This window comes from Dromiciops gliroides, chromosome 3, assembly GCF_019393635.1.
Source record: "Dromiciops gliroides isolate mDroGli1 chromosome 3, mDroGli1.pri, whole genome shotgun sequence".
NCBI lineage: Eukaryota > Metazoa > Chordata > Mammalia > Microbiotheria > Microbiotheriidae > Dromiciops > Dromiciops gliroides.
Genome location: NC_057863.1, coordinates 371,985,895 through 372,057,983, shown reverse-complemented (window position 1 = coordinate 372,057,983; position 72,089 = coordinate 371,985,895). Strand labels below are relative to the sequence as shown.

General features: G+C 37.2%; 1 pseudogene; it reads right to left on the bottom strand.

Annotated features, from left to right (window-relative positions):
- Positions 1-34,268: 34,268 nt before the first annotated feature.
- On the bottom strand, positions 34,269-34,520 carry LOC122747632 (annotated as a pseudogene).
- Positions 34,521-72,089: the final 37,569 nt, after the last annotated feature.

The window sequence follows — 72,089 nt, the reverse complement described above, 5'->3', positions numbered from 1 at the left end:
ATAAAGTTAGCAATGTATGGTGTGATCTGTATTCAGACTCCATCAGTTCTTTCCCTGGGGATGTATAGCATTCTTCATTATAAATCCTTCATAATGGTCTTAGATCATTGTATTGCTAAGAATAGCTAAATAATTCACAGTTGGTCATATTACTGATGCTATGTACAATGTTCTTCTGGTTCTACTCATTTCACTTCGCATCAGTTCATGTTAGTCTTCTCAGGTTTTTCTGAAAGCGTTTAGCTCATCATTTCTTACAGTATAATTGCATTCCATCAAAATCATATACCACAACTTTTTCAGACATTCCCTAGTTGATGGGGCATCCCCCATAGAGTCTATTTAATAAGGTTTGTCTCATTAAGGGATATATGATATTATGATATTATGACTCTTATGACATTGAAGAGAACATGGGATTATGATTTTTGTAATAATTCTGATTCCAGTTATAAGTTTAAGTCCACTATCTTATAGCCACTAATGCTGATTCAAATTGATTTGGCACAAGCAGCAGAGATTAATATGATAAAGTTAAGGATAGAGAAACAATGTAGACTCTATTGCAGTGCTGCACCATAAATATGGTTAGCATAAAAGGGGTAATATTGTGTAAAATCAGTCATTGATATTAAGTCATTCTAAAATAACCCAATGTTTTAACTATCCTTGACATTGACCATGTGTAGCCAGCCTTCAGAAGCCTGTTCTAGAGAAGAGTGTAATCTGCAGGTTCACTAATCATATCACCTTAGTGCTGATTCCATTGCCTCATAAAGAGTACTTGGCAGCTGACTTGCTGCTCATGCTCACTTACCTCAATTTCTCAATTAAATGTCCACACCTGTCTATAAAATGTAAGTACACAGCACAAATAGGGGCTGGCTCACCCAATGTTTACTTCCTTGGAGTGCTGAACAATTTTTTTTTAACTTTTTTCATCCTGAGCTTGCCTTATAAATTAGAGCAAAGCCTGAACAAAGATTTCCTTTAACAGCCTGGAGTGTCAGCTGCAGCAACTTTACACAGAATGTGAATATGTAAGTATTGTAGAAAAATGGAATTTTACCAAAAGAAGGAGGGGAAAATAATGGTATACACATCAGAAGGGGGAAAACAAAGAACCCTTCAAGCTGGTCACTTCAAGAGCTATAGTTTGTTTCCCAACGTTGATTATAGACTGGAAGTGAGCTTTGAGCTTCTAAGAACAATGTCTAGAATTGGTGTCTTCTTATCATAGTGTCAGAAAGAAGTCTGAGTCAAAATTTATTTTCCATCATCATTTTTGTTCTTATCACAGTGACAGCAAAAGACCTGAGTCAGAACTTCTTTTGCCAGTTTTTATTTTTATATGTAATATATATGCCAAATTAGCTTGATTACTTACAGAGATTTTTCAACTTCATTCTTTCAAAAGGATGGCAGAATACAAAATCTCCCAGCTAGTTTAAATTCAATCTATTCCACATACCATTCAATCCATATTTCCTGTATTTAATAAATCATCATATATGCAATATCACTTTATGCCTCTTACCCTCTGTGCAAAAATGTATAATGGATTATTATTGCTTATAGGAATAGTATACTCCATAGCATACAGTAGCATTCAAGGCTCTCCACTCTTTATTTCTTCCTATTTGACCAAAATTATACCCTAATATTCTCCTATATGCATCTTCTGATTCAAGCAAACTATAGTATTCAGTGTTCCTCAAATTCACTCCTCATCTTTACAAATAACATTCTTTTTTTTTTTTTTTGGTGAGGCAATTGGGGTTAAGTGACTTGCCTAGGGTCACACAGCTAGTAAGTGTTAAGTGTCTGAGGCCGGACCTGAACTCAGGTCCTCCTGACTCCAGAGCTAGTGCTCTATCTACTGTGCCACCTAGCTGCCCCACAAATACCATTCTTGCAACCTTCAATTTCTTAAATAATAAATTGTATTAACTTGGTACATTTATTAAGCACCTACACATAGTGGGTGATGTACTAAACTCTGAGAATAAAATAGAAAGATAAAAACAGTCTGTCCTCTCAAGCAGTTCATAGTCTAATGGGAGACAAAATGTGCAAACAACTATGTACAGTCAGTTCTGCTCTAACTCATGTTTCAAAAATGTGAATTTGTTCCAAAGAAATTGATATATTAGGGAACATTTTGGGCGTAACACAAATTTCCAGTATGTTTCAACAGGATCAGACCACTATTTACTATATTATTTATGTATTTTATCTATTTAATAGGTATAAAATTGTACAACTGTTGGTACTAGGTTTCTATTTTTTTAAATACATCAATGACTTTTTTTTACTATCCCTAAGACCACTCTCTCCATAAGCTCTGTGGTTTATATTGTATGATTTTTCATAACAGTGTTTTGGGGAAACATGTGTCATGTTATAGCAGAAATGACTTTATAAACAATGTATATAAAGAATAAATTGGAGGTAGTCTCAGAGATGAAGCAATATGATTAAAGAGGACTGGAAAGGCTTTTTACAGCAGGTGGGACTTTAGCTAAGCCTTGAAGGAGTCAAGGGAATCTAGGAAGGATGAAAAGGGATAGAGTCCCAGAGATCATGGATAGTCAATGAAAAGACCTGGAATTATGAGATGGAGTGTTGTATGCAAGGAACAGCAAGGATGCCAGTGTCATTGGATTGCAGAGTATGGGGGAAAAGAATAAGGTATCAGATGACTAGAAAGGTAGAAAGTTTCTGGAGGGCTTTAAAAGACAAGCTGAGCATTTTATTTTTGATCCTGGAGGCAAAAGAGAATCACTGGAGTTTATTGAATAGGGGATGAGTGATGTGGCCAAACCTATGATTTATGAAGATTTATTTGATAGCTGAGTAGAGGATGGACTGGACTGATGAGAGACTTGAGGAAGGAAGAGCAAGCAAAAATCTATTATAACAGTACAAGTATGAAGGAATAAGGGCTTGCTCCAGTGTGACAGCAATGTTAGAGGAGAGAAGGGGCATATAGATTTATTAAGGGAGAAATTATAGGACTTAAGTGTTTGAATATAGAGGTGTAATGATTGGAATAACGCCACCTGCTGGAGACTTACTGTAGAAGAGTTCCGCCCATGAAGTGAAGGTCTTTGAGGGCAAGACCAGGAGTCTTTTCTTTGGCGTCAGGAAGTGACGCAGGCTAGTGGGAGGAGGAAGGAAGAGACTGGCGCTCGCTCTCGGGCTCTTTCCTTTGGACTCTGGTGGAGAGCGGAGCTAGAAATGTGCTCTCCCTTTAATAGATAGGAATCTAGGCCTTTCTCTCTCTCTTTACCAAATTCTTATTCTCCTTAATAAATGCTTAAAAGTCTAACTCTTGCTAAAGCTTATAATTTATTGGCGAACACTCATTAGATATTTTAGACAGTTTAGCTAGAATTTTAGCCCTTAACAGAGGTTGGGGTGAAAAAGAGTGAGAATTTGAGAATGACACCTAGATTTGGAGTCTAAGTGACTGAGAGGATGGTGGCACCTTCCAGAGTAATAGGACAGTTCTGCAGGAAGGAAGGTTTGGAGGAGAAAGATGATGAGTTTAGTTTTGGCCACACTGAGTTTAAGATGCTTCCCAGGCATTCAGTTCGAGACATCTAATAAACAGTTGGAAATGTGAGACTAGAGGTCAGGAAAGAGGTTAGGGCCGGACAACTAGATTGGATAGTCTGCAAAGAGATGATAATTGAATCCATGTAAGCTGATGCATTCACAAAGTGAACTAGTATAGAGGGACAAAAGAAGCTATCCCAGGATTGAATCCTGGGGGACATCCACAGTTAAGAAAGTGACCTGGATGGAGATCTAGCAAAAGAGATGGCAAAGGAGCAGTTAGACAAATAGGAGAGCCAGCAGAGAGTATTGTCATAAAAATCTAGAGAATATCAAGAACACTGTCAAAGGGTACAGAGGGGTCTTCTCCGATAGTCTGTGTCCAACCATTATTCCTTTAAAGCTCAGTTAAATAATCACCTCTTACAGAATGAAGCATTTCCTCATTCTCAATCTTCAGTGATTATTCTGTTCTGGTAAATCTTATAGGCAGCTAGATGGCTCAGTGGTTAGAGTGCTGGGCCTGAAGTCAGGAAGACTTATCTTCATGAGATCAAATCTGACCTCAGTTGCTTATTAGCTGTGTGATCCTAGCAAGTCATTTAACCCTTTTTGCCTCAGTTTCCTCATCTGTCAAATAAGCTGGAGAAGGAAATGGCAAACCACTCCAGTATCTTTGACAAGAAAACTATGGTCAGCCAGACAGAACTAAACAACAAAACTTATAGCATTTTTTTTTATCTTTATAACTCCTTTTTAACTTAGCTGATACCACCTTGTAATGTAATTCTAGCTTGTTAAATATGCACTGATAGCCCTCATGTGCAGAAACATATCTCTAAATTCTGGTGCAATGTTCTATATATGTAAATATTGGTTAATGAAAATTATTCTTGATTTATCAACCAACTAAAAGTCATAAACAGGTACTATCTTGACTATTAGGATAATGAGGTCTAAAATTTTTATCATATGCCTAAGCCTAGTAATAATTCAATTTTGTTAGCAATTTTATATTTCCACTAAGGATATTTCAAAAAGAATTTATTCTCAAGAGTTTATTCTCAAATGGCATATCAGATATATTTTTTAAAGGATGAATGGTGTTAAAAGGCTCTTACTTTCCATGAATTTCACCAAATCCCCATGGCTTTCTGCTGTTCCTTGTGCTTCAACCTTATTATACCTACATCATGCCAAATTTTAAATATAAATGCCTTGAACATAGACATGCATCTTACACACAATATTTCTAAATATGTGTAACAATCATTCATATCCATGATGCTTTTGAATAACCTATGAAGAAATTTGATAAGGCATCATAAACTCAATGTAGTTAGCAATGTTTTCTCAAAAATTTCCTGCTCCAAGTGGATTAAAACTTGTTAAATCTCAATAATTGCACAATTTGGAGCACACATAATCCCTCTAGCAATTGTATGGTTTCTTGAAGATTTGAAGATTTCTTTCAAATTAGTTGTAATTTGAATGCCAAAAAAAAAAAAGAAAGAAAAAGAAAGAAAGAAAAAAGAGGGAATACCATAGAACATGGTTAGATTACTTCTCTAAAATTGGGAAAATAATCCATAAAGCTATGTCACCATACTAGCTTTCTTAAATTGGAAAGTAATTGCATCATATTCTTTCTTCCTCATTTCTCTTACCAGACTTTCCTTTTTTCTTCCTCCAATATACCCCCTTAAAAGGAAATAATCCCATATATCAATAATCTCAAAATAAATTGACCTTTCACATATGTATAACCCTGCAGGATCCTGGAGGAAGACAGGAGGGAACTTGTTTTTTGATAGCATATGTATTTAGCAAGGCTTTTTGTCACAGGTGAGAAGCGGTGGTCCTTAGGTGTTTCTCAATAAAGAATTACACTCTCACACAAAGTCCGATTAGAATTAAAATAATCTTTTATTTGGTGCTAGGAAAATGCCCAAGTGGGAAGTCAAAGACTTTATCCCTCAGAGAGGAGGGCTTAGAAACATTCTCCTCCTGGAACAGAAGGAAGGCAAAAGATTTAGAGGATAAATGGGATATCCATTTGAAGACTGGAAAGTTTCCTTTTGGGGTGGGATGGTGAAAGCTTGGATGCTTGTCATATTCCTGAGAGTTGAGGGGGATTTTTTTGAAATGATGGTCCTGTCCTTTTATCTCCCTCTCCTAGCTCTGGTCAGGTAGTAACCACACCTAGTAGACTTTCCTGCTATAGAATTTTATTTCCCCTTACTTCTTAGGTATGTCTGTCCCAATATCTAGTTGGTCAATCTGAACTTTAATAGTCCCTTGATTCCTCAATATGTCTCCTGTTATCTGGTCATCTTTCATTTTGCTTCTCACAGGAGAAACTTCTGATTTATTCCAAGCCCATGTTACTTTTGGAAATTTTAGTTTCAGTATGAGAAATCATAATGTAATGTGACAAAATCACTCAAATTAGTTTGGTCTGTCCATCCACATGGAAAAGATCAATTGGATAAAGATTGTCTAGTCCAAAAATTTCAAAATACATCTGAATGGACACCCTGTAGGACTTGTCTAAAAACATATATATCTCAAACAGATGTACAGTAAACTGGGCCCAGACTGCAGTTGGGAGTTCTGAGTTCAAATGTGAGATTTACTAGATGTATGACCTGGGCAAGTCACTTAACCTGTTTTGTCTCAGTTTCCTTATGTATAGAATTTGAATAATAATAGCACAATGATAGCACAAGGGTTATTTTGATGTCAAATGAGATAATAATTGTAGCTTAGTACAGTATCTGGAACACAATAAATGCTATGTAAATGTTAGCTTAACAATAATGAAAAAATGAGACAGGCCTCTAGTGCATTGGATGGACTTTGTATGACAAACTTTTGGGAGGGAGTGAACAAGAAGCACACAAGAGAGACATGGATATGTTATGATGTGCTTTTCCAAATAGTTCCACTTACTTTTAGCTACTCTGCTTTGTTTCAGCTGGACTCCAGAACATCAGTGCTCCCTTAGAGCAGAGGGTACTGGGGAAACCCTTCAGGCTTTTTAGGCTTTCAACATCTTTTTATGTATTGTCTTCCTCCATTAGATCCTAAGCTACTTGAAGGCTATCTTTCTTTTTCTTATTTACATCCCCTGTGATTAGCTAGGACCTGGAACATATTAGGTGCTTAATAAATATTTATTGACTACTAACTATCTCATTAGAAAGCAATGCTTCCCAGCCCACAGCAGATACCATAAACATAAAGAATTTTAGTTCTAGAGTCACATTATCCTGCTCAATGACTATCTCTCTAGGGATATTATTTCAAGAAATCCCCAGTCATACTGCATTTCATTTCTATTAATTCAACTCTCTGCTCCCCAAGGTCAGAGCAGTCACTTCAAGTACTAAAATATCCTTTCCTCCCAATCTTCCATGTTTTTTCAAGTACTAGGACCATAAAACATAAATTGAACAAATCAACTCTACCATTGTTTCCTGAATGGATAGATCGATCTGTTCAATGGCCTCAATTTCCATGACTTTCTCAGTGCCTCTCCTATACTCCACCAATATATATGTATATGTATGCACATGTATGTATATGTATATATACACCTATGTGTGTATATGTATGTATATATGCATGCATATATAGGAACCTATATATACACATATATACATGTATATGTGTTTATATACATATAGATGTGTATATATGTGTGTGTATATACAGGAGCTATATTTTCTTTTGTACTTAGTGCTTAACAGAGTTCCTGGATCATAGTAAGGTCTTTTTAGTTCATTCATCTTTGTGAGCTCACATTCTATGTAATTCCTTTATCTTATACTTTATTTATTTATTTGCTTGTTTGTTTATTTATTTGTGAGGCAATGAGGGTTAAATGACTTGCCCAAGGTCACACAGTTAGTAAGTATCAAGTGTATGAAGATGATTTTGAACTCAGGTCCTCCTGAATCCAGGGCCAGTGCTTTATCCACTGTGCCACCTAGCTGCCCCCATCATATATTTTAATGATATTCTTGACTTTGGTTCTTCATCTTTTATTTACAGACAGTTCTCACTTTATATAAATTCACATTATGTAAATTTGACTTTACATAAAGAATTCTGAAAGAAATCTGCATTCTTAAAGAAAAGAAAAGGAAAAGAAAGAAAAGGAAGAAAAGGCACTGCCTTAGTTAACTGCTTCTCCTAATTGAATCAGGGTATTATCACTTCAGGTAGCAGAGAGTACATAATTCAGAAGGTAAGGGAGAGCCCAGAGGATGGTGAGGGGAGTGGCCATAGATGGGATGGTTCAGTCCTTGAGGCAGCAGGCTGGGTAGAATAGGCATAAGGAGCAGAAGGGTAAGGACTTTTGTTACATCTCACCCGTTTTCTGTACTGCTGAGAAAGGCTAAAGGTATCTACAAAAACTAAAAGCACCCTATACCTGTTGCAAGGTGGTACAGGACTAAAATCTATCTGCCAATCTTCCCCTGGAAGTTCCCCTGTCTTTGGATTGGCTGGAGGTGCGGGGGGGGGGGGGCACGAAGGTTGTTGAGGGTCTGCATGGTATTAGTTTGGGTACAGAGGGCACAGGTCTTAGAGATGTCCTTGCCCATAAAGAAAGACTTTACTAAGGTGGTTAGAGCTTTCCTGCCCAGGTGAGTGGAATTGTAGAGGTCCATTGTAAATCTCCACATCATATTCCTGGGGGGAAAGCAACAAACCAGAATGAAAGTGCCATCATCCTGTATCCTCAGGAACAAAACCTTGAATTTTAGCCTATTCAATCTTCTCCTTGTTATAGGAAGGGGAGATAGTTTGAGTCACAGTAGGGTGCAAGGGGGCTAGGGCTAGGATGTATAGGTGAACAGACCCGGTAGCCTGTTTAGCAGCCAGGTCTGCCCTGATTCCCTTGTGTTATGGAGAAATTGATAGCAGCGCAAAACAGAGACCTGACTGGGCAAGTTTATGGCCTCAAGTAGGCCCAGAATGTCCTTTCCATGCTACACTGGAGAATTCTTTTTGGTCAATAGTCCTCTTTCTTTCCAAAGGGAAAACATGAAATGCATAACTGTCTTTAACCTAAACAAATCCTCCTAGTTAACATACCCCTTCTCCTCAAAATGTGTTAGCAATGGGGAGGAATTTCAGTTTCTTCTAAACCAAAAAATAAAGATACCCAGCTAATTTTTCCTTATGACAATACCATGTAAGCATTAGCAGGCAGATGGAAAACCTAAGTATTAATGTAGTTTGCCTACATTACCTACATTAACATAGATATGCCTAGTTGTTTGACATATTGAGTAACAACACATTTAGACTGAAAGCAGTAAGATCTCACATACTTGCATTGTGTTCATATCTTCTATTGACTTTTTACTCTGATTATAACAGCCAGAATAAAACATCCTTAGCTGTGTAGTAAAAATTATTTGTGGTAAAGATTAATATTGCAGTTTTTAGCTGCCTCATTTGGGAGGGGCCACACCTGGCCCACCCTGAGGTTACATATACTACTGAGGTCAGAAGGAGAACTCTCAGTAGGCAGTTTTTGAAGGACCTCCCCTTTTGGGGGAGGAAAGATTGAATGCTCCCTGAAGGGAGGTGGAGGGTTCTTCCAGAATGCTAGGTTTCTTCCAGAGCTTGCTCTCTCAGTCTTCTACCCTTGTGGTGGTGGTGGTGTGTGTTCGCTCTGGCTCGGGCGGCTGTTTTCCTTGGTGGTGCGAGCAACTGTAGACTGTCCAGGTTTTGGTGAGTTAATTACGGAAAACCCTAAATTCCTCTGAACTAGATTAATTGGAAACAGTCTGGGTATTGCATAGGTTAAGTTTAGAGTTAAGAGTATTTCTCTGTATTTCTATTTTCCTATTTCCTTTATCTTTGATTTTTATTAATTTTACCTTTGTTGTTTAATTAATTCCCAAGTAATAAAATCTGATCCTTTTGTGAACTAAAGCTTAAAGGTACCTTTCTTATTGGCCTGGGAGAAATATCTAAAAAAGGCAGCTCAGAGGGGAGGGTGAATCTAAAATGTCCCTCATTATTTCCAGGACCCCAATATTCTGATGAGTCACCCAAATAACGCTCCATATATCAAATTTTGGCCCTCATAGCTGTTTGATTTCAGGTAAGAATCATAAGGAACAACCAGTAGCCAGATAAATTCAGGAATAGCCAGGTGGGAAACATTTCCTGTACAGCAGGAACACAATGGAGAAACTGGATCCAGAAGGATCCTACCTTAGGTGAGACCAATATTGGCTTCTTGGATTTTTCCCAAGAAAAATCCTGTCCACATTGCCTCTGAGTAACTTGTAGCATTCTCTCGAGTGATGGATTACTGACTCCATTAGACAACTCTATCTGAATTCAAAACTCATGACAATATCAATTACAATCCCAAAATATGATATCTTAAGTAGAAAATTTGTACTCTTATAAAGTTGCAAAGAGTAAAAAGAAGTTTACCAGGAGACACACACATGTAAGAGGTTTCACATAGTATATTTCACTTGTTTTTGTTTTTCCTTCTTCTTGAGTTTAAACTTATCTTGGTGTGTAAAGATCCATCATTAGAATTTGCATGTATATAATAAGCAAATATAAATTCTCAGTAAGACTATTCCTTGTCTAGGAATTTCATGATTAACAGAGCCTATAACAAATTTGGGTAGAAGTGTCATATAATTTACAGTTTTTTTTCTAATTTTAACACACATACACCAATTTAAAAGGGACTTTAAGATTGACCAGTACTTTAGTTTGCAAGATTCTGTAAATATTCAATTAGATGTTCCAATCAAACTCAATTGTTTTTTTGGTTCTTCCCAGATTGCAAGTAAGCACTTAAAATGACAGTAAACCTTTTTTTCCTCAAAAGTTTCCAAACTTTTTGCATTGTCAGGACAAACACCTTTCTTTCCACTTGCTTTTACCAATCATATAAAATTCTATGGACTTATTCTCTCTCACCCACTCAACCCCCTGATACTGTTGCAGTCAGCATCAGGGAGGAAAGGAGGGAGAGAAAACAAGACTCCTTTTTTTTTTTTTGGTGAGGCAATTGGGGTTAAGTGACTTGCCCAGGGTCATACAGCTAGTAAGTGTTAAGTGTCTGAGGTCAGATTTGAACTTGGGTACTCCTGAATCCAGGGCCAGTGCTCTATCCACTGCACCACCTAGCTGCCCCTTTCTGTTTCCCTTTTGAAAAAATATCCCTGTAATTCCAAATAGCTTAGTTATCAGTATAAGTTAGTACAACAGCTTCCTAAACCAATCATTCCCTTTTTAACAGTAACCAAATTACACACTATAAGAAAACTTAAAAATATAGTAGCTTAAAACAATATTATTAAGATTTTTTAAAAAGTAACAAAACCCATGAATTACCAATCAGGTTCTATTAATTGCATATGCTTTTGCTCTATACTTTTACAAAGAACAAGTTGGGGTTTAAAATGTACAGATTTTTTTTCTCTTTTCTTCAGTGGCTTTTTTTTTTTTTAGTCAAGGCTTTTGTAGACAGTAAGTCTTAGTGCAGACAGGGCATGGCCTGATTTACCAGAGTTAAATAATTAAATAAAAGCCAAAAGTTGTTCTTAAGAAAGTACAGTTCAATGGTTAGAGACTTAAAAAATCCTTTTCTTTGCAACTTTTACGCATTACAAGTAATTTCTCATTTTAAACTATTCCACTACAAAAGATTCCAAAAGTGGTAGTATATAAGATTTCAATCATACTAAATCCTTAGACACTAGATACTATCAGATTGCTCCCCGCTCCCATAGCAGAAATTGCCATAGGGGAAGAGGGGGGCTCAGCCCTAAAACAGAAACCATCACTTAGAAAGAGAGAGGCTTTAGGACACATGGTGTCCTCCATTTTGATTCTAGCCCCCTGTAATCATTTTGGAAATTTTAAAAATCCAATATGCCTTTCTCATGGTCTTGCAGCCATTAACCTTGTAAGCAACAACTCTGTCCAGACACACAAGTATGACATTTGACAGACACATAAATGCACATAGGACACACATGAGAGACACAAACAAACAAACAACTATGAGATGTTACTTCTTCCTGTCTAGTCCACTCCAGGATGTGGCCTGTCTACCTTAATTCTCCTCTCTCCTTCAAATAATGGCCATTTGGTGTTATAATAGAAAATCATTTATTTTTTTTCACCTAAGTCCAATTTTATTTTCCAATTTTTTATTTGTTTTTGTTTTTTTAAGTGAGGCAATTGAGGTTAAGTGACTTGCCCAGGGTCACACACCTAGTAAGTGTTAAGTGTCTGAGGCCAGATTTGAACTCAGGTACTCCTGACTCCAGGGCTGGTGCTCTATCCACTGTGCCACCTAGCTGCCCCTATTTTCCAATTTTTAAGGATACACCTGGGGGTTGGGGGGGGGGGGCGGTGTCACATGGAATGCTGTCTCCTTGTCCCTTCATGGTGGGCTAGCCTAGACTGCACTGAAGAAGACGACTGCACTTTTGTCCAAGTGAGTGCCAACAAAAACCTGAGGAACATTTCTCTAAGACAGGATATTTCCCTATTGTAGAGAAACGAGAATAGCCTGTCTATTCTGACCTCAGACCTTGAAGGCCCACCTAACCAGACTGAGGCTCCTGACAAAGGAGAGAGACACAGTGTACACACCACCCAGGGAATCCAAGAGCCAAATGAGCAGCCCCCTTTTTTTACCTGTATGATGACTTTTCCTGGAGTTTCTGCATCAAAACGTTGGGAGGGCTTGTGACCTGGTTTCGGAGAGCTAGCTCACCCAAAGAACTGGAGGCTCATCACAAATCTTGTAAAATGAAGAGATTTATTAGGAGAGAGAAATATGTCTGGGGAACAGATCACCATGGTGACTGTCCCAATGAAGTAAGAGAAGACATGATCTGTTGTATCTTTATAAAAAAAAAAAGGAAGGAATGGAATTACAAAGCACTGGGAGGGAGTTTTGGAATAATGGAACATGAGTAAGATATGTGGCATCCATCCATATCCTGAATATTACCTTGCAGTCCTTGATATAGCTTATCAGAGTACTAGGGTCATCCTGGGCCACACCTTATTCCCGAGTTAGGAGACAGAGCTGCTTTTCCCTTGGCTTTGGTGGTTGGGATCATTAGGTTTCTTGGAATCCCACTGCATTCCCACAATAGTTCCTCTAGGTTCTGGCCAGGTCCTTACATGCTGGCCCCTGACCTCTTATGTTCTTTCTCTTGCTCTTGCTTCTATGTCTCTGGTCCTCACATGTCCTTGAATCATGTGCTGATGTCTCTCTTCCTATTCTCCTTCTTTCCCTCCCTTCCTTCCCCATATCCCCAGGCAAATTCACATTACATAAAACTGCTTTATAGAAGTCTGCAGAATGACCACTTATGTAAAGCAATAACTATATTGTATAGCAGCCTGTTCTCATCCACCATACAACTCTTCTTTGCCCTATATTGCTTTCTAAAAATTCTTTGAAGACTATAATGTTCCATGATTTATAAATATATAAACACACTGGAAAGATTGGTAATGAGACAGTCATCCTCCCCATACCAAGAAAATTGTGGTTCCACAAAAACAAAAACAAAACTACCTAGATTTTAACAAAACCATTAAAGAACAATACTTAACCTTAAGGTTCATAACCATTGCTACTTCACAGTTATTGATTCTGTGACTTACTTTAGGAAAAATGTGGTTTCATCTAGAGGACAAATCAGTGGGTAGTCTAAAATACTCGCCCAAAAGTCTTGCATTGCAGCCTCATATCCATCAATCTACTTAATATGACTTCTGTAACGATTGGAATGACGCCACCTGCTGGATACTTACTGTAGAAGAGTTCTGCCTATGAAGCAAAGGTCTTTGAGGGCAAGACCAGGCTTCAGGAAGTGACGCGGACTAGTGGGAGGAGGAAGGAAGAGACTGGCGCTCGGTCTCACTCTCTTTCCTCTGGACTCTGGCGGAGAAGGGAGCTAGAAATGTGCTCTCCCTTTAATAGATAGGAATCTAGGCCTTTTTCTCTCTCTTTACCAAATTCTTATTCTCCTTAATAAATGCTTAAAAGTCTAACTCTTGCTAAAGCTTATAATTTATTGGCGACCACTCATTAGATATTTTAGACAGTTTAGCTAGAATTTTAGCCCTTAACAGATGGCTGACCACGAAGAGGAAAGCTAACCCTCAGTCTTCTTCTGATCTGCTGGTTGGGTAAGAAATTTCCCCTCCCTCTCCCTTTAACTGCTAAGTACTGGTGTACTGGCTGTGTTTTTCCTTTGAATTTTTTCGAATGGACCTTTTAAACTCCCTAATTATCCTATTTTTGATTTTGGTCTGTTTAACCAGACAAATGGGAGATAAGATCATGTTAATGCTTTGTTTTTGTGGATTTTCTATTTTTCTTTTTATTTTTGTTAAAAGAGCCAGCAACTTACTCACACAAGGAAATATCTCTCCCTCTCCCAACCATGCTTTTTCAGAGAAACCTGAAGAGATTCCCACAGCTTTTCCCAGTTCTAACACTAATTGTTGCTCTAATTTTGCATGCCTGGAGGCAATGACCCACCCTCTAGAAGCTTTTAATCCCCTAGCACCTGGAGGCAAAGTGGGGGAAGAGGAATCCAGGCCTGAGTTCAAAATCAAGTCTGATTCTAATTGCGCTGGTCCCTCCCCTCCTCTCCAAACCCCACCCTCTACTCCTCCCATGGCCAAGCCCATAGCTTCCCCTGCCTGGGAAGTCCAGAGATCTGATGCGCATGCTCAACTTTTTCTACCTGCATTTGCAGCTTCAGGCTCAGCCCTTCCCCGGCCTGGCTGTGCTTTTGAGACAATCTTAGAAAACTCTTTAAATTCCAGATATGCTCGTTTTGTTCATAATTTTGCTAACCTGCTTTTGTCTTTAATTAGTAATCTTATAAAGCATTTGTATGGTGAAAAGCCCGACAGACAATATAGAGGGGTTAAAGAAGAAAAACTTAAGCTGAATAAGAATGACAATCAACATAGTTCAAGACTCTGCTTCTTTTGCCATGGAAGGGAATATATTTTACAGAAATGTAGAAGTAAGCAGCAAGGTATTGATATGAGTATTGGGGATTTTAGATATCGGAATCAAAAGTGTTCTGAATTCACTCAGAGTATTAATGTCAGTTCAGAGGTTACATAGGATTTCTATGCTATTATATATACATTTTGAAATTAATGGTATGGGTTTATTTTCATAGAGATTTTCATGCTTTTGAGATTGTGTCTTATACTTAGTTTTTAAAACAAGGAGAATATTTGTAAAAGCTTTTTATAGTCATGTGATCAAGTTTATATTTTATAGTACTCTTATTAATATTAAATTCATATTCATTTAGATTTCCCTAGTTTGAATTTCATTGTCTTTTATTATTCCACGTGTATTTTCTTCTATTCATTCATCTATCTAATTTTGAAACATAGTTTTGATTTCATAATACAATGTTAATTCTAGGAGTATTGTGCTCCCATATTCTGAGTTGTTTGTTTTTGTTATTTTTTTTTCCTCAACTGATTATTTGATCAAACTCTTTAAAGCATTTCCCTGGCAAATTGGTTGCCATGGCAAGTGTAAATTGATTCTAGAAGTATTATTTTTGATAAGCATATTCCCCCAAAAAAAAAAAAAAAAGAGGGGAACATTTGTAAAAGTTTTCTTTTTTCAAAAAAAAAAGTTTTCTTTGAGATTCTGTTGTGCTTTAACTTGTATTTAAATATGTTCAGATTTTTCAAAAAAGTAATTGTATACTAAGTTAAAAAAGGGGTATTATTTGAAATTGTTGCATAATTATATATTGTGTTCTGAGTCAAGATGTATTCACATTTTTTGCAATCATTTATTATCCTCAATTTTTAAATCCATATGAGACTTGGATTATGGGAACTTATCATTTAAGACATTAATTGCCTTTATTCTGAGTTATCAGATGCCAGTTGGCCAAGATGCCATCCAATCACAAGAGGAATACATGCAAGAGCAGACACTGAACTGTCACATGAGGGGAGAAATGCATGAAGTCAAGGTATGGCCGAGGGAACAGCTTTTGACTAATGTTGAGGTTGGATTCTCTTGGTTTAATATTTTATTTTATTTTTCCCCACAATATTGTACAGATGGCTGGAAGTATTCATCCCACCCATCTCACTCCTACACCTGGCTTCTATGCTCCCTCCTATATGCCTGATGCCATGGACATCTCAATCCCATGCATCTGATTAAGTCTGACTCAGTTTCCTCCAATATGTTCGGTGGCATGGACATATATTCCATCCACCTATTTTAAGCCTGGCATACTGCATGGACAGTACATATTGCTCAAGTGTGGGAATGCTCATATCCCATCATTTCTCTGTTCTTTTATGGTAACCCCCATAATTATCTCAGGTGTCATGATAAATACAGTGTTGAATTTGGCCTTGACACCTGTTACTAATTATATTAGATTTTAAAATTTCTCATAATGGCATGAGGATAATTAGGCAGATGATGCAAAAAGTGATGAAACAGATAAAAATTATTTTTAATAATTAATATTGCAGCAATTGTCTTCTCAATTACCCTCCATAAGGGGGGGGGACTACAGTAATATTATAATTTTAAAGAATGTTTCAATTTTTGTTTTATTATATGTTTCATGTGTAACAACTAAGATTCTGTATTCCCTTAGACATGTTTTTGAGAACTTTCATTGTTTGATTTTATTATTGACAAAGCTATTTTAAAGTTGTGTTAAGCTCAATTTTGTAGGAAATTTCCTGGCTGATTACCAGCATCCATACCTCAACCCCTGAAAAGACTTCCATTCCACGACTACACCTAGAGGACATCTGAGAAAAGACTTTCAGAGACTTTAAATGAACAGTTTTGATTTGTTTTTGTTGTTTTTTTTTCTCTTTCTGTTATAATATACACCATCTGTAACATGTATTCTCTGCAGAGGCCCTCCCTTTGCAAGACCAATGTCAAAGCGTCGGTTCATGAGGACAAAAAAAAAAAATCGCCCCTCTGGACAAAACTTTCCTCTCTTCCTTTTCTATATTGTTGTTCACATATTATTAGTTAGCAATAGTTATTATATTGTTTTTACTGTTCCGTCAAGGAAACATTTTGTTTCTTGAGGAACAACAGGGGGGACTGTAACGATTGGAATGATGCCACCTGCTGGATACTTACTGTAGAAGAGTTCTGCCTATGAAGCAAAGGTCTTTGAGGGCAAGACCAGGCTTCAGGAAGTGACGCGGACTAGTGGGAGGAGGAAGGAAGAGACTGGCGCTCGGTCTCACTCTCTTTCCTCTGGACTCTGGCGGAGAAGGGAGCTAGAAATGTGCTCTCCCTTTAATAGATAGGAATCTAGGCCTTTTTCTCTCTCTTTACCAAATTCTTATTCTCCTTAATAAATGCTTAAAAGTCTAACTCTTGCTAAAGCTTATAATTTATTGGCGACCACTCATTAGATATTTTAGACAGTTTAGCTAGAATTTTAGCCCTTAACACTTCTTAAAATGAAAGAAATTTAAAGCCCCATCTCCTCCAGGGAAACATTTCCCAAACACTTCAGACCACATGATTGTCTCTCTTCTCTGACTACTTAAGCTAGTCATATGAATTGTAGATATAATCACATATTGACATTCATTGTTTTATTTGCATTAACCTCCATATGTATACTCCTTGCTCCTTCAGAGAAGGGATCATATTTTCTTTGAAATAATCACACTGCCCATTTCTCATACTTTATATTTTCAATGGTTTCACATATATGATCTCATTTTATCTTCACAAGCTTATTTACTTATTAGAATAGGGGATGATAAAATATAACAATATATTAACATATTGATTTCATATGAACAATTTTTCATTAAAAAAAAAGCCTAATAATATTCTCTAATGAGGTTACTTTCATGGACTGTCCTTTACTACTTGAAAGGCTTTCTTCTTCAGTAATACACTCTCTTCCCAAGAATAAGAATCTTTCTTGACCCTCAATTGTCATCATCTGCTTTTTAAAATTGAAATACACATATAACCTGTAAAGAATGAATTGTTATTTGAGGTTTTTATGACCCCATCTTTTGGCCAGAATTTTAAAATCCCAGGCATGTGCACTGGCCTGGGGCTCAGGCCAGTGCCTCCACAAACAGCACGGTGCTCCACCCACTGGTTGTAGCCATTGCCATAGCACTGGCACCTCATGTCATCACCACTCACCAATGCCTACATGGGCCTGGCAAAATTATAATGACTAGAAGACCAGTGAGGGCAGTCATGTGACGGTCAGTCAGGGCTGCCAGCCAATTGTCTTGGGGCTGTGTGTGGTTAGCCTGGAGTCTGCTGGGAAGAAAGGAGATTTTTTGCCATTCTAGCTTGAAGCTGGAAGGCTACTGTATGCTTCTGTGTGTGTTCTCAGCTGATTCCTGGGTGGTGGTGTTATTCAGGTTGTATCATGTCCCTTCCCCCATTTAATTTCCTTTCCCATAATTCTGATCTTGCTTGTGTTTTTAAGTTTTTTCTTGTTAACAAATCCTGTTGTTTTTGAGGGAGGCTGTCGGTGTCCTTCCTTGCCCCAATATTGTGGCGAGCCACATAGCTAATACTTCCCAATTAAAAATTGGTCCCTCCAAACCCCTCAACCACACACACTCACACACACACACACACACACACACACTCCAAATGTTAAACTTTAGTAAAATTCTACATTGATCATGACAAAGCCCACCTTCCTAGAATGACACAAATATGAGAAGGCTTCTTATTAGTTTTCCTTACTGTTCTGTTGGATAATGGAAAAGGTCAGTGAGTAAAAAGCTCTGAGCACTTGGGAAACCAGAAGCAATAACGGACTTGTAATAAAGGAGTTTCACATCCACAAGAGACCTTAAGAATATTCACCCATCAGAGATATTGAGTTACAGATTTCCTAAGGTATTACATGAGCTGAAATTTCAGGGATTGAAGGAATGATGTAGGTGCCAACTAAGGAATGAGAGTGACTTGCCAACTGGGGATGAGACTATGTAGCAGGCACTGAAAGTGATTTCAGTTTGACCTGGTGTATCCAATTTCCAAATATTTTTTGAAACACACCAAACAAAGGATTTTCAAACCTATGGAATACAAAATCAAAGTTCTAGAAGGAGAAAGGATCTCAGATAACCTAATCTAATCCTTTATTTTATAGATAAAGAAAATGTAATAGAAAGATTAAGACTTGCCTCAGGGCACAAGAGTAGTAAATGGTACAACAGTTTAAAATCTGGGTCTTTTGACTGCAAGTCCAAGGATCTTGCTACTTCCTATTATCTTTAGCCAGAATTGCTTTTCACTTCTTACCATTACCTCCATTCCAAATTCATTAACATTTGAAAGGATAAGCCCTGAGAACTGACACTAGGGGACATTCACAAAAGCTATACTCAAGTCATCCCTAAAACCAAGGAATTAAACAGTCCCATCCCCCCAATCATCCTATAAACACATTCCTATAAATTGTTTCTCTTACTTCTCTGTTTCAGGGTCACTATCTGCTAAAGTATAAATTGCATCATTCCCAGTGTTCTGTAGTCCCTGTCTTCTGCCTTACTCTCCCAGTATGCCCCTTGAAGAGGAAGACAGTAAGTCTAGTTCTTAACACTGGCAAAAAGAAGGATAATAACATGGATAATGGTAGATGTTAGCAATGAACATGTGACTAGGACTTTATAGATAAATGTAGTGAACTAGAAAGGAAAGTGCTGAATTTTGATGGTTAAGGAAGGGTCTGGATCTAATAGTGAGTCTCAGAGAGTTTGTCTATTCCTCTTATTTCATTGTTTTGGGGAGCATGAGAGAAGGTTAACATAGTATTGGGTTAGGTAGCCGGGGATAAAATATTGTCTGAGAGGAGTCAGATTCCCCCAGAGCATGGAACATGTATGAGACAATATGTTCTATTATGATAGTGTCATGGGGTGCAGAGCACTCCAGAAGTTCTCTGGGGCACATCAAGGAATCTTCTCCTTGAGAAATTAAACCAGAGGACAGATAATGCCTAGAGAGATAAACTGAACCAATCTGAGCTAGCCTCGGATTCCTACCCTTCATTCTGGTCTCCCTTACCCTGGGGAGATAAATTTGGGTGTGGCTGTGGCCTTTGTGTTCTGAAGAGGGATCCATAGCCACCCTTCACCCAATTCCTCTAGTCACTACCAGTGGGGGATGGTCCTCCACTCCTCACCTAATTCCCCCAGCTACCACCAGTGGGGGATGGTCCTCTCTCACTAAAGGAACTTTTCAGGGGCAGATGGCCCACCCCCATCAGTCCTCTATAAAAGTACCTTCCATTCTCCTGTTCCAGGAGATTTGGTACCTCTGAGCCATGTGCTTTATGCCAAATCTCCCCATGAAAAGTCCAAGGATTTTTTTCATGGATTCCCTCCCCCCACCCTTCCCTTCCCTTGCTCCTAAATAAATTATCACCTTATTCTAACTACGTTTTGTGTGCAAGAGGGTGTAATTCTTTAAAGAGGAATTCCTAAGAACCCCATCCCCTAACCCAACCCATACCCCATTTTGCCACCATATCATCAGTAAATTTACTAATAATAGAGGGTTTTTTGTTAAAAAAAAAAAGTGCCACTAAATTACTCCAGCCTTTTCAGCCAGTATTTCCACTGTATACCAGGGAAGTCAAAGATAAAAATAAAAATGTCCATTATCTAGCAACACCACTTTTTATGGTTGTCAAAAATTAGAAACAAAGACAATTCATATTAAAAGGAGAATCACTGAACAAATTGTACATAAAAGAACAGAAGAATACATTGGTCCATAAGAAACTACCAAAGTGTAAGAGCTGGAAAAACACAGAATGACATGAATTGACTTAGAGCAAAGTATATAAAACCAGGTCAATATTAGCACACATATATAACAACCACATAAGAATGTGAAAAAATGCTAATGTGCTATAAAAAAATTAATGAAACACAGGATGGTTTCAGAAAATCCTGTGAAGGCTTATATGAATTGATGCAAAATGAAGTGAGCTGAGAGAAATTGTTATACTATTATATTAATAACTAATTATTAATTTGTGATCTACCTTTTTCCTTTTATTTCTGTTAAAATTCAGTACCTGAAAAGGTCAGTCTTTCTCTGAAGGCCATGGCTGAGTGATTGATCCTAGCCTTCAAGGCACATATTTAATTAGATTGGGTGGACCTCACGAAATTGAGAAACCTAATTTCTGTTTAGAGTATAAACAGAATGTAGTCTGGGTGAGCCTTTGCCTGGGGGAAGAACCCCTTGTCCTTGATCCTTCCATTAGAATTTAGGGCAACCCAGTTCATAAAGGAGAAAACTAGCCAGAGAGATTCAGATGGAAATGACTTTCCCTATCCAGATTCTTTGAGGCTGCTGAATCTCATAATCAAGCCATTTTCTCAGCTGGAGGAGCTGAAGACCTTTTGCCTAACACCTCATTAAATGTCTACCAATCAGAGTTGATTTTCACTTGTCAGGGAAATTCCCTATCAAAAGGAATTTAAGGTGTTTCAGGGTCTCCCTTAGTATCTTTGGTTACCAAAAGAAACCACTGAAAATGAATTTATTTATTACTAGTTATTAATAAATTAATTATTAATTACCCAGAAACTGTCTCTTGGGGTTTTCATTAATCATAGAGCAGAACCAAGAGAATATCATACAGTCACATCAATACTGTAATAATGATTAACTGTGAACACTTAGCTACTCTGATCTAGACAATGATCCAAGACAATTCAAAAAGATTTATTATGAAAAAAATGCAATCTACCTCTAGAAGAGAACTGATTAATTCAATGCAGACCAAAGCATACTGTTATGTGTCTGGGGTACCTCAGAAGTTTTCTGGGGGAACTCAGGGAACCTTCTACTTAAGAAGTTAAACCAAAGGACAAAGACACACCTAAGGAAGTTTACCCCCCCCCCCCTCAGTAAGATAATCCTATTAGGCTAGGCTGCTGCCAGAGTAGTGACAAGGGGACTGTGATAACTCCAGAAATCCTCTCTTTCAAACCTTCACTCAAACTTTCCACACCCCCAAAGGGAACTTTTCATTGTCAGGTGGTGATCACCTCCTCCCACCTTGCCCAACTTCTCTGAGCCCACCCCCAATCAGGGCTCAGGTGATCATCTACAATCTATAAAGTCTGTGGCTTTTGTCATAACTCAAGGAGATGGGTATCTCAGACAACCATCTCCCCTTGTGAGACATGTCTAAAGGTTTCCTTTCTCTAGCTCTTAAATAAAAGCTTACTTTATTCTAATTGGATTTGTGTTCCAGAGGGTGTAATTCTTTAAAGAGGAATTCCTAAGGACTTCCACACCAACCATTTCCCCCATGACACATAGTTTTTCACTTTATTTTCTGTCTTTTTTTCCTTTTTTGATTAATATGGGAAAAAAATTTTGAAGGACTTCAAATGTATAAATGATATATTACTTGCCTTTTCAGTGAGTGGGGAAGGGACAGGAGGGAGTAAAAAAATTTGGAACTCAAAATTATTTTAAAATAGATGTTAAAAATTTTTAAAAAGAGAAAAAAGTAGTAGCTACCAAAAAAAGAACAAGAATAAGCATTTGAAAGATAGGAACACATTGTTCTCAAAAGAATTGTACATTATTAACAATTGTATGAAAAATTGCTACAAATCTTTTTAAAATCAGAGAAAGGCAGTCCAAAGATCCCACTAGTAGGTATGTACATGAAGGAGATCAAGGAAAGGAACAAAGATCAAATCAACACTAAAATAAATGTAGTGTTGCTGTGTGTGTGTGTGTGTGTGTGTGTGTGTGTGTGTGTGTCTGTGTGAGAGAGAGAGAGAGAGAGAGAGAGAGAGAGAGAGAGAGAGAGAGAGAGAGAGAGAGAGAGAGAGAGAGAGAACTGGGGACTGGTTGTTAAATAAATGTAATGGAATATTATTATACCAAAATAATTAACAAACAAGAAGACTATAAAGAATGAGAAAGTCTCTTTAACTGATGCAGAATCAAACAGGTAAATAAATAATAAGCACAGTAAGTACAACAGTAAAAATGAAGAGAAACAACATCAACAAAAATAACTAAATGCAGTGAAATTATAGTGACCAAGTTTAGCCCCACAGAAAAATTGAGAAAATTAACCTTTTTTTCCCCTTTTGTACAGAGATAGAGAGCTATAGGTGTAGAATATTATGTATACTGTCAGATGTCTTTGATAGATTGGTTTCCCAGAAATGTTTTCCCCTCTTTCTTTGTAATTTTTATTAAAGAACAGAAAGTAATATATTTGAAAATGAAGGTGATGTTAAAAAGGAGGTCAATAAGACATTTTTGAAAACATATTTGAAAAAAGTGCATAATAAGCAATATACCTTTCCATTGGGGAGAAAAGAAACTTAGGAAAAAGAACACATAATGACTCCAATAATGTCGGGGGGAAAAAACCAACACAAAAAAATGTAATCAAACTCATATCAATGGACATGATTAATGTCTACCTTGGAGAATAATTAAATACTTTCCCTCTTTTTGATAGAAATGTATATTTCTATAAGAGTTGAATGCTGCATAGACTTTCAAATGGATTTTTTTTATCTGTATATTTTGCTCCTTTGTGAAGAGGGAAAGCTCCATGTAGGGGAATGGGAACTATATGAGGAAAATATTGTAATATATTTTTTAAAAAATCAGTAATATTTTTAAGTACCCCCACCCTTTACATTAACATAATAAATAATATATGTTCTGTCATTCTTTCTTTTTCCCCAAAGCATTTTAAGGAGACTAGTAATCTCCCCCACCCACCACCCCCAAGCCATCTCTTCATACATCACCCATCACTTCCATCTGGGAAACCTCCCCTCTTATGAGGTAACATTGAACTTTATGCATCCTTGTTGTTTTTCACATGCTCTCTGCTCTTCTCACAAAATTTCAGGAAATATTCCCACAACAATTTTGTTATTCTATTTAATTCACCTAACATTTATATAAAAAATGACTAGGTGACATCAGGGTTTGAGTCCTGGGCTTGGAGTCAGGAACATCAGGATTCAAATCTTGCCTCAGATGCTTATTTAGCTATGAGAATCTATGCAAATTACTCTAAGGTCTCTAAGCCTCAGTTACCTTATCTGTACAATGAGTGTACTATATAGCAACTATTTCTTAATGATTTTGTGAAGATCAAATGAAATAAAATATGGGAAATACTTTGTAAACCTTAAAATACTATATATACTAGTTTTTTCATTCTTGTTAGTTATCATCATCATCATTATCCCCCTATTCTATTAATAGGATACTTAGGTTCTGTAACGATTGGAATGACGCCACCTGCTGGATACTTACTGTAGAAGAGTTCTGCCCATGAAGCGAAGGTCTTTGAGGGCAAGACCAGGAGTCTTTTCTTTGGCGGGGAGGAAGTGAGCAGACTAGTGGGAGGAGGAAGGAAGAGACTGGCGCTGACTCTGGAGTTCTTGCCTCTGGACTCTGGTGGAGAAGGGAGCTAAAAATGTGCTCTCCCTTTAATAGATAGAAATCTAGGCCTTTCTCTCTCTCTTTACCAAATTCTTATTCTCCTTAATAAATGCTTAAAAGTCTAACTCTTGCTAAAGCTTATAATTTATTGGCGACCACTCATTAGATATTTTAGACAGTTTAGCTAGAATTTTAGCCCTTAACAGATGGCTGACCACGAAGAGGAAAGCTAACCCCCAGTCTTCTTCTGATCTTCTGGTTGGGTAAGAAATTTCCCCTCCCTCTCCCTTTAACTGCTAAGTACTGGTGTACTGGCTGTGTTTTCCTTTAAATTTTTTCGAATGGACCTTTTAAACTCCCTAATTATCCTATTTTTGATTTTAGTCTGTTTAACCAGACAAATGGGAGATAAGATCATGTTAATGCTTTGTTTTTGTGGATTTTCTATTTTTCTTTTTATTTTTGTTAAAAGAGCCAGCAACTTACTCACACAAGGAAATATCTCTCCCTCTCCCAACCATGCTTTTTCAGAGAAACCTGAAGAGATTCCTGCAGCTTTTCCCAGTTCTAACAGTAATTGTTGCTTTAATTTTGCATGCCTGGAGGCAATGACCTACCCTCTAGAAGCTTTTAATCCCCTAGCACCTGGAGGCAAAGTGGGGGAAGAGGAATCCAGGCCTGAGTTCAAAATCAAGTCTGATTCAAATTGCTCTGGTCCCTCCCCTCCTCTCCAGACCCCACCCTCTACTCCTCCTATGGCCAAGCCCATAGCTTCCCCTGCCTGGGAAGTCCAGAGATCTGATGCGCATGCTCAACTTTTTCTACCTGCATTTGCAGCTTCAGGCTCAGCCCTTCCCCGGCCTGGCTGTGCTTTTGAGACAATCTTAGAAAACTCTTTAAATTCCAGTTATGCTCGTTTTGTTCATAATTTTGCTAACCTGTTTTTGTCTTTAATTAGTAATCTTATAAAGCATTTGTATGGTGAAAAGCCCGACAGACAATATAGAGGGGTTAAAGAAGAAAAACTTAAGCTGAATAAGAATGACAATCAACATAGTTCAAGACTCTGCTTCTTTTGCCATGGAAGGGTATATATTTTACAGAAATGTAGAAGTAAGCAGCAAGGTATTGATATGAGTATTGGGGATTTTAGATACCGGAATCAAAAGTGTTCTGAATTCACTCAGAGTAATAGTATCAGTTCAGAGGTTACATAGGATTTCTATGCTATTACATATACATTTTGAAATTAATGGTATGGGTTTATTTTCGTAGAGATTTTCCTGCTTTTGAGATTGTGTTTTATACTTAGTTTTTAAAACAAGGAGAATATTTGTAAAAGCTTTTTATAGTCATGTGATCAGGTTTATATTTTATAATACTCTTGTTAATATTAAGTTCATATTCATTTAGATTTCCTTAGTTTGAATTTCATTGTCTTTTATTGTTCCATGTGTATTTTCTTCTATTCATTTGTCTATCTAATTTTGAAACATTGCAAGATGGTTTTGATTTTATTATACAATGTTAATTCTAGGAGTATTGTGCTCCCATATTCTGAGTTATTTGTTTTTGTTATTTTTTTTTTCTCAACTGATTATTTGATCAAACTCTTTAAAGCATTTCCCTGGCAAATTGGTTGCCATGGCAAGTGTAAAGAAGTATTATTTTTGATAAGCATATTCCAAAAAAAAAAGAGAGAGAGAGGAACATTTGTAAAAGTTTTCTATTTTCAAAAAAAAAAAGTTTTCTTTGAGATTGTGTTGTGCTTTAACTTGTATTTAAATGTTTCAATTTTTCACAAAAGTAATTGTATACTAAGTAAAAAAAAAAGATATTATTTGAAATTGTTGCATAACTATATATTGTGTTCTGAGTCAAGATGTATTCACATTTTTTTGCAATCGTTTATTATCCTCAATTTTTAAATCCATATGAGACTTGGATTATGGGAACTTATCATTTAAGACACTAATTACCTTTATTCTGAGTTATCAGATGCCAGTTGGCCAAGATGCCATCCAATCACAAGAGGAATACATGCAAGAGCAGACACTGAACTGTCACATGAGGGGGGACATGCATGAAGTCAAGGTATGGCCGAGGGAACGGCTTTTGACAAATGTTGAGGTTGGATTCTCTTGGTTTAATATTTTATTTTATTTTTTCCCACAATATTGTACAGATGGCTGGATGTATTGATCCCACCCATCTCACTTCTACACCTGGCTTCTATGCTCCCTCCTATATGCCTGATGCCATGGACATCTCAATCCCATGCATCTGATTAAGTCTGACTCAGTTTCTTCCAATATGTTCGGTGGCATGGACATATATTCCATCCACCTATTTTAAGCCTGGCATACTGTATGGGCAGTACATATTGCTCAAGTGTGGGAATGCTCATATCCCATCATTTCTCTGTTCTTTTATGGTAACCCCCATAATTATCTCAGGTGTCATGATAAATACAGTGTTGAATTTGGCCTTGACACCTGTTACCAATTATATTAGATTTTTTAATTTCTCATAATGGCATGAGGATAATTAGGCAGATGATGCAAAAAGTGATGAAACAAAGATAAAAAATTATTTTTAATAATTAATATCGCAGCAATTGTCTTCTCAATTACCCTCCATAAGGGGGGGACTATAGTAATATTATAATTTTAAAGAATGGTTCAATTTTTGTTTTATTATATGTTTCATGTGTAACAACTAAGATTCTGAATTCCCTTAGACATGTTTTTGAGAACTTTCATTGTTGGATTTGATTATTGACAAAGCTATTTTAAAGTTGTGTTAAGCTCAATTTTGTAGGAAATTTCCTGGCTGATTACCAGTATCCACAAATCAACCCCTGAAAAGACTTCCATTCCACGACTACACCTAGAGGACATCTGAGAAAAGACTTTCAGAGACTTTAAATGAACAGTTTTGATTTGTTGTTTTTGTTGTTTTTTTTCTCTTTCTGTTATAATATACACCATCTGTAACATGTATTCTCTGCAGAGGCCCTCCCTTTGCAAGACTAATGTCAAAGCGTCGGTTCATGAGGACAAAAAAAATCGCTCCTCTGGACAAAACTTTCCTCTCTTCCTTTTCTATATTGTTGTTCACATATTATTAGTTAGCAATAGTTATTATATTGTTTTTACTGTTCCGTCAAGGAAACATTTTGTTTCTTGAGGAACAACAGGGGGGACTGTAACGATCGGAATGACGCCACCTGCTGGATACTTACTGTAGAAGAGTTCTGCCCATGAAGCGAAGGTCTTTGAGGGCAAGACCAGGAGTCTTTACTTTGGCGGGGAGGAAGTGACGCAGACTAGTGGGAGGAGGAAGGAAGAGACTGGCGCTGACTCTGGAGTTCTTGCCTCTGGACTCTGGTGGAGAAGGGAGCTAAAAATGTGCTCTCCCTTTAATAGATAGAAATCTAGGCCTTTCTCTCTCTCTTTACCAAATTCTTATTCTCCTTAATAAATGCTTAAAAGTCTAACTCTTGCTAAAGCTTATAATTTATTGGCGACCACTCATTAGATATTTTAGACAGTTTAGCTAGAATTTTAGCCCTTAACAGTTCTGAAAGAAATTCAAAATATACGTAAATTATGATCCCTGTCTTATGATATTTAGTTTTATTGGAGGATATTGCACATACATAAATAAGATATGTATGTGTGTGTTTATATATATATATATATATTCATGGGCATGTACATTACAATATATAAATTATTTTGTATATGTCATACAAAATAAGATAATTGCATGACAAAAATAAAAACAAAGGATCTTATGGGTATAAAGGGGGAAATGGACTTTGACATCTAAGAATTGGCATTTGAATCGAATTTTATAAGATATATAGGAATTCAGCAAGTAGGGTGAGGAGAAAATATTCTAGAAATAAGGAACACAGGAACTAGTGGGAGGACAACATACTTGGTCAATAATCAGTCAATAAACATTTAAGCACCAGCTCTGTGCCAAGCACTGAGCTAAGTGCTATAGTTAATAAAGGCAAAAAACCAAACAAAAAAACCAATCTTTGCCCTCAAGGAGCTCACAACTCCTATGGATACTGGAGAGAATTTTCTTTGTCACTTATTTTGCTGTGCCATTTAATTAAATGTCTTTTCCTCTGAATGAGTATTTCCTCTGGCTAATTTGGTAAAAGAAATATTAGTGTTTTGGAATGGATTCTCATGCTAAGCATGATTTGAATATAAGATAGCTTATCTGAGACCCCACAATTAATGAAGGTTTGGGCAATGAATTAGCTATCTCAGCAGGGTATCAATTAAATGGTAGTGTATTTCTAAAATTAAACAATTTTGAGCATAGAGAGACTGTTATTTTCATTTCATGAATTCATATAAGCAACCTGCCTGTTCTTTTCCCTGAGTTATCTTTGTAATGGCCAGGTTGCCCTCGTGTATGGCCAGCCTTCCTGAGTCTATATGCTGGCTGCATCTGTTAATGCCACGTTTCATTGGCCTAGTAGAGACGGATGGCTGCTTCCTCCCTTGTGGTTTCCCATTATAACTATGCTTGGACACACCTGCAACCAGGGAGCCTACATTCTTGCATGTAGCTGGGTGAGTTTTCTTCTCCTCTTTCTGTTAGCCTCATGGGTTTAGAATGTTGGGCTACAAAACAGGCGTCAGGAGAAAGCAGCAGATTTTCTTGTCATATTTAACCCATGGCAGTTTGTTTATTTAATTAATTAATTAACTTATTCATTCATTCATTCATTCATTCATTCATTCATTCATTCATTTATTTATGCATGCATGCATGCAATATTGTAGTCTCCCCTTCCTTTATTTTGGGATTCTTGACCTGGTTATTTCTTTTTTTTTCTTTTGTGGGGCAATGAGGGTTAAGTGACTTGCCCAGGGTCACACAGCTAGTATCAAGTATCTGAGGCTGGATTTGAATTCAGATCCTCCTGAATCCAGGGCCAGTGCTTTATCCACTGCACTACCTAGCTGCCCACCCCACTCCTCATGGCAGTTTAAAGAGAATAGTAGGTAAATGGAATGTGTGTCCTACCAATGACTGTGAAAATGCTTGTGAGGCTCTAACCACAGATGATTTGACTAAGGTGATTTATTTTAATGAGATCCACATGACAGCATCCCTTTGCCACCCGGAATATTGATCCTCTTATGAAAATGTCTCCTATTTTGCCTTCCTCCAATGATCTTTCTCAGGAAAAATGATTGCCCCGCTTCTTAAACAATCTGAAGGGAAAAGGAAAGGCTTCACTGATTGCTGAAGGCAAGCTGGTATTATGATAACAGTCCTATACCTGTCATACAGGCCTAGTCTGATGTATTGGGAGAAAAACTCAGTTATTTTTCAGTCAATCATAGAATTCCTCATACCCTTCTCCCTCCTTCATTGATGGTGGAACATAGCAAGGGCTCACTTAATTCAGACAATCATAGTACTCATACTTTTGAAAAAGAGCAGAATTATATCCAGCAGACCAGTGAAAGTAGATTTAGGCAGGCTGAATGTAATTATTCCAATTTGCATTAGATTCAAACATCAAGACTGTATGCTTCTCCTCTTTGCTCTTAACTTGACTGACTCTTACATGGCACATGTTCAACTATGGCAAAGTAGGGGGAAAATATGTTGGCAGAAGGCTTAGGGGTTTTTTATTGTTTTATAGGAAACTTTGAAGATCAATACAATTAAATTGGTTTAAACACTGTTTACATGAATTCATTACAATGCATAAAGGATCAGAACACGATTTCAGTGACGCAAAATAGCTCTGCTGTTCTTGGAGTAGAGAACATAGGTTCAAATCCTGACTCTGCTATGTGTTCCTTCTGTGACCTTAGGCAAGCCACACCTTCTTTGCACTGTAATTTTCTCAAATATAAAGTGAGAAATTTAGGCTTGGCTTCTAAAGTACTTCTTTTTTTTTTTTTAATTTATTTTTTTGCAGGGCAATGGGGGTTAAGTGACTTGCCCAGGGTCACACAGCTAGTAAGTGTTAAGTGTCTGAGGCCGGATTTGAACTCAGGTACTCCTGAATCCAGGGCCGGTGCTTTAACCACTGCGCCATCTAGCTGCCCCCTAAAGTACTTCTAAAGTACCTCACTTCCATGTCTTATTAAACTACTATAAGCAATGTTTGTACAAATATTCTCATTTATTTTACTTTTTTTATTATAGTTAATGTGTACTCTTTCTTGGTCTGATCTTTTTCTTTTGATTTATATTTTTTCATAAGTCTTTAAAGATTTCATTTTGGTTTTCATACCTTCACTTTTATAGCTCCTAAACTTTTTATAACAGCAAAGAACAATTTCTTTAATTAAAATATCTTAGTGGTATTGCTTTATGTCAGCAAGACTTAGAATGTCACTGACCCTAAAGAGCTGAAGATGTACATCACACAGAAGGCAATGCAAATGCACATGGTGGCTGCAACATATTATCAATGGTCAACTCCATAGAAGACTACTAATGAGGGGATGCCATCAAGACTTTTGTGACAGAAAGAGAAGATGGTCTGATGATTTGGCAAGAATAAAGGACAACAGGTAGACTACTATAATACTCTATTGGTACCCTTGAAATGCTAAGAAAAAGTAAGGAATTCCTTGAGCATGTGGATAAGAGTCAAACTGGATGGATAGATAGCTATGGATGAGTTGCAAACCACATTGCTGGAAAGAATGACAGAATAATAAAAATAAAAGAATAATTTAAGTATGACAAACAAAAGAGGTGAAAGTGGAAGAGGGCTTTTAAAAATGAATATATTATTAGTATTTACTGTAAATAATATTATACAAGAACAAAATTATTCCTTGGATAATTCTATGGCAGCCAAGGTGACACAAATTTTGTTGAATGACCTTCTCCTCCTCCTCTTCCTCCTTTTCTTTACTTTTGTGGTTGTTTCTCTTACCCAAGAAAAATAACTAAATCTTCTTTTTCCATTCACTCTAATAACACAAGAGTGCTCTGTGTTTTCAAGGAGACATTTTTCCTCTACATTTACAAAAGGTTTCTAGGCAAAGTACTAAGTTTATGTTTAATCAATATTGTGGGAAAAGGTTTTCTGTCTTTATTGCTATCTGTTTGTCCCTTTTCTGAATATGATGTTTTATCCAACTGGTAGGGATTAGCTATCAATTACCTAATTAAATACTGTCTTCTTTCATAAACAGAAATAGGATAATGAACAATAAGTGACTGAAAATGTAAAATGTTCCTTGTGACTTAATGGAATCATCATCATTTTTATCTTGTCCATACAAAGATTACTGTCTATAAACGACTTCCTCACTATAATCTTGGAAAGTAGTCAGACGGTTCTATTAGGCTCAACCTTAAGTGCTATTATTGAAAAGCATGTAGATATCTAATTGATATAGGGTTTTTAGACTTTTATTATTTCCCCCATTACATGTAAAAACAATTTTCAACATCTATTTTTTAAAACTTTGTGTTCCAAATTCTCTTCCTCCCTCCCTCCCCATCCCTCTCTTATGAACGTAAGCAATTCAATATAAGTTATACATGTATAGTAATGCAAGACATGTATTTCCATATTGGTCAAATTGTGAAAGAAAAAGGAAAAAAAATTAAGAAAAGTAAACTAAAACAATTTTGCTTTAATCTGTATTCAAACATCATCAGTTCTTTCTCTGGAGAAGGATCACATTTTTCATAATTCCTTCAGGGTTGTCTTAGATCATTGTGTTGCTGAAAATAGCTACATCATCCACAGTTGATCATCTCACAATATTGTTGTTACTTTGTATACAGTACATTTCACTTTGCTTCAGTTCATGTAAGTCTTTCCAGGTTTTTCTGAGAGCATCTTGCTCATCATTTCTTATAGCATAGTAGTGTTCCATCATAATCTCATCCGACAATATGTTCAGTCATTCCCCAATTGATGGGTATCTCCTAAATTTCAAATTCTTTGCACCAGAAAAGGGCTGCCATAAATATTTTTGTACATATAGGTCTTTTAAACTTTTGGGTATTTTATCTCTTTTTGGATACTGACCTAGTTGTATTATTACTATGGCCCTTTGGCCATAGTTTCAAATTGCTCTATAGAATGTTTGAATAAGTTTATAACTCCACCAACAATGCATTAATGACTCATTTTCCCCATATCTGCTATAACATTTTTCATTTTCTTCCATTGTCCTATTTCCTATCCAATAGGTATGAGGTAGTACCCCAGAATTTCCCCGACTTGCATCTTTCTAATCATTAGTTAATTAGAGCATTTTTAAAAAGTTTTGGCTATAGGAAGCATTGATTATTTCAATTGAAAATTCTTCATATCTTTTGATCATTTATCAATTGGAGAATGGGTATTATTTTAATAAATATGCCTCAGTCATCTATATGTTTGAGAAATGAGGTCTTTTTCAGATAAACTTTCTTCAAAAATTTTTCACAGTTATTGTTGCTAACTATATCTCCCTCCATTCTCTTCCCTCCCCATGACATTTACTCTATTCTTTATCTCCTTTCATCCTTTCCCTCCTCAAAGGTGTTTTGCTTCTGACTGCCTCCTCCCTCAATCTGCCCTCCCTTCTATCACCTCCCCCCCACCTTGTCCTCTTCCCTTCTACTTTCCTGCAGGGTAAGATAGATTACTATACCCAATTGAGTGTGTATGTTATTCCCTCTTTGGGCCAATTGTAATGAGAAAGGTTCACTCATTTCCTAGCACCTCCCCCATCTTCCCTTTCACTGTATAGCTTTTTTTTAATTCTTTTAAGTGAGATACTTTATCCCATTCTACCTCTACCTTTCCCTTTCTTCCAGTTCATTCCTCTCTCATCCCTTCATTTTATTTTTTTAAAGGTATCATCCCTTTATATTCAACTCACACCTATGTCCTATGTCTAACTATACTTCACCCAGCTGCCATAATAATGAGAAAGTTCTTATGAGTTACAAGTATCATATTCCAATGGAGGAATGTAAATAGTTTAGCTTTTTAATATCCCTTATTATTTCTTTTTCCTGTTTAACTTTTTATGCTTCTCTAGAGTCTTGTATTTGGTTTTGTTTTGGGTTTATTTTTGCAGGGCAATGAGGGTTAAGTGACTTGCCTAGGGTCACACAGCTAGTAAGTGTCAAGTGTCTGAGGCTGGATTTGAACTCAGGTACTCCTGAATCCAGGGCTGTTTGCCCCTAGAGTTTTGTATTTGAAAGAAGAATTTTCTATTCAGCTCAGTTCTTTTCATCAAGAATGCCTGAAAGTCTTCTCTTTCATTGAATTCCCATTTTTCCCCCTGAAGGATTATACACAGTTTTGCTAGGTAGGTGATTCTTGGTTGGAATCCCAGTTCCTTTGCTCACTGGAATATCATAGCCCAAGCCCTCTGAACCTTTAATGTAGAAGCTGCTAAATTTTGTATTATTCTGACTGTGACTCCACAATACCTGAATTGTTTTTTTCTGGCTGCTTACAATATTTTTATCCTTGACCTGAGAGCTCTGGAATTTGGCCATAATATTCCTGGGAGTTTTCACTTTAGGATCTCATTCAGGAGGTTATCAGTGGATTCTTTCCATTTCTATTTTACCTCCTGCTTCTAGAATATTAGTACAATTTTCCCTGACAATTTCTTGGAAGATGATGCCAGGATCTATTTTTTTTTTAATCATGACTTTCATTTAGTCCAATAATTTTCAAATTATCTCTCCTGGATCCATTTTCCCAGTCATTTGTTTTTCCAATGAGATATTTCACATTGCCTTCTATTTTTTTCATTCTTTTGGTTTTGCTTTACCATTTCTTGATTTCTCATAAAGTCATTAGCTTCTATTTGCTCAATCCTAATTGTTAAGAAGTTGTTTTCTTCAGAGATATTTTGTACCTCCTTTTCCATTTGGCCAATTCAGCTTTTCAAGGCATTCTTTTCCTCATTGACTTTTTGTACCTATTTTACTATTTGGCCTAGTCTGTTGTTGTTCTTGTTGTTTTTCCAGTGAAAACCAGCTCCATTTTATTAGAGGGTGGCAAAGAAAGAAACAATGAGCCAAAGGACTCCCCTGGAACACTGTGGGCTCCTAGTCACTGATGCACTCTTTCCTCACTTTCCTTTCCACTCCCAGGTCTCCCTTCTTTCCCACAGCAAGTCAGAATGGGATTGGATCCTGGGGAGCCTGCCACTCAGGCTCCTTACCCCTTTGGTTTATTCTGCTGGCCAGAGGGTGGAGCTTCCTGCAACTTGGTCCCAAGGTAGTTGGTGGACTTTCCCCTTTCCTTCAATGTTTCCAGCAGTGTTTCCACACTATGCTCTGAATTGATGCATACTTTCTTGTTCAGCAGGTTGATGTTAAACTGGACCCCACCCAGCTTGTTGTGGACTCAGGTGAATGCATTAGAACAGCTCTCACAGGTCATGTCCACAAAGAACTCATATTTCAACATGATGGCAGAGGCTACAGTTGCAGAAGGCTAGAGGCTAGAGGGTGAAGGATGAGGCTGGAGGCTCTGGTGGTGGGTACTGCAGATCCTGAGGTACTTCCATATGCACAGCCACATGGGCCCCAAGCCCTGCCCCTGCCCGGGGGTGGCCCCACTGTCCCTGGTGCAGGGCTCCGGGAAGAGTGGTGAGAGGGTTGTGCTCTAGTCTGTTTTTTAAGGTGTTATTTTCTTCAGTATTCTTTTGTGTCTTCTTTACCAAGCTGTTGACTTTTTTCCATGATTTTCTTGTGTCATTTTCATTTCTCTTTCCATTTTTTTCTCTACCTCTCTTACTTTAAAGTCCTTTTTGAGCATTTCTATGCTCTGAGAACAATTCATATTTTTCTTGGAAGTTTTGGATGTAGGAGCTTTGACTTTGTTATCTTCTTCTGAGCATATATTTTCATCTTCCTTCTCACCGTAGAAACTTTCTAGGGTCAGCATTATTTCTGTTTGCTCATTTTCCCAGCCTATTTCTTGATTTTTTTTTTTTATCTTTATCAAAGTGGAACACTGCTTCCAGGGTGGAGGGTACACTGTTCCAACCTTCAAGAGGTTTGAGCAGCTATTCTCTGAGATACTTCTATGAATTTTTAAGTCCTTAGTTCTTCCAATATGGTATGATTTAAAGAGAGGTATGTTTATTACTCTCCTGGCCTGTGCTCTGGTCTGCAAGCAACCAAAGGCCTGCTTTTCTGCCCGGGAACTATGAATAGAGTCACCCTCCACTGTGGCTGCAAGCTTCAGTGTGCTTGTGTTCCTCCTCTATCTTGTACTGGCACCCAAGACTATGACCTGGATGGGAGTATGGGAAAAACAATAGAGTCCAGCCTCAGTACTAGCAAAGGGATCCCTGTAATCTCCTTCTGGCCAGTTGTTCAACACCCTTACCATCTGTGGGATGAGTTTCAGAAGCAGTTGCTGCTGCTGCTGATTCAAAGATTCCCAAGGTCTTCTTGGGGCTGGAGCTGGGTCCATGCTAACATGGCCTGTGCTGGGCTGTGCTCCACTCTCACCCAGATACAACAGACTTTTCCTTCCAATCTTCAAGTTGTCTTTGACTGGAAAGTTGTCTTTGACTTTTTGTGGGTTCTGCTTCTCCTGGAATTGTTTTATGGCATTATTTGAAGGTATTTGGAGGCATCTTGGGGAGAACTCAGTCATGTCACTGCCTTTCCTCCACCATCTTGGCTCTACCCCCTCAAGATTTAGTTTTGATCCAGGGAAAACCACCACACTTAGTTGTTAGATTCTTTTTTTTTTTTTTTTTTTGCGGGGCAATGAGGGTCAAGTGATGTGCCCAGGGTCACACAGCTAGTAAGTGTCAAGTGTCTGAGGCTGAATTTGAACTCAGGTACTCCTGAATCCAGGGCCGGTGCTTTATCCACTGCACCACCTAGCTGGCCCTGTTAGATTATTATTTTTTTTTTTAATTGAGGCAATTAGGGTTAAGTGACTTGACCAGGGTCATACAGCTAGTAAGTGTTAAGTGTCTGAGGTTGGATTTGAACTCAGGTACTCCTGACTCCAGGGCCAGTTCTCTATCCACTGTGCCACCTAGCTGCCCCGTGTTAGATTCTTAATAGGAAAATATAAACTTCAGCCATACAATCATTTTGGGGCCCTACAACTTCCATTCCCCACAGGGGATTATAAGCACCATGGTGGCCTATGTCTTTAGTGGATGGTGGTAAGTAGAAACAAGCTTGAATAACACTGTCTTGGCAGATGGAGCTAGAGAATGTTAACCCTAAGGTAGGCTGCTCTTTGGGGAACAGTAATATTACCTAGAAGAATTCATGGGATCCAGTTTCTAGGGGGAGATGACCCAAAGAAATGTCTATGAACACAGACATTAACAGTCTAAAATAGCGTGAACCTTGATCAATTGACCTTGGGCATTATAGAATAATCCAAATCATGGGCAGTCTTTGCAAAATATTGCAGTGAGGTCTGTCAAATGATGGTGTGCTACTAGAGTTATGTTACAAATAAGGCAGTCAGAATATAAAAGTTAACAACCAATCAATGCAGAGTTATAAGTCAAATAAATTGTAGACAATCACAATTGAGGTAAAGTGGGAATTACATTAAGTTCCATATGCCTCAAGGTAGGGAAATAGAGATCTTATTTGAATCAGATGTGGGTCATGCATAGAGAAAAAAAAAAGCAAGTGATATTTAGAATTGGGAGGACTGGGATGGGTGTTAATGAGTGGAAAAAGGCTATGTCAAGTAAACAGAAAACTGTCTTACAAGTCCCAGATGCCTAGACTATTCAGGTCCCCTGGACTGTTTCAGGTAAGCAGAAAAATTCCCCATATTATAGGAAATTGAGTTCAGAAATGTTAAATGACTTGCCTGAGGATAGAGGCAGATCAAAAACCCTTGTAGTCTAACTCCAATTGCAATGCTTTCTCCCCTACACTCTATTATCACCTGTTATTAAGTAGTGTTAAGAGTTAGTGTTTACAAATGTAAGAATTTGAAAGGAGAATTTTAGAAGGCAAATGGGAATTGAGGATAACTAAAGGCAAAGATTTCCTTTTTGTTTTTATGTCAGCATCTACATCATACCTAGTTTAAAAGGATCTCAAGGACTAAATGGTTTTAAAAGTTAAGCTTGTTTTAACCTAAAACATTTCCTAAGATTACTGGGTTACCTTTTTTCTTTAATCTCTAATTGAAACAGTTAGATTTGAATTGAAATTCAGTTCTTATTTTTCATGTCAACCAACCTTGAAGACTCCTGCATTTAGTGTCCATCTTAAATTAAGTAGAACAATTGTCTATGGCCGTACTACCCTATGCCTTGATCTCAGTATCTAATAATCTACAACAGTTAGTTATTATAAATGGGAACTCCTAGGGTCACTGAGTTCTATAGACTTTTTCTTTGAAATTCAGCATGGGACATGGAAAGAAGAATCTCTGTCTATGCCAGGGATTCTTAAACTTTTTTTCACTTTCAATCCCTTTTCACTGGAGAAATTTTTGCATGACCATGGGTGTGTGTGTGTGTGTGTGTGTGTGTGTGTGTGTGTATATATATATATATATATATATATATATAACATATGTGTGTGTGTGTATATATATGCATATATATGTGTGTGTATATATGTGTATATATATAAAATATAGGTATACATGACCTTTTATTTGTCATCAATTTTTTTTTAGATGCCTACATTCAGTTACATGACTACATATGGGATCACAATGAAGATTTTAAGACGCTCTGGTCTTTGGGATCACAGTGTCAGATCCTACTGTGGAAATTTATTTTGATTTGGGGACCCTGCCTTTGGGCTGAGATTAAAAAGCCTTAGGCTCTCAGGGATTTTTTGTGTGTGAGGGACTGGTGCCCCTCCCCCTCCACTTCAGTTGATCCAAAAAAGCCCCATGGGCTTTTCAGGATGCCAGGTCATATGGCTGGGGGGAAAATAAAAGCCCCAGCTCCCTACACCCTGAGGGGAGCTGCCCCAGAGATCCCAGGCTTATCTTGCCAGACCCTAGCATAGCCTATGCAGAGGTCCCAGGCATGCAGCAGGGGGCATGGGCCCCCTGAGCCCAGCTGGGTACAGCCGTAGTGTGACTGGTGGATTAGCTTGGCATGTGTGGGGGCGCAGAGAGCCCAAGGTTTGAGGGGAGAGAAGGAACATATATACAGGGGAGAAGACAGTGAAGGGGAGACTGGAAGATTAAGAGAACAGGCAGACAATATAGGAGGTTGGAGAAGACAGAGGAAGGAGCAGTACAGAATAAGGGGCTTTTCAGGGGTTCATCGCTATGGTAGTGAGAGAGAAGTTAAAGATTGAAGCAGGGGGCTATTCAGTGGAGTGGTCAGCACAGAGGAGACAGTATGGTGTTTGGAGAAAGCTAAGTGGTTAGCACAGAGAGGCTGGAAGATTAAGAGAACAGGAGACTGTATGGTGGTTGGAGAAAGCACTATGATACAGAGATGCTAGAGATGCCAGGGGGTTGGCAACAGAGGTGAGGATGCTAAGGGGCTTTTCAGGGGGGTCAATAAAGTGAAAGTTGGAGTGAAGGAGAAAAAGAGTGAAAGTTAGAGAAAGCAGGACCATACCCTAAGGCTAGAGGTGGCAATGGCCCTTATTGTATTAAAAGCAGACAGGTTGTATAATTTGCATTTCTTAACCCTTATCTCTTACATTTATTTCTATTTGTTGTTTTTTTTGGGGGGGGGGGTGAGGCAATTGGGGTTAAGTGACTTGCCTAGGGCCACACAGCTAGTAAGTGTTAAGTGTCTGAGGTTGGATTTGAACTCAGGTCCTCCTGACTCCAGGGCTGGTACTCTATCCACTGCGCCACCTAGCTGCCCCTTTTTTGTTTTTGTTTTTTGTACATTTATTTTTATAAATAAATTCTGTTTTGATTATTTAATTAAGAGGCTTCTTAATTGTTTGCTTATCAATTTTGGGAGTAGAGCAGTGTGGAGAAATTTTTTAAACGGCCCATATTAAATTAATAGCAATCAGATAGCCAGCCAGTCACAAATCACCAGATTAGTCACACAGATAGATTAACTCCCAAGTCAGATTAGTCCCCCCAAATTAGGCCTAGACAGTAAAATATTTCTGCATTTGAATGGCAACTGTGGCAGGACTTATGGCCCAATTATAATTTTTCTATATTTATAATTTTTAATATAATCATAATTTTTTCATATAATTACAGTTATAAATTTTTTCAGATTAAGATTAGCTAGTTAATAAAATTTTTTTATACTACTTTACTACCGGGTACATAATTTTAACATTTCTTGACCTCAGTTTTCTCATCTGTAAAATGACAGACCCAAACCAAATGGTAGTTATGTGGTACAGTGCATAGAGTACTGAGAAGGGAATTAGTAAGACCTAAATTCAAATCCAGCATCAGACACTATTGTGTGATGCATGGCAAGTAATTTTGTTTTTTTTTTGGTGGGGCAATGAGGGTTAAGTGACTCGCCCAGGGTCACACAGTTAGTAAGTGTCAGGTGTCTGAGGCTGGATTTGAACACAGGTCCTCCTGAATCCAGGGCCACTGCTTTATCCACTGCCACCTAGCTGCACCCTAGTGAGCTCATTTAAACTGTTTCCTCAATGAGGATTAGTAATAGTAACTACTTCTACATCCCAGAATTTCTGTGAGTATCAAATGAGATAATATTTGTAAAAGCAATTAGCACAATGTCTGGTACATAGAAAAGCCTAATAAATGGTTGTTTAATTCCTTTCTTCTGAGGTCCTCTTACTTTTATGTCTGTGATCTTATTATAAACATTCAAGAGAAGAACCTGGGATTGTGTTTCTCCTGCATGCCAGTAAATATTATGGGGAGTTAATCATACAAGTCACTTGTTTCTCCATCTATTTTATCGTGTGCCATATAGACAAGCCAGTGAGGATCTGTGTGTGTGTGTGTGTGTGTGTGTATAATCATTACAGATCAGATGATATAGTTTATCTAGTGAGAAATGTTTAATCTTCTTATAGACACAGTCAAAATGCCTATTAGTTTCTGCACTTTGATTTATCCAGTAGAATACATAACTTGGTCAAGCTAAATCATTTCTAACAAAAAGTAGTAAGTGGGAAAAAACGACATTAGAATTTGGCTAGACAAAACCAGATCATTCCGGGGAAATCCATGACATTTTTTTTTTTTTGCTTTTTTCGTAAGCCCAGCACTTAGAGCAGTGTATGACACATAGGAAGCATTTAAATGCTAGGGGACTATCCGAAGGAAATTGTTGATTGATTAAATATTTAATTTTCCAGTAGTTTCCTTGGTGTCACATTGATACAACCTTAAGTATCTTCCTCAGGCTCTGCCTATAGTAGTCTACATAATTTTAGGAATTGGGATTTGATCTCTCTGAGTTCTGATTCATTGAAATAATTTCAATACTTTAAGTATTTGTGGTTTCATCAACGTGAATTATCTTTCAACTCACTCAGATAAAAGCCTATCTACATTGACTAAGTGGTCTTTGAGAATTACTATGGCCAAAAAATTAACCACTCTATGCTCAAACTGTTGATGCTTTGTTCTACATTTAGTATGTATACTATGGGTTATATTGGATGAGTCATCAGTCCCTATATTTCAGGATGATACATACTACCCATAAAGCTCAAAAATGTGGATGTAGTCACTATCTTGGTATCCAAGAAGACCAAAATATCCCTAGGTCTGGAGTCAACTCTTCAGAACTGGTAAAATGATTTTTAAAAATTTTAATGTGAGAATTTACACCTCACAAATTGGCAAATCTACAAAGGAAGGCTCGATTAATTTTTTTGTCCTCAACCTTTCTTATTTGATTTTTAAAGTCTTTTTAAAGCTCTCCCAATAACTTGATAATTGTGACCATTTTTTTTTTTTTAGTGAGGCAATTGGGATTAAGTGACTTGCCCAGGGTCACACAGCTAGTAAGTGTCAAGGGCCTGAAACCAGATTTGAACTCAGGTCCTCCTGAATCCAGAGCCGGTGCCCTATCCTCTGCGACACCTAGCTGCCCCCTTGTGACCATTTTTTGAAGTAGGAATAGTTGTTTTTATGTCACTGTCTTCTTCTGAGTGTGAACCTCTCTTTCACAATAGGAGAATCTATGGTCAGGTTCTTTCTCTTTTGCTTACTCACTTTCTTTTTAGTTTCTTATTTCTTGGCTGTTAACATTATTTTAGATTTTGGCTCTAGTTGCAAGGTATGGAGGGTAATGTCTCAAGCTTTATGTTTTTCATGCTATTGTTTATTTTTTTAATTTTGTTAATAAACTTTTTTTATTTAAAGTTTTGAGTTCCAAATTATATCCTTCCATTCCTCCTTCTCCCCCACCCAGGGGTGGTAAGCAATCAGATATAGGTTATACATGTGCAATTATTTAAACATTACCATATTACTCATTTTATATCAGAGTCAAATAGAAGGAAAAAAAAGAAAGTGAAAAATATCATGCTTCAATCTGTGTTCAGTCAATATCAGTTCTTTCTTTGGAGGTGGACAGTATGCTTCATCATTAGTCCTTATGGTTGTCTTGGATCATTGTATTGCTAAGAATAATTAAGCTATACACAGTTCTTCATCAAATAATAATGCTATCACTTTGGATAATGTTCTCCCACTTCTGTTCAATTCACTATACATCAGTTCATACCATTCTGTCCAGGTTTTTATGAAATCATCCTGCTTGTCATTTCTTATGGATAATAGTCCATCACTCATTTAGCCATTCCCCAAATGATGAGCATACCTTTGATTTCCAATTCTTAATCACCACAAAAAGAGCTGCTATACATATTTTTTTTTGTACAAATAGGTTTGCTATTATTTTCTAAGCTCCATCTGGGGACTTGACCTCAGATCCTCCTCTCTGCCCCTGAGCCTCTAGAAGGACCTCTAGCAATGCTGTCAGTGCAAATGTTATTACTCCCTATAGTCTTTCTGGTGGTTGCTAGCTCTTCTGCCCTGGAACTTCAATGAGGTATTCTGCTCTATTGACAGTGGCCACAGTCAGCAGTGCCTTGCCCCTATGTAAGCATACTCATCATCATGTACTTGCTCCTCCTCATCGATGGGACTGCATCTGGTCAATGCTCTTGGGCTACTGCTCCAATTCCAGTTGAGAGTCCTACAATCTTCCCTTAATCAGCTGTCTGATCCCTATACTGACCATAGAGTCAAAGTTCTTGAAGCTGAGGCTGGCACCAATATACCTGCTACCAGGGATTTTTTATTGTCATTATTGATTAAGTGATATCTCCCAGGAGGTATTGTAAGGAATTAATTGCAATTTGGGGTTTTCATAACCCTATCTTTGCTTTATTATGGTCAGACTGAAAAAAATGTAAGCTTGAAAGGCCTGAGAGGATGGGTGTGTACTTTGAGAGATAATTGAACAAACAAGTGGAACGCTGACCACAGGGAACATTTATTGAAACTAAGTAACTAGCCTTCTTCTAATAGCTTTCCCACACCCACATGGGTCTGGCTAGATTATAATACGAATAGCACATGTGGGTGTGCTGAGCCAATTGGAGACTCAGCATGGCTAAGAACCGCCCCTCCCTTTCCTGTGGAAGAGGCAGTTAGATAGAGTTAATTTCAGTTAGAGGGATTTAGGAAAAAGTTAAAAAACAGTTAGAGAGGGTTCTGAGGGAAACGGGGAAGGAGTGCAGACATTTAGAGGAGCTGCTGGTGTTTGAACTTCAGACAAAAACAGAAGAGACTGTGCAGCTGATTCTACTTAAAGCTACAGATTTCTGGGGTGGTGACTTTGTTTTGTTTTTGAGGCAAAGTTAACTCTTTGGAGCTAGCTGGGCTGGAGGCAGGTTCGGGTTCCTGCGCAGGAATTCTTCCATTTTGGTTTTTGTTTCCCTAGGATTTGGCACAATGCATGGCACACTAGCAACACTTTATAAATGCTTGTTAATTGATTGAAATCTAGTTCTTTTTGTTGAACAAAATCAAGCCAATGAAGTACAACTGTTAGCTAGGCTATTTCCTAAATTATCAAAAAGCCCATCACCATATCTGGGTAAGCTTAAAAATTTGGTAAGATCTTTTAGAACTTGTGCTCTGCTGGTATAACCTTTGAGAATTCAGTTACTTCCATATCCCAGAGCATGATAAAAGTGTGAAAACATTGGAGGAGTAAATGAAAATATAATCAAAATTATGGGGGATATTTCCTCACTAAGCTTTGCCTTAATTATTAGAGGCAGCTAAGTGGTATAGTGAATAGAGTGCTGGGCTGGGAGTAAGGAAGACATACATTCTAATCAAGCTTCAGACACTTGTGACTTTGGGCAAGTCACTTGACTTTTTTCTGCCTCAGCTTCTTCAATTTTAGAATGTGAATAATAATAGCACTTATATCCCAGGGTTGTTGTAAATATGAAAGGAAATAATATTTATAAAGCATTTAGCACCATGCCTGGCATATAGTAGACATTTAATATTTTTTTTCCTTGGATTATCTTATTTTTCAATCATTAGCTTTAAAAGTAAAGCTATTTCTTAACCTACTTTTCATTCTTAATAAATTTAGGATGTTGTTATATGATTGCATCAGTGGGTATGTGTCAACACACTAAAGAAAGAAGAGTGGGTGGGGGAGGTCAATGCAAGTAATTAGTAGCAATGGAACATCTGTGATTCAAAAGTGAAAATATCTCCTATACCCATGGAAACTATTAACATACCATTTTACAACCCATCCTGAGCCATTTTTATATATTTATAAATTTAGAGATAGTAATAGGACAATTTCAGGGAAAATGGCTTTACAAATGACCTTTAAGCATAAATGAAAAAAGCCACTCCTTTTTATCTATCTTGAAATATTTGATAGCAATGAAAATCATTCTTGGAGCACAAAATATAGATTAAATGAACAGATCTCCATGGTGTAGAATTCCATTTGGATTCAAGGACTTGAAAAAATAGTAATTAATACCCTATATCCTGAATTATAACATAAAATTCAACTAAAAGTTCAACATATCTATAAATTTTGGTAAAGAAATATGTGTTATGTTGATATGCCTTGTTACAGTTTGCTTTTGTATGAAAGTTGTCAATTTCTCAGTAAATAACTAGAAACCAGAAATAATGACAAATAAGTAATTCTAAGTGAAACACGGAATCATAGACCTTGAAGAGATATCAGGTACAATCCTAGCCTGTAGACAGTGAAAACTAAAAATAATCAAGAATTGACAGTAGTGTATTCAATGTTTGAAGATGCTCAGGATTAGATATGTCACATTCTCCTTTGATAGGTTTAATCACTTCTTTCATGTTTTCATTCAAGCATTCATTGTGCTAATCATAATGAATCAGGACATTCTGATTTAAGGTTTTAGTTCCAGCTAAACTGTCAACTTACTCTATGACCTTGGCCCAGTCATTTAATACTGCTATATTTCAATTTTCTTATCTGTAAAACCAGAATTCTGATTCCACTTATCTCAGAGGACAGTGGTGAGGATCAAATTATTCACATAAATATAAGGAAGAAACTCACAAGGTTATTTTCCATGAGTACAAAGAGAGAAAATAGCCCACAGGAGACATTGCAGAAACACTAACAAACTGACCAAGAGGTAAAGGAGGTGACAGACACCATAGTGTGGCTGAAAGTTTTGTACATCCTGTGAAGGAAACACAATTTTCAAAGCAATAGTTTCTAGCATAGAACTTTGAAAATTTACAATATGCAGGGAGTTGAATTCCATTTTCCTAGCCTAGGCTCTGGCACAATAAGTCTTAAAATGTCGTCGTCATCATCATCATCATCACTAACATTTATATAGTATTTACTATGTGCCAGGCACTGTGTTTAGCACTTTACAATTATTATCTTATTTGGTTGTTATGACAACCCTGCAAGGTACATGCTATTATCATATTCATTTTTTTTTTTTTGGTAAGGCAATTGGGGTTAAGTGACTTGCCCAGGGTCACACAGCTAGTAAGTGTCAAGCGTCTGAGGCTGGATTTGAACTCAGGTCCTCCTGAATTCAGGGCCAGTGCTCTATCCACTGCGCCACCTAGCTGCCCCTATCATATTCATTTTACAAATTAGGAGGGAGGGATAGCTAGGTAGCACAGAGAGTGCTGGCCTTGGAGTTGGGAAGAATTATCTTCCTGAGTTCAAATTTAACCCTAAATACTTACTAGCTGTGCAACCATTGACAAGTCACTTAACCTTGTTTGCCTCACTTTCTTCATCTACAGATTGAGCAGGAGAGGGAAATGGCAAACCACTCTAGTATCTTTGCCAAGAAAACTCAGAATGGGGTCACAAAGAGTTACATAAGACTGAAAAACACCTGAACAACAACAAACAGATTAAGACTAAAGCAAACCAAGGTTAAGTGACTTTCTCAGGGTCATATAGCCAGTAATGGATTTGAACTCAAGTGCTCCTGACCTGGTGGTCTATCTTGGTGGTGACTACACTACTTAATTAGAGACTATAAATAGGTGCTAAGTACTTTCAATAAAGGAAAAGCACTAAACAAATGAAGGAATGAACAAATGAATAAACAAAGATGCATGCTGTCCTGAAGTTCACCTCAAGTAGGGATACTATGATCCGAGGGTGGTAATAATAGTAATGACTAGTAGTTAAATGACACTGTAAAGTTTGCAAATATGTATGTATGTATGGGTATGGGTATGGGTATGTGTGTACATAAACATATGTGTATATAGATTTATATTATGTGTGTGCATGTATATATGTAATATGTATGTTGTTGTTTGTCATTCATTCTCCCTTTTTTTTTCTTTTTGTAAGGCAATTGGGGTTAAGTGACTTGCCTAGGGTCACACAGTTAGTGTCAATGTCTGAGGCCAGATTTGAACTCAGGATCTCCTGAATCCAGGGTCAGTGCCCTATTCACTGAGCCACCTAGCTGCCCCCGTCATTCATTCTCAAAGAAGACCTTGAAATCAGGAGGTGATATCATGACTTGCAGTGAATTTATGTACTTATATGTGCATGAATACACACACCCATGTATATGTAATCACTGAATTGTCATAACAACCCTATGATTTGGATATTATTAATTAGTTGCACTATTTTATGGATGAGACTTATTAAGTGACTTGCTCAATTTCACACAGCTAATTAAGTGTCTGATGAGGGATTTGAACTTAGGTCTCCCTGACTCCATGTTCAGTATCTTTACTCACTGGACAACTTACTTCTCACACTGAGTAGGAATGGGGTACCATGGAGCATACTCAATAACACTTGACTCCTATAGGCCTATATATGTTTTGAAAGGAAGTTGGGAAAAGGAGATATTCTTGCTCACTATAGATCATCCCCAGAGAAATAATCTCGACACGTTTATGCAAACTTTTCATGCTGCCTACATATTATTGACATATTCTTATGAGTTAAGTAGGATTATAGGATTTAGAACTTTATGGTACCTCAAAAATGATTTTTAAGGAACACTTGTATGGTAGATAGAGTGCTGAACTTGGATCCAAGAAAATCTGGATTCAAATGCTTCCTCAGAATCTTACCACTTCTGTGCTTCTGGGCACATCTCTTGACCTTGTTAAGCCTCTTTTTCCTCCTATATAAAATGAGGGAACTGGACTAAATGACCTCTGTTGTTTCTTTCAGCTCAATATGTATGATACTATGATACTTCATTCCTGTCATCAATCTATTAATCAATCTAAATTTATTCAATATTTTAATATACCAAGCACTGTACTTAGTGCTAAGGATATGAAGACAAAAGGGGAAAAAACTTTTGCTAGCTATACTAAGAAAGATGGTAGCATATCTACATATATATATATGTAGATATGTATATATATATATATATATATATTCACAAGCCACATATGAAGCAAATAAAATATAGCTTCCAATGGCTCTAGCAGTTTTGGGGAATAGGAAGAGTTTCCTTTAAAATTTGCCACTGATTCTCAAAGGATCTAAGGGATTCCAAGCAGAACTATGGAGAGAGAGAACAAAGGCATGGAGATGGGCAATAGAGTGTTTATGTGATGAGGCAACTGAGGTCAGAGATTTGCCTAATGTATCAAAGGTGGTAATTGGCAGTCAGGATTTGTCTTCTGACCCTAGGTCCTGTGTTCTTTCCACTCTACCACGTTAATGTTATGTAAATTTATGCTGGATGGTACAATGGATAAAGAGCTGGGCTTGAGGTAAAAACAAAACAAAACAAAATCTGAGTTCAAATCTAGACTCAGATACTAGCTATGTAACCTTGGATAAATGCCTTAACTTTTCAGTGCCTCAGGTTTTTTGTTTCTGTTTTTTCAATTGCAAAATACTGATACCAATTGCATCCACTTCCCCAGGGTTGTTGTGACAATGAAATGAGATGATATTTGTAAAGTGCTTAGCTTTGTGCCTGTACATGAATAGGTGCTTAATAAATGTTTATTCCTTTCCCCCCTCTTTTTACAATCAGGATGTTTGCTTTTATTTTAGCCACTGTTATCTAGAGAATATATGTGTATAAAAATATATTTTCCATAGTTCTCTTTAAAGGGCCAAATTATTCTAATGTCTAGTTAACCAGAAGCCATTTAGTGGAAGTTGAGTGTTGACTTTTCATTTCATTCTTTATTTCCTTGGTAGACATATGGGGAGCAATTACAATTCAGTAGGAGAAGCTTTAGTGTAGCTTTGAATCACAGGCCCAGAGTCCCAAAGCTAGCTTCATCATGCCCAAATTCTGCACTATTCAGTTCCTTGCCACCCATTGTAGTTTATGATCTCTCCAGCATATTTCTTGTGCTTCAGACAAAGGCCAAAAAGGATGGGGAGGGTGGAAAAAATCCAAACACTGAAATCCCCTGCATCATTTTGTTTTTAATATTAGAAGACCTCAAATTTATGATACAAAAGCGATGCTATCTTCAAACATTCATTCGCTTCTGCTGGAAATTTTATTTCCTCCTCTGGAATTGATTCATTTCAATTCCTCTAAGGAGGAAATGATATGTTTTAAATATCTAACCAGCAAATAAAATTTGGATAAGATTGACAATATTTTAAAGATTCAATGCCATGAATTTTATGTTCAAGCTCATGGTCATGTCAACTGGAATTAAATGCTTATTTTCTTAAACATCACAGCTTATTTCTTTGATTGGTGAGGTCCCAATCTGAAAAACTGGGGCTACATCTTGATGGGGAAGAAACACTAAAACCATACCACTCTCCTTTAGTAGTAAGTCATAAACCCTAAACTTGCCACTTTCATATTTGTCTAAAAAGAGAGGCAAGCCATATAACTTCAACTGTACCCAAAGTGTTTTGTGAGGCACGATGAATAAGCAAAAAATTTGAGATTTCATGATGATTTGAGAACTGTCTCCTTTAATGTTTTGTAAATAAATCCCTTTTAAGTATATGAGGCAGAGAAACGACTAATGATTTGCTTAAAGTCACACAGCTATGAGAATCAGACATGGCATTTGAATAGAGATCTTCCAGGTTTAACTCAAGCCACCATTCCAAGATGACTGGAAGGTATGACAAGAGAAAGGAAGGAAAGAAGGAAGGAAGGAAGGAAGGAAGGAAGGAAGGAAGGAAGGAAGGAAGGAAGGAAGGAAGGAAGGAAGGAAGGAAGGAAGGAAGGAAGGAAGGAAGGAAGGAAGGAAGGAAAGAAGGAAGGAAGGAAGGAAGGAAGGAAGGAAGGAAGGAAGGAAGGAAGGAAGGAAGGAAGGAAGGAAGGAAGGAAGGAAGGAAGGATAAAATGAATGAAGGAAAAAAGAAGAAAGGCAGGAAGGAAGAAAAAAAGGAAGGAAAGAAAAAGAAAGTGAGGGAAAGACAAAAAGAGAAAGTGAGAAAAGCAAAAGAGAGAAGAAAAGAAAAGAAGCAGGAGATGCCACCTCTGTTCTGAGAAAACAGCAACTATTAGTCCAGGCACAATTCAATAAATACTTGCTGAGTGCCTACTCAATTCACATTTCTCACATTATTATAGTGCTCTGAGGTTTACAAAGAAATTTCCTCACAACAACATTGTAAGGTAGTCAGAACTTATCACATTTTACTTATTAAATGAATGAATGAATGATTGAGTAAGTGAAGGAATGATCTGTGGTTTAAGGTAGCTAAAAAAAAGGCAAGGCAATCAGAAGACATATTAAGAGGTATATTGTTTAGAATGAAAGAAGAGAGAATTCTGCTATATTTTGTCCCAATCAGATTACATCTGGAGTATTGTGACATCACATTTTAATAAGAATGCTGATCAGCTGAAGCATCAGTAGATTAGTGAGAACATTGGATTCTATGACATATGAATACTAATAGAAGGGATTGGAGATTGTTAGCCGAGAAGAAGAGAAGACTAACGGGAAAGTAGCATGATTTCTGCCTTTAAGCATTTGAAGGCTCAATGTGGGAACAAGAATTAGATTTGCTTTCTATTGACCCATGGAGTAAAACTAGGATCAGTAGTAGAAGCTAAAAACTGGGTAATTCTATCTCATTCTTGGGAATTTCCTAAAATTAAATGCTGTGTGAAAATGGAATGGGCTTTAATAGAAGATTGTGGATTCCTTATTCCTAAAGACCTCCAAGTAGATGATTAAATTATTTTGTTCCAGGTATGGAAGAAGGGATTTTTGCTAAAGTCCTGAATGGTCTAGGTATTTTCTCAGGCAATTCACCCAAATACAATCTCAGAAAGTGTTATCATTCTGACTTCACCGATAAGGAAATTGAGCCTCAAAGAGGTTGCAATCTGTCCAGAATCACCACGTTTATGGTACTATTATGTATGGTGTTTTATCCATAGTGGAGAATACAAAAATAAATAAAACATGACATAGCCCTTGCCCCTCTGAAATTTACAATCTATTACTGAAAGTTTAATATGCACAGAAATTATTTTGATGAATGGCTTTTCAGAGAGGGAGAAGCAAGGATGCAGATACATTTAGAAGACAAAAGGCAATTCTTCCTGGGCTGATTTCATAAAGAATGAAAAATTTGACCTTAGTCTTGAAGAATGGCCAGGATTTTCACTGTGTGTGCGTGCGTGCGCGCACGCGCGTTTGTGTGTGTATCACATATGTATCATCTATATAGGCATATACATAATTGGCATATACACCTATATGATATTTATATACTTATTACGTATGTGTACATGCATATAGACAGCATATGTGCATACACATATATGACATACATACACACATACATGTATACATATATCAAGGAGGGAGGTTTGGGGGAGGAGAAGATATTCAAAACAAATGATAAAGGCTAAAGGTGTGAAGCTAGGAAAGCAAATGAGGTATGGTAGAAGCTGAGTTTGGCTAGAGCAGAATATTAACAGGGCAATTATAGGAGGTAAGATTAGAAAGGTAAGTCAGAGGCAGATTCTTATGGGCCTGGTTGTTAGGGTGAATATGTATTCTGATAAGTAGGCAACTGGGAACTATGGACATTTTTTGAGCAGGGAGTGACTTGTAATAAAAAAAAAATCTGCATTTTGGTCATGGGGAAGGGGGAAAGGGCCTGCTATTTCTTTACTACAGAAAACTCTTGGTGAGGAAACTCCCTCTACATGCAGACATGCAATTGTTCTACAATTTTAATCTTGGATGTTAAGGCACAGAAGCAGTATGAATTACTGAAGATCACACTGCCCATATGTATCTGAAATGGAACTTGAACCCAGATACTCCTGATTCAGATGGCAACTTTCTATTTTCTATGTCATATTGCCCAGAAGATTACCTAGGAGATGGGGTAGGGGATGAACTGGTGACAAGAAGACTAGTTAAACAAATAAAAATAGCCCAGGTAAGGGGAAAGACTTGTCCCTGACCACCATGTTTAGTCCTGGATGACTGTGTTCTTCTGTAGCAGAGTGACAAGATGATGAAAAAGACACTACTAAAAAGAGGAAAGAGTCCCTATGATCCCAGAGCTATAATAACATATGTGAAATTCATCCAGCTATCAATTTTCACAGCAGCATAAAATTTGGGCTCTACCTTATATAGAAAAACAACATAAAATGGGTTCCTCTTACTTCTTACCTTTGTTATCCCTTTTTGGCTTACCTTATGCTGAATTCTGCTCTTTCATGAATGGAAATATAACAAGCACTCAATGTATTTGCAAACATGATTTCCCCCTCAATTCTAAATATGCCTTCAACTTTGCAGTGAAAACTGCTATGTTGGAGAGTCTGTTGGGAAATGCTTTCTCAAAATTTTATTGCTGCATTACAGACACCCTGAGCATCAAAATTCTATCGAGCTTTAGGTCAGGTCATTAAAGAGCCCCCAGATGACTGCATCTTTTGCTATCCTGTCAGGTCTTCTCTGTGATATTTCACCTATTCTTTGACCTCTATTTTCAAGTTATTTTTCATTTTTTCCCCTCCAAAAGCTTGGATCTGCTTCTAGGTTTCCTTCCTACTAAAGGGAAGGTATATTCAAGACTTCAGTTTATTTCAGCCAAAGAACCCATGAAATCTAAGCAGACAAAGGTCATCAAGTCATTACTTGCTATCAGACATCCCTGTGCTGATATGAAAGTTTAGGCCCTAAATTGATAAGCACTAATATTACCAGCAAACATACTAGAGAAGATAGCAGTGAGAAAATATATTGGGTAAAGGAAAAACTAGATTAAAATAGGAACTTTCGAGTTCCTCACCTGAATGGCAAAACATTTTCAACTTAAATCCAGAATACAGTATTTCAGAATGTAAGCTCTGAGAGGGCCAGACACTAGTTCTTTTAAAGTTTTTTGAATATGTGCACATGAGAACTTGATTAGTTTTTTTTTTAATTTAATTTTTTTTTGGGGGGGGGCAATGGGGGTTAAGTGACTTGCCCAGGGTCACACAGCTAGTAAGTGTCAAGTGTCTGAGGCCGAATTTGAACTCAGGTACTCCTGAATCCAGGGCCAGTGCTTTATCCACTGTGCCACCTAGCCGCCCCCAGTTTTTATTTTGATTATTCATATACTATGAAACCTAGAATTATGAAAAAGCATATACTTGTGATGTCCAGAAAATACCTACACACAGTAGGAGCTCAATATAATTTTTATTATATTAGTGAGCCTATCAGGAGTCCCAAGAAAAAAAAAAAACAAAAACACTTTTATTTGTAGGTTTATACATTTGAATCCCTCCTCAGAAATTCTAACCTGCTGCCATATAGCATAGCTTATAGGGTCATAGATTTAGAACTTGTTGGGCCATCTAATCTAATCTTCTGGTTTAATTGATGAGAAAAATAAGTCCCAAAGAGGTACTCTGACTTACTAAATGTCATATAATTAGCAAATTATAGATTCAGGATTTGAACTCAAGTGTCCTGAGTTCAGTCAAAGGAAAGCACACTACAATGTGTTTTCCCCAACTCTATGTTCATTAGCTCATATTCCTGGGTGCCTACACTTCTGAAGGTAATTGTAAAATTAAAAGGACTTGTGTTTAGATAATAAGAGACCTAGTTTCCAGACATGTCTCTGTCTTCAAATATTAGTGTGACTTAAAAAACAGGGGAGATCACAGAGGAAAAAAATAGCCATTTTTTTTAGGTTACATATGTGCAATTACATTAAACATATTTCTGCATTAGTAATCTTGTGAAAGAAGAACCAGAACACAAGGGAAAAATCTCAAAAAAGAAAGAAAAAAAAACAGTCCAAAAGTAGAAACAGTATGGTTCAATCTGCATTCATAATCCACAGTTCTTTTTTTCCAGGATGTTGAGAAAATTAGCTATCATTAGTTCTTTGAAACTATTTTGGATCATTGCACTGCTGAGAAGAGGCAAGTCTATCACCATTGTTCATCACACAATGTTGCTGTTACTGTGTACAATGTTCTCCTGGTCCTTCTCCTCTCAGTCAGCATCAGTTCATGTGAGGCTTTCCAGGTTTCTCTGAACCCCTCCTGCTCATAATTTCTTTCAGCACAATAGTATTGCACTAAATTCATATACCACAACTTGTTTAGTCATTCCCATATTGATGTGCATTCCCTCAATTTCCAATTCTTTGCCACCACAAAAGATTAGGCTTATTCTCAGACCATTTGGCCTGTAAGTGAGTGACCTGGGCCTGCTTTCTCTTTAAACCAGAAGCAGAACTCTGATTGAAATCTGATTCTCTATGTTCAGAAGATTGGTGTACCTGTGCCCCAGCTCCAGCAGAGACCATAGCTATTTCTCCCACAACCAGTGACCCTCCTCACTCGTCCGTGAGCCAAGTTTCAGATGTAGCCACTGAAAATTCTGAGGCTCTGGAGGCACAGCCTGCCTGGGGCTGGATATGCACCATGCTGAGCTCCTCTCTCACCCTGAGTAGCAGGTGATCCCAGTCACCTCATTAAGCTGTCTTTGGCTAGGAAATAGTCTCTGTTCTTTTGTAGGTTATGCTGCTTCAGGAGTTGTTTTATGGCATTATTTTTGGAGTATGTGGATGAGTTTGTTGGGAGCACAGGAAAGTCACAGCCTTTCCTCCACCATCTTGACTCCCATAATGTTGATGATGATAAAACTAGTTCTGATTTCTTTTGTTAATTATAAACATTTTTACTTAGAGTTTTGAGTTCCAAATTTTATCCCTCCTTCCTTCTCTCTCATAACTCCTCCCTGAGGCAGTAAAAAATAAGATGTGGGTTATACATGTGCAATTATGTAAAACATTACCTCATTAGTAATTTTTGTGTAAGAAAACTTGAATAAAAAGGAAAAAATGAAAGAAAGTGAAAAAATAGCACACTTCAGTCTGTGTCTAATCAATATCAGTTCTTTCTTCGGAGGTGGGTAGTATGCTTCATCATTAATCCTTTGGGATTGTTTTGGATCATTGTATTGCTGAGAATAGTTAAGTTATTCACAGTTCTTCATCAAAAAATATTGCTATCTCTGTATACAACATTATCTTGGTTCTGCTCACTTCACTATATATCAGTTCATACAAGTCTTTCCAGGCCTTTCTGAAATCAGCCTGCTTGTCATTTCTTATAGCACAAGGAAATTCCATCACCATCATGTACCACAGCTTGTTTAGCTGTTCCTCAATTGATGGGTATTCCTTTGATTTCCAATTATTATCCACCATAAAAAGAACACTAGCTCCCATTTCTCTAGTGCTTAATATATACTAGGCCTTGTGCTAAGCACTTTACAATTCTTATTTTGCTTGGGAAAAATAGTAACACATATAACTTGTAATTTATTCAATCAGAAAATAAATAGTTATTGAGTTCCTACTTTGCTGTAAGACTCTGAATTAGGAGGTAATGCGATAGGTACAAAAACATACAAAGGAGAATCCTTGTTAATTCCAATGTAAGCATTAGTCTTCCCAGTACTGCTTTCACCTCTTTCCAAATTCCTAGTTTCGAGAACAACCCACTTCACCAACAAGGTAGGAGTATCACGAATCCCATAGCTGAATCTATGTCCAACATCAATAAAGAATCTGTCTTATACATCTTCCTCCCTTCCTAACTCATAAATAGGAACAAGTTGCTGCTGTCACCTTAGAGTATAATGGGGGCCTCTTTAGAGTTTTCTTATTTCTTTCCTTTTTCACTTAATTTTTGGTAGACTTTGAACTACTTTGCATTTCACAGTTCAGTATATTAGTATAATTATTAATTTCTGCTCTTTATGTATATATACATCATTATTCTATTTTAGAAATACCCATGGAACTCAGCACCAATAAAACAGTTAATAATAAAGAAAAGTATTTTGAACATCAAAAGACAACCTTATCATTAGATATAAGAATAAAGAGAACAAAATGGACTTTGTTACAAGAAATTCCTTAGAGATGAATTTGGCTTGGAAAAATAGCTCATATTTATGTAAAGGCTTATAATTTAGAAAATAATTTCCTTACAATAACACTGAAAGTTAGATATTGCAAGTATTATTATGCCTGTTTTATAGATAAGAAAAGTTAGGTTCAAGAGGTTCAAGTGACTTCCCTGCCCCCCATCACTCAACTAGACTCCCAGTTTTAAAAGAAAGAACTGAGACTCAATTCTAGGTATTTTGATTCTAAGTACAGAGGTCAATCCATTATACCAGTTTGAAAGGGAATTGGCTGGATAGGAAGATAGCTATGAGGGATGCAAAGTGAGGAAAGACATTGAATATTTGAAAACTAGAAGGAGGAATACTGTCAGTACAGAATTATAATTCAGCTGGATCAAATGAATATGAACTGAGCAGAAGACTGAAACAAGGAAAATGGGGAATCCCTGGGGGGTTATTTCTTCAACTCACTAGAAACTATGAAGTGGACAATAGAATAAATGTTATGGGTCAGAGTTCCTTTAGTGCTATGAGAAAAGAAACGGGCTCTCTCTAGGATGTAATCAACTCTCCAATCTTTGAATTTCCCATTAGTACTAAGTAGTTCTATGAATTTGCACTATGCTCCATCAAAGAAACCTATCACACTTAAATATCAGTTGAGTTCCTACTACCTCTGTGAGATGTGTGATTATATGCATGTGGTAAGACCTGATGCTAACTCACTTAACTAGGGTCACTCCACAAATCAGTGACAGCATTGAGCCAGGAATAGATACCAACAGATTCCTTACCCCTGATCTAATCAATTGGCCAATTTCTCCTTGTTAACTTGGAAACTGATTTTATTGTATACCATACTGTACTCCTTTACCTTCATTACTGACTGCAAACCCTTATGCAGATTCACATCCAATTGCCACTTAACGTATCATCAAAGACTAATTCTGTGGAACCTGAGCCCTTACAATAGCATAGTGCTGTGAAAATTAAGCTCACTGAAAAGTATGACTGAATTTAGACAGAATTTCATTTCAGACACAGCTGGGTAGGTAAGTATTAAATAGGAAAAATATGCATTGACCTTTTTCAAAGATAACTAGAGTTAAGGAAAGTACAGTGCATTTTGAACAACAGAACATGGGCCAAATTATTACTAACCATATGATACACCTCTATCCCCTACTCTGACAATTCAAGTTTACTAGCATGGTCAAATTCTGGATTTGGCATCGGGCCAATCAATTAATCAATCAGAAAACAAGCATTTCTTAAATTCTTCTATAGAGGTGATGGCATGAGTACTGGACTTGGAATCAAGTCAGAAAGACCCTGGTTAAAATCCTACCTCAGGTATTTGCTAGCTTTGTGACTCTGGCCAAGTCACTTAACCTCTCAAAGACTCAGTTTCTTCATCTATAAAATGGAGATAATAATAGCACCTGTCTCTCTTTCTCTTTATGAGGATCAAATGATGTAATTTTTTTTTAGTAAGGCAATTGGGGGTAAAGTGACTTGCCCAGGGTCACACAGCTAGTAGGTGTTAAGTGTCTGAGGCTGGACTTAAACTCAGTTATTCCTGACTCCAGGGCTGGTGCTCTATCCACTGAGCCACCTAGCTGCCCCTAAATGATGTAATATTTACAACAGTTTGAAGACTTTTTAAGTGTTCTATAGATGTTACCTATTATTATTTCTGTGTGGAAGGCATTATGCTATATTTTGGAGATACAAAGATAAAAAGGAACCCATTCTTTCCCTCAAAGGGATTACCTTGTTTGATTTTAGGGGGACCAACAGAGACAAACATAAATGATGATAGATAGATTCATAAGAGATATATAGTAGTTTTAGGGAGGATGCACAGTAGAAGAGGGCATTTTAAAAAGATTTAAATATAGAATAAAGGAGTATATATTTTAATCTTGAGGCAAAGGGAGTCACTAGAGATTTTTAGCAAGGGAATGATAAAGTTGTACCTGACCTTTAGGGCTATCACTTGTGTAGCGGTGTGGAACATGTATTGGAGAGGGGAGGGACTTGAGTAAGGGAGTCATCTTAGTAGAGATATAACTGGACCCATAAGAAATATTGAGATTACTAAGAAAGAAGAGAAAAGGGCCCAGGAGAGAGCTTGGAGATATACCACCATTAGAGGTTGGACTTGAGTGTCCCCAACTCTAGCAACAGAAATGAGAAGGAAGAGACAGACAGGTAGGAGGGAAACCAGAAGAAAGGAGTATTGGGAAAATCCATGGGGAGAAAGCATTTCACAGGAAAATGTTAACATTTTCAAGTACTGCAGCATGAGTCAAAAGGAATAAGGACTGAGAAAAGGTTATATGATTTGGAGTAGTGTCAGGTAAGTGATGAGTCTGGAAGCCTAGTTACAAAGACCATAGAAGTGAATGAGAGGAGAGGGAATAGAAGCAACAAATATAGATTCCCCATCCCTCCTCTCCTTTAGCTCCCCTCTATGTGTTGTCTTCCTTTAGAATGTAAATTCCTTAAGGGCAAGGATTGCCTTCCTGCTTATATTTGCATCCCAGATTTTATCACAGTACTTGACAAATAGTAGATGTCTAATGAATGTTCTATGTCTGTCTATTTATGATTAGATGAATGATTCTCTGTGTATATACCCATACACACTTACATTGGTATCCAAACCTATAATTACATTGTTATGGGTAACTCTATTGTAGAAATTCCTTCCATTATTACAAATTTACAATTTCTATGACATATACTCTTTTTTTTTCAGGACAATGAGGATTAAGTGACTTGTCCAGGGTCACACAGCTCGTAAGTGTCAAGTGTCTGAGGCCGGATTTGAACTCAGTTCCTCCTGAATCTAAGGTCGGTACTTTATCCACTGTACCACCTAGCTGCCCCTTCTATGATCTATACTCTTAAGGAGTTGCCTGGAGGTCAGAGAGAGAAAGGAGAGGGAATTAGGATTTATAAAGCACTTACTATGTCCCAGGCACTTTGCTAAGTGTTTTTACAAATATTATGTCATTTGATCCTTATTACAATCTTGGAAAGTAGGTACTGTTATTCCCATTTTAAAATTGAGGTTAGTTTCATGATGGCATGCTTGCACAGGTTCTAAGTAATGTATGATGCTCTTGTGCTTTCCCAATCACCAAAGGAGTAAAGCAGGCCTGTGTGCTTGCTCCCATGCTTTTTAGCATGATGTATTCAGTTATGTTGACAGATGCATTCAATGAGAACAAAAACAGCATCAATGTCAACTTCCATGTTGACTGCAAATTTTTTAACTCAAAAGGGCTATAAGCCAAAATCAAAGTGGAGGGAGAATGGTGTTTTACTTTTTATTCACAGATGGTGGTGAGCTCAATGCAGTCTCTGAGTATGGATTGATTTTCTGTCATTTGTGCTAATTTAGGCCTGACAATTAACACCAAGAAAACAGAGGTTCTCCACCTGCCAGAACCACACCATCCATCTGTGGAGCCATTGATTATAACAAATGGAGAATTTTTGAAATAAGTTCACTTACCTTGGCAGTATATTTTTGAGGGATGAGTGATGAGGGTGATGAAATTTGACTCATACATTACTAGAACTAGTTCATTGTTTGGGAAGCTCCAAGGGAAAATGTAGGAGAGAAAAGATATTAGGATTCCTACCAAATTGAAGGTCTACAGTGCCATTGAGGTGACCTTCTTGTTCTATGCCTATGAAACATGGACAGTATACCATGCCAGGAAACTGAATTACTTGCACTTGAACTGTCTTAGGAAGATTCTGAAGATTATCTAGCAAGATAAGGTACTGGACACTGAGGTCCTTTCTCAAACTAAACTGCTAAGCATTTAAACTCTGGTGCAGGAAGCACAACTCTGATGAGCTAATCACATTGTTCAAATGCCAAATGTATGTTTGCTTAAAAGACTACAGAGAACTGGCACAAGGCAAGTGCTTACACAGAGGTCAGAAGAACATATGAGGATACTCTCCAGGGCTTTCTGAAGAACTTTGGAATCAATTGTGAGACATGGGAAACACTGACTCAGGCCATCATCGTGTGCCTGAATCAGAGAAGGCACTATGCTCTATGAGCAAAGCAGAATTGCAGTAACTCAAAAGAAACTGGAGATGCACAGATTTAGATATCTCCACTCCAAAGGTTTATGTGGACTACTTGTGCTTGACCTGTGGTAAAGCCTTTGAAGCTCATATTGTTCTGACCAGCTACTGTGGAACATGCTGTCCCTTGACCCTGACATGGTGATATCTTTTTTGGTCCTCTTCAAGTACAAAGAACATCAACCGATGAACAGTTGAGGAACTGAGGCAGACAGAAGATAGGTTACTTGCCTAGGATCACACAACTAGTAAGTGTCTGAGACTGAACTGGGCTTTCTTGACTCCAGGCCTAATCCTCTATTCACTATACAACCTACCAGTCATATTGCTAGGGTGTGGTCAAGGCAGGTAATGAGCCAAGATTGAATTGATTCCAACATATTCCTTTTTATCTAATTGTGTTATGAACCTTAGTCTTGATGAGTCACTCATATCCTTTTTTTTCTGGAAAGGGAAGAGGTAGGAAATGTACAAATACAATCCGTGATATCCAGTATGAATCTAAAAAGCATCAGTGAATTAATTCATGTACCCAATGCACCAGCAAAGACTGATTCTGAGAAACCTGATATTTTTATGTGTACTTTTTCCTTAAGTACAAGTGTCAGGATGCTATTTACTTGGATAGAGGTCAGACCCCAAAGCACAGCAGTTAATTTCCCTCAAAGAGAAAAGCTATCTGTTTTCCAAATAAGCTGGACAAAGACTTCAATTCAATACAACTCAACAAATATTTATTGCACCAACTACTCTGGTCCTCATTGATCTCTCCCTTCTCTGAACTCCTATAACACTTACTGTCTATTCCTTTCATTTTTACACTTAATCACATAGCACCTTGTATTGTTTCACATGGGTATGTCTTGTCTCTCTGCCATGTTTGCCCACCTCTACTAGATTGTAGCATCCTTGTAGATACCATGTGGTACATTCCTCTTACTCCTCTTGCATCCCCACAGTGCTCTGCTAGGTATGTGGTATATAAATGTTTATAGATTAGGTTATTGACTAAACTCTCCACGACTTATAGTTGTCTGGCCATCTGTTTAATGGTGCCCAGGGATGGAGATTACACAAGCTGCCTTCGTAACCCATTCCAGGTGCCTAATTATGCTGACAAACAAGAAGCTCTTGTTTATGTCAAGCTAAAATGTCTCTAGACAATTTAAGCCCATGTTTCCCTCTTCAGAACTCCATGGGGCAGTGTCACTATTGATCAACTGTTCCTCCCTCTTCCTTCACTACTTGGATGGTGAAAGGACTTACAGAATGGCTGCACAGTTAACAGGCAATAAAGAGTCAGCCTGTACCATCTTTGATCTTTTACTATCTGTTCTCTTTTTTCTTTCTATTTTTTGTTTTGTTTTGTCTAAAGAAAAAAATCTCACAGCTATGGAAGGGAAATGTACAAGTAGTGTCTTTGGTTCAAAATATTGACCTTGGATAAAATTGTTATTATAATTAGTGTCAGTGCTGATGGACAGTTCTTTCTCACACTCTCACTGAGAAACATCTGTGAGATGTCTTACAAACAATCTGGTTAATGTACCAAATATTTGCAGTCCTGAAATATAATTCTGCACGTCCTCGTGATCTTACTTCCTTTTCTAATGAAACCCAAATAATTGTTCTACTTCCTCCTCCTTTGGCCTAAGAAAATCTCGGATATACTACTGTTATTGTTTTATAAGAGGACTAGTGATATTGCAAGGTGCAGTCTGAACTTTTGCATGTACAGGGTTTAAGTGAGGCAGAGTTGCACAAAGCAGGCAGAGTTGCACATCAGCCTCACTTTCTCTTCCAGAGTTATTGAAGTCCAGTGGAAAGACAAAAGTCAAGATAACTGGTGATGATCTGGGATGCAGTGGATGACCTTGGCATCTTTGATGTTTATCCAAGCTCTAAGGGTTCCACAGTACCTGCTTCAGCCACCTTCATGGTCGTTGGCGGGGGGGGGGGGGTTGTTATCTTGCACATATTCCACTGAAAAGTCTTCACATGCTTGGGACAGGTTTGAGGACCATCAGTTACCCTCAACCTAGATGAGCCCACCTTCTGAGATGACTTACCAAGGTGTGGCTGCTACACATGCTACAGCTCCTTGGAGCCACAGGTGAGAGTTGGGTGAAGATGGACACCAAAGATGGATGAGCAACCCTGAAAAGGGCTCAGCAAGCCCTCACACCAGAGGTGCTAGTGTTTCCTAAACACCTCCAGACACCTCCCAGGATATACCAAATGCTGTCCAATGGCTGATTCTTCAAGATGCATTATAGGACCATATTCTTCTATGAAACCTTCCCTCATGCCTTCAGCCCTCTTGCATCTCTTCCTCCTAACAATAATAACAACAACAAGCAACTAGTATTTTTGTAGAGCTTTAAGATTTGCAAAGTGTTTTACATCTATTATCTCATTTACCATTCACAGAAACCCTGAGAGTTTGGTGTTAATTATTGTAATCCCCATGTTACAGAGTGAATGAGTATCTGAGGTGGAAACTCAGGTCATTCTGATTCAAAGACCAGCACTCTGTGTGCTCTACCACTCAGCTCAGTCTTATTGACCCCTTATGACACTTACATATTCTACTAACTTGACCTGAGGTCCACAGATAGATTACAAGGTGTCCATGAACTTTGATAAAAATGCATCTTTATTTTCCTGAAATCTAACTGAAATTTATCATAATTGTGAATGTAGATGACAGTACTATTAGCTTGTGCTTATGCCTTTGTCACTAATAGAGATTAAAGATATAGATATAGATAGATAGATATAGATAGATATATATAGATATACACACACATGTCACAGGGTCATACAGCTAGTGAGATTACAGATATTTTAATATATTACATTTGAAAATCAATTGTGTATCTAACATGATGTGAGTATTACATTCTATATTTTCAAAGACCACTTCACAATGTAATATTCTCATTCGAGATAAACAACAGGCTTCTCAGTAATATATCTTTAAAACATAAAATTTTGCTTCCCCACACCTCCATTTAAATGCATTGGCTAACATTCCTGTCTCCCCAAGGAATGAGAGAGAACACAAACACACCTGTAAGCCCTCTGGGCTGCTGCACAGGATAGAGGAAGGAAATGCACATGCCTAGAGAAACATTAGGGCACTGAAGGTCCAGAGTTTACTGCTGATGTCAGCTTAGTGAAAAGAGAAAGAGCCAGCAGGTGTGGGAGCAGAGAGAGTGCTAGAAGGGTACATATAGCATGCAAGAGCTTGTCTCAAGAGGCTCCTACTGTGGATGCTGTGGATGCTAAAAGCAACTACCATGAAACTGACTGATTACTGATTACAGTAGCTAGGGAACTGATGGGAAGCAGGCTTTGGGAAGAGCGTGGTTCCTGGTGCATTCTTTGGAGAACTGGTTCTGATTTATGCAAATTGCAGAGTTCTGATGGAAGACAAAGCAAGGATGGAGCTAAGTGAGGTCTTTGAGTTGGCTGGGAGGCAAAGGGAGTCTCTGAAAATGTGCCTCAAGCACTATAGAGATTGTTCAGCTGATTGCCTTCCCTTTGAAGTTGGGGTGTCTGTGGTCCTAAAGTGCTATATGGATATTTTTGTTCCCTTGTTGCCTACTGCCGAGAAGCTGAAAAGCCCATCCATATGAGCAAAAGCCCTGATGAAAAGATATTCCTAAAATAAGCAAGACCTGCCCTTCTGAGAGCCCTCACTTTTCTACTGCATAAGCCTGCAAATACTTGAAGACACCTAAGTTCCTCTCATCTTCTCTTCTTCAGCTTAAACTTCTCTAGTTCTTTTATAAGTCAGGACATTGCTCCTATACCTAAAAGATTTCCACTAGATGAGTAGCCACTCCCATGGCTGTATTTATCACCTTTACATAGTTTACTCCCAAATCTGTAAAGACACATGCACACACACATACACATACACATACACACAACTACTCTCCAGAGATCCAGTCCTGGATTTCCCAACTGCCTGCTGAAAATCTTCCTGTAAATGTTCTGTTACCCCTAAAATTCAACTTGTACAGAACAGAATTGGTTATCTCCTCCCAAAAACTTGCCTTCTTCCCAATTTTTCTTTATAGTAATGACATGACTATTCTCCCAAACACCTAGGTTTATAATTTCAAATTCAATTGGATTATTCATTCTCCTTTAACCTATATTTTCAATCACTTGCCAAGTATTGTCATTTCTACTTCTGCAATAACTCTCATACCTTATCCCAGACCCATTGTAACTACTTCTTGCCTCCTTACTTATACTATATATCCTCTGCAGAATGCAGAGAAAGGGAAAGTTTTGTTTCTATCTTTGTCTAGTGCCTTGCACATTCCCTTAAACATAGTTGCCATATAAAGAAAGAGCTGCTGAATACCTTATAGGATTTTAAGATTTTGATCTGTAAGAGACTTTAGAGATCCTGCAGTATAATCATCGGGTGTCTGGAGTGTTCAGGGAGGACTCATCTCTGGTGTGAGCCCTTTCCAGGGCTGCTCATCCACCTTTGGTGTCTATCTTAACCTAACTCTCACCTGTGGCTACTGGAAGCCATACCACGTACAGTGATCACACCCAGTAAACTATAGTGACAAATAGGCTAAACCAGATTGAAAGTAAGCAATGGTCCACAAACCCACTGGAAATTTAGGGGGATGCTCATTCTAATCATGTGAAGACTTTCCCAAGAATAATGGGTGGATGAGAATAATTTGTTCCAAAGGGCCATAAAGTCAGCTGAAATAGGTTCTGTGGAGCACTTAGAGCTTGGACAGATATCAAAGATGCCAAGGTCATCTACTGCATCCCAGACTATGACCAGTCATATTGACTTTTCATTTACCAATAGACTTAGAGGTATCTGGAAGAGAGAATGAAGCTGATACTTTTGCGCATCTGCTTCAATTAAATCCTATTAATGCATACGTCAAGATAACCCCCTGCAATATCACCAGTCTTGTTTGAAAACGAAGGACAAACAACAGTAGTATGACCCCCATTTTATAGGGAAGCTGAGGCCTAAAAGTTAAGTGACTTGCAAAAAGTTATGCAGATAGTTAATTGTAGTGCCAAGATTCAAACCTAGCATTTCTATTTCTAATCCCAATGCTCTTTCCATGAAAGCATGTCATTCTTCTTATCCAAACAATTCACATAGCTTCCACCTAAATTATCTTCATGTATTTAGTTTATTTCATCACTAATCCATCATGTAATCTATTGTCTCAGTAATTATTTTAACCGAAGCAATTAGGTAATGCAGTAAATAGAGCACCGTGCCTAGAGCGGAGGAGACCTGAGTTGAAATTTGGCCTCAGACATTAACTACCTCTGTTACCTGAAGCAAGTCACTTTACCACAGTCTGCCTCAGTCTCCTCAGCTATAAAATGAGGATAATAATAGGATGTATCTCAAAAGGGTGTTGTGAGAGTCAGCTGAGATATTTGTAAAATACTTAGCACAGTGCCTTGCACATAGTAGGCATTTGTTTTTCTTTTTTCCCCTTTCTAATGCATCACTATAATAAGGCCATTCCTTTACTCAAATTACCCAAGGTTTATCATTGACTGCTGAACAAAATTTTAACTACTTTTCCTAGCATTTAATGCCCTCCAAAATCTGTCTACAATCTATTTGTTCACCATTATCTCGTGCTAATTCCCTCTGTCTATTGCAAGTTTCAAGCAAAAAATAATACCTACTTTGCAAGTCCTGTTCTCTGTCCTCCAATCTCTGGGTCTTTGCTCACTGTGAATTGGATGACTGATATTGCCTGCTTCCATTTCCATTAGTTTTAAGTCTCAATTTTCGAATTCCAATTTAGATTCTATTTCAAAACTTTCCAATTCATTTTAAGGTGTCTACCAGACTTCTAGTCACCCAGGCTTTTGATGTCAGAGTAATCCTTACCTCTCCCCCTCTCTTACCCTTCAAATTCAATGAAATGGCATTTTCAAAAAATTCTATATCTGAATTTTGTCTTATACCCACCTTCTGGACTTCATTCAGTTAACCAGTACCCTAGTTCAGTGTTTGGTTAAATAAAAATCTACTTTTTGAGCAAAAAAGACATCAAATTTTACTTATCTTTTCATATCCAATATGCTCATTAATAGCAGAATGTCTGTATATGGGCATTTATGTAATTACTCTCCAAAATTATTTTTGATAGAGATTATCAGTGTCAAACTAAGGAAATAGAAAATACTGATTACTTTAAATTGTTTGTAGAGGGGCTTTATCTGAATTGTCTGCATCTCATTTTGGCAACTAGGATTAGGAAGAGGGAAAAATACATATAGTAAAAAATCAAAAGGAGAAATGACATAGTTCATAGAGAGCTGGCCTTGAAGAAGATCTAGGTTCTAATACTGCCGCTGACACATACTGGCTATATGCCCTGGGAAGGTCATTTAACTGATCATTGCTCTGAGCAATTCTCTAAGACTAAAATTTGCCAAGAAGGGGTCAACCTGAATTAGTAGAGGGAGTTCCTTGGGCTGAGAATTTCTTGTACCAATGAAATTACATGTGCAGTTCCTATCTCTATCTCTAATAAAAAGTTAAGAAAAATTAATGATATAGATAAGGAATCTGAAACTACTTCTATGTCAATTCCTTTCATAGTAGTGTCCTCACTTTATTCCATTCGGATCTCATTGGCTTCTTTCTCCTTATGCTATTCTTTCATCTCCACTCTTTGTGTTGATTTTGTTTTCTTTTACCTTTTGCCTTTCTCTTTCCCACTGCCAACCCCTTAACTGGAAAGCCAGGTGTTCATAGACAAATTGAAAAAGTGAGCACTCTCAATTTATTGAATAATCTGGGCAAAAGTTGTTGTTTTAAAATAATTTGGGTGATCAATATAATTCCTATATTGTTTACCTCATTTTGAATGCATAGATACATCCTTCATTTACAACATCTCTCCAATGAATACCATTAATCTAATGGAAAATAAATATGGAGAAAGAAAGAAAGCAAATATGGAGAAAGAAAGCATCTTTCTTTTTTCTTCTTTTTTTTTTTTTTTAGTGAGGCAATTGGGGTTAAGTGACTTGCCCAGGGTCACACAGCTAGTAAGTGTGTGTTAAGTGTCTGAGGCCGGATTTGAACTCAGGTACTCCTGACTCCAGGGCCGGTGCTCTATCCACTGCGCCACCAAGCTGCCCCCAAAATTCTTTTTTTTTTTTTTGCATCTTCCTTCTTCTAATGATTTTAGGTAACTTGGTTTATAATCACTCTATCCTAGATTGCTGAGTGAACTGGTAGATATTACTACTAAGTTATCTTGTAGAATAACATCATAGAACCAGAGTTGTGTGATGATACAAACTACAAGATGGTTTATTTGAATTTTTATTCTTCTCAAACGAAGATTAAAATAATACATTTGTGTTCCTTTATAAGGTTTACAAAAATTCACAAAAACCATAATATAGGTAATCAAATTATTCTTGGGATCATTTTATCGATGAGGAAACAATTTCAGACAGATTAAGTGATTTGCAAATTTAGTTTGTAAATGTTGAAATAGAGATCCAAACCTAAGTCTCATGACTTTCTTTCTATAACTATAAAAATATCCAATCAATTCAGTGAGGTGACTGGTTCAGTTGATTTCATGCTATCAAAGAGGAATGATTAAATTAGTAAATTCGTTGTTTTCTAGGATCTTCCTATGATAGCACTATACCTAGAAGAGGCCTTAGAGGTCCTGCAGCACAATCCCTCATTTTACAGATAAAGGAACTCAGGCCTAGAAAGGTTAACTAATTTACTCAAGATGAGATGGAGTAAATGGCAGAGCCAGGGTCTAAAATCATAACCTGTGACTTCAATTTCAACATTTTTTTCTACTATATCATGAGATTCGATTTAAGGATGCAGGCGATAAATTAATTTGGTGAATCACAAACTGTCCTTGTTTGTAATGTATAGCATATTTTGATGGAACCTTTTTTCTTATTAAAGAACCTCTTGGCAAAGATGAAGTGTCTGAGTCCAGGTTATAAGGTCTCAGATCAAGAAAGAGGAAGGAGTTGGGGTAAAAACAGTTAATATTACTGTTTCATCCAGGTGAGAAGGAAAAAAAAAGAAAATGACTGATTCAAGGGATCAGACAGGAAACAAAACCAATAATTGGGGGGGGGGATTAGCTATTGAGAGGAATTTTATAAAGCAACCAAAATACTTACCTTAAAAGGCCCCAAACATATGGGATAGGTAATGGAAGAACCAGGAATCAAATCATTAAAATATGGGAACTGAGATAGGCAGAAGTATTAAAACCATCAGTCACAGTGGAGACATATTTTGGGGAGACAATGGACCAGAGCAATTTCACTTTCCTAGAAGCTAGGGATTAAGTACCTCTTCCATGAGCAGGTAATTGAACATTCTTAAAAAATACAACAAAATAGTGATTTCCCAAGGATTTACTTTGACTTTTCTAATGCAAACCACATCCATTTTGATTAACATAAGCACATCAACAAGACAAAATTGCTGTTAGCTTTGTTTTGATTTTGAAATCTTCATAGTAATTTTGATTCTGCATTTGTGAAGCCTTAGCTTCTGAACAATGGTTATATTTTGAGACCAGATTGTTACATTAAAAAAAATGATTGGGAGTAGTGCTTGTAATGGCAGCATCAGCACAATTATGAGGAGTGGGTGTTTGATGATTTTAAATATAGAAAAGGAGTTCTGTTATTTGTTAATTGAATAAATAATAACTTGCAGTTAATTTCTTTCATGATTATCTGCCAACTTCTGTAATAACATGTCTTCAGAGTGAAAGTTACAGATGCCATAATGCTTGTTTCCACTAAAGTTTTACCCTGATGTCTCATGGCATGAAAGTTTTCCTAAGTTGTCAACTGTATGGTAGAACATTATTTCTAACAGCATCTAATGAAAATCGAAGAAATATGGTTTAAATATGATCCTAGTGATGGGCTATGAGTCTGTCATTTTTAGATGTTCAGCAGCAGAGGGTTTGCTACAGCAATTCACAAAAGCTATGAGAAGTACCCACACCAACAAAACCATGAAACATTTAAATATTGAAGTAGCATTTATGCAGCTCCTCCTGTTGTTATGGATTAAATAATTTTCAAAACTGTTAAATTATTAATATATCATGGACTATTTGGATTGTGCCCTATGGAATTTATGGCTTCAGCACTGACTGCTTCATTGTAGATGATATTCTATAGCAGTCTACATTCTTATAATCACACAATTAACTGAAAGGTATATTAAAGATTTATTGTTGAGCCTCCTAAAAAAGATTTTATATCACAATTCTCTAATGCCCCTAATCAGGCTCTGATTTGGCTGAATAAAGTACTACCTCCAGTGATAGAAATACCACCTCTCAATTCCATCTCATCCTTTTAGACTCATGTCTATGTCCTTCTATGAATTCACCAGATAAGATATACCCAATATTTAGCATATCTTCAGTAAGATTTCCTGGCATTGTATTATAACAACCTAGCACATGACCCATAGATCAGTTTTCTCTTGCTCTTACTACATGTCCAACAAACTTTCTAGTTGTGTATTTTTCTAATGACTAAGAAGAGTCTAATAAATGGCTGACTCATGGATTTGGTTATAGAAACAGGGGGTTATGACAGTGATTCAAACAAAGTGTCATTGCCACAAAAAATTACAGAAAGATCATCATTCAGGAGCCTGGACTCATTAGTCTATGCATATTGCAAAAAGTTTGAAATTTCCATTACCTTACAGGACATGATATAATAGACAGAATGGTATAGTGGATAGGGAACTGCCCCCAAGGTTTCTAATAGATATACCACATCAAATGCCCATAGTTCCCAAACTTTGTGGAATGAGAAACCTTCAAAATATGGAAACCTAGCAGAAGAAATTTTTTTTGAAATGTCTATGAGCAGGATAAAGTACATCTCACCCTTATCATCCTGCTTACTACTAGAGTTCTCCTGAAGATGCTTTCAGTAAACCTACAAAAAATTAATTTATATCCAAATACTTTTATTTAATTCTAAAATCTTAATGACTTTTATAATGTTCTGAAGAATATTAAATATAAAATAATAATAGCAGGACTGTAGCTTGATGCAGGATTGTTTCTACCTAAACTCCATCAAGTTAGACTGAAAATGAGATGATAATGATGATCACTAGCACTTTATTGTTTTTAAAAACTTTGCTACAATTATTTTATTCAATCATCACATCCTAAACATTTTAAAGATCTTCAACTTCTTATGTGGGGGAATAATTCATTGTGGTGCTTATTAGTCTCAAAATCTTCCCTGAACTTGATTCAAACAGAGCCAGATTCTTTGGTACTGGAAACTTTTAAGACAGAGAAGAAATCTAGTTATCAGTGAATTTCTATTCATCAGTGAGTCATTAAAGGAATTTTGTTGACTAGCACAGCAATCTTCATGGCACTGGTCATCACTATGATAATACAATTTCAGGAAGTTTTGTTTTTTTCTTCATGTAAAATTTCCTTGAGTTTTTGTTTGTTTGTTTTGTGGTACAATTGCAATAAAATAACCATCACTCATATAGCATTTTTAGATTTACAAAGTATGTTACAAATGTTGTCACATTAGATCCTCATAATAATCTAGTCAGGTAGGAACTGTTATTTTTCCTAAATTAAAGATAAGAAAACTTTGGCTTAAAGAGTTTAATGACTTGTCCAGGATGACACAGATGGTAAAGGTCTGAGATAAAATTCAAACTGAAGTCTTCCTAACACCAAGTCCAGTACTTTATCCACAATGGTACTTACATAAATAGAAAAACACATCTTCTATTCTGAGATTTTTCTCATCCATCTCAAACCATTGCCAGTAAAATAAATTTTCAGTTTCTTGATAACAGCAAAATTATGATCTTCTAAAGATAATCTTTCCATATAATACAAAAAAGTATTACTGTAGAATCTGATGACCAATGCAAGCAACAAAGGGCAGAGTGATACTATAGTGTGGCAGTGACTATTTAAAGATATCTCATCAGAAAGGATAGAAAATTAGCATTTCAAATTAGCATAATTGGAGATCTACTTATTTTCTGACAGCTCCTAGTTCAGGGACCCACCTTCTATTATTTATGAAATGCTTCATAACATAGCTGTCTCAAAAATTTAATGCTTCTCCTTGCAATATTAGTCCTTGTCTCCTGTTGCTCTTGAGTCCTCCTATCATTTTATGAAGTCTGAGTTCCATGAAGATAATGACATTTATCATGACGACAGGAGAAGTGATACCTCAGATGCTAGTAGAACTCAAATTCATAGCTTCTTGTTGCCTTGGCTGATTCCTACCCAACAACTCTCTTCTGCCAGAGAAGCTCACTAAAACTCAGGACAAGTAATCCTTGTGGTTTGCTCCATATGGAATGCAAAACTATAAATGGACTTAGAAATGATGGTTATCAGTAAAGATGCCTCTTGATATAATGAAATTTGATTTGGAGACTATTATATTCATAGAATGAATAAAAGAAATTATTTTTATAAGTAAAGCCACTAAGTTAAGGGATGTTCAAGTCAAGACCATCATTTGCTAGATTGCAGCTCCTACTGACAAATAATACTATTGCAGTCTATCTCTTTTAGGCATTGTACATTTCTTTCATATTCATCTGCCAAACTTCTGTAATAACATGTCTTCAGATTGAAAGTTGTGAATAGCATAATGCTTGTGTTTCTCCTAATGTTTTAGCCTGATGTCTCAATTTTGCATGAAAGATTTCCTAAGTTGTCAACACCACAGGGAGTGGAAAGAGACCTGAATAAAGGAAAACAGTTCTGAAAGACTTCATAACTTTGATCAGTGAAATGACCAGTCATCCTATTGAAAAAATTAAAATGACTAAAATTGCAGAATGTGCTCTATATTTGCATAAATTGTCAATGATTAGATTATCTTTGCTTGAGTATTCTAATTTGTCACAAGAGAAGACTTTTATGGGGGCAGGGTGCATTTGGTAGAGAAAGAGTGATGTGAAAAATAAAGAAAGCAAGAAATAAAAGGTAGTCAAACTTAAAAAAAAAAGATATATAGGGGCAGTTAAGTGGCGCAGTGGATAGAGCACCGACCTTGGAGTCAGGAGGACCTGAGTTCAAATCCAGCCTCAGACACTTAACACTTACTAGCTGTGTGACCCTGGGCAAGTCACTTAACCCCAATTGCCTCACTAAAATAAAAAAAAAAAGATATATAACAAGGGCAGAAGGGAGTTGAGAAAGGGCTACAGACAACATGGACACTTTTGGTTTTATTGTACTAATTTTAATATATGCTTAAGAAAAATCAAACTACATTATAAGATCACTGTAACAAATGCATTTCCATCCATAGGATCATAGGTTTAAAATGAGAAGGAACCTTAGAGGTCATTGAGTTCAACTCCCTCATTTTATAGATAAGGAAACTGAGGCCAATATAGATTAAATGACATTTACATACAAGTATATGAGACAGGTTTTTAATCTGGGTATTCTTCACTATTCTTTTCCAGTATTTCTATATCAAAATGCTCAGGTTTATTGATTCTTGTTCATAATAAAGTTCATAATAAAAAGGGGAAAAAAGAGAAGTAGAGAGACCCACATTTGCATTCAGAAAACCTAGACCTGGATCGTGGCTCTGCCACTCACAACCTTTGAGACCGAGGTCAAATATCAACCTCTCTGGGTCTCAGTTTCCTCATAAATAAAATAAAAAAGGGTTTTGACTAGATAATCTCTAAGGTTCTCTTCAGTTCAAACAATCTATGATTCAAGTAGAAGGGTATAGGAGAGTAAAGTATCCACCAGACCTAATTGTAGCTTCCAGTGATCTTAGGAATGAGATCGAACAAACAAAAAAACAACCCTTTTATAATCTATGGAGTCTGGAAAAGACATTCAAGAGTAATAGGGAAGTTTCTGGAATGAAGATAGTTTTATATAGTAACTATAATGAACTTTTATCAGCGGCATGGTTTAAGCAAATGTTTTGGAGATTTCAAATAGAATGTTCTTTTAATTAAATAATCCTATTTTGAGGTAG